Raw genomic sequence first — 71,892 nt, 5'->3', positions numbered from 1 at the left:
TTTTTTTTGTCACAGGTGAATCAAAGACACCCAAAGAACTTCTGGGACAATGAGAAATGTTCTGAATCACTTTCCATAATCACGGGATAATCCCAGGGGAGCCATGTAGCTGGCACTGCTTCCTGTTTGAACTAAAACTATTTACGAGACAGGAAGAGGCTGTGTTTTCCATCATGAAAACACAAAAAACTCTTTCAGTGTTGGGAAGGGGGATGTCAGTGGATAGGTATGGCTTGCTCGTAGTGCAAGTAGTCCAAATAACGTTACATTAGAGGACAGAGATATATCAATTTTATGACGATTTCTGTAGCTCTGCAAATAAATTTACTCACAGCTGAAGAGAGCTTACTGCAGTAGGAATAGGCTGGAATTTTGAAAGGGAAAAAAAACAACTCTGCTCTGGTAGAAAATTACCCATCTCACTCCTCTAAGATCTGCTGTTTATATTAATATCCCCATTTTTATACGATCTTCTAGACAGTTATTATAGAGTTAAGTCTAGATTTAAGGCAGGAATTCTCACCACAACTGTGCATGGTGTAAACTGTTGAAGGTATTTTCTCAATAAACTGATTTTCCAATTTAATAAGCCTCAAACTTGTTGAAAACTTTTATTCAGATGAAAAATAGCAGACAGGGGTATGACAAAACTGAGTAAGTTTCTGAAGTCTTCTGACTTCCTGTAACTAAGGTTGCTATTGAATGTGAGGCAAAAGTAGTTCCTGTTGGACTAAACAGCTGTCTATGACTGCTGTGCAACAGTCATGCCTCCATGCTATTTCCTCTAACTGCTGGGATAAAGGAATGCACTTTGTTTATGAAAGACTGGCTCTGGGGAAAAAGAAGATGCCACACTGTACATCAAAAATGTCGGTCTTTGCTCAACTGCCAGAAGAGGTAAGAGGTGCATAGAGCATCTCAATGAAAAGGTAAAAGGAAAAAAAAAAAAAATAAAGGCAATGTCATAATAGGGACCTGCTAGAAATAACCTCATCAGAAGTACATTCAAGAGTGAGAGTTGGTGCTTTTTTGGATGTTTTTTATTTTGCAAATAATAGAAGAATCCAAAGGGTGCCCTCTCACTTGTAATGGGAGACTTGAATTATACACAGATATGTGCTGGAACATAATGTCAGGATGAAGAAAGTCCATTAGTCTTTAAGGACATGTTGAGGAGAACTTTCTTTTAGGGAGATGGAAGAAGGTACTGAGAAGCTTGCAGCTGTTTTAGAACTGATTCTGACTAATAGGGAGGATCTGGTTGAGAAGCTGGAGGTAGAAGGTAATTTCGGTTAAAGTGATTACAAAACTATAGAGTTCACAAATCTAAAGAAAGGGAGGAATGAGAGCAGCAGAATAAGGACAATGGAGTTCAAAAAAGCAGACTTCATCAAACTGAGGGAACTCGAAGGTAGAGTCTCTTGGGAAGATATTCTAAGGAAAAAAAGACTGCAAGAGAGTTTGCAGTTACTGAAAGGGACTATATGAAAGATACAATGGCAGACTGTCGTGATGCAAAGGAAACACGAGGAGCATAGTAAGAGACCAACATGGCTCCATCAAAAGGTCTTTCAGGGCCAGGAAAAGAAAAATGAAAGCAGAAAAACATAAATATAAATACAAAAGCAGGAACAAGGACCTACAGGTATAGATGTAAAAGATACGATAAAGGAATAAGATCAAAGTGAATATGCATTTCATCTCACAAGAAGCATAAAATGCAACAAGAAAAATATTTTATAAATGGGATGACAGCAAGGAAAAGAATGTCTATTGCTTAACAAGGAAGGAAAGAGAACAGCAGATAGAAAAGGCTGAAAAGTTAGTATCATCTTTGAACATCATCTTTGCTTCAGCACTCACACAGGGTGTGATTTGATCAGATATTTAATGTACACTGCACTTAGTAAGGTCACTGACACTATTTTAAAGATAATTCTTGTTTTAAATATATAGAGTACATATAGATAAACATAATGAAACGGGTGTGTAACTATCCAGGAAAAAGAAAGCACTTACAAGGTATTTATCAAAAATTTTCTGCCTGACTGTCAGATATCAAGCGACAGGCTGCAGACATCCATTGCAGGCTGCATTCAGTATGCTCCTCAATACCTTGGATGACTTACTAGAGAACATATTTATAACATTTGCCAAGAAGTTCAAACTGGAAAAGGTTGCACATGCTCAGCAGAATAGGATTTCAATTTTAAGTAAAATAACAAATGAAAAGCATGGCTTGAAATCAACATGATGAATTTAATAAAAGCTAAGTGAAGTGCTTAGTAAGGAACATTCAAATGCATAAATACAACAAGGGAATAGCTGACTAGTCAGCGATATTGAAAAAAGAGGCTTTGGGTTTTCAGTGAATCAGACATTTAAGTCAAGAATGAAATACTATTTTAAAAGGACATTCCAGGTCATATTTTGAGGTACATCATCTACACGACATGAGAGCTTTTCAGCACGGGAGACACACGACCTAGAGTGGAGTGTTCATTTTGGGGCACTTCAATGTAATACAGAGATTATTTCTACATTTGGGAGACAGTCCAGCAGTAAGTAAGAATGCAAGAGATTTAGAAAATATGATCTGCAAGGTATGCTAAAAGAAATGAAACAAAAAAAGAAAAGAAAAGAAAAAAGACAAGAGAAAAGAGAAAAAAAGAAAAAAGAAAAGAAAAAAGAAAGAAAAAAAAGAAAAGAAAAGAAAAGAAGAAAAAAAGAAAAGAAAAAAGAAAAGAAAAGAAAAGAAAAGAAAAAAGAAAAGAAAAGAAAAGAAAAGAAAAGAAAGGAAAAGAAAAAAGAAAAGAAAAGAAAAGAAAAGAAAAAAGAAAAGAAAAGAAAAGAAAAGAAAAGAAAAGAAAAGAAAAGAAAAGAAAAGAAAAGAAAAGAAAAGAAAAGAAAAGAAAAGAAAAGAAAAGAAAAGAAAAGAAAAGAAAAGAAAAGGAAAAGAAAAGAAAAAAGAGAAAACATTTAGAGGAAACTTGGGAATATCTTTTCAATGCATGAAAAGGTCTTATAACTAGTATGACCCCCCCTGCTCCTTGTGATCTCTGCAAATTTCCTGAAACTTAAAAGGATGAAGTTTTGCCACAGCTATCATGCCATTAAGGATGAAGATAGTTACGTATATGAACAGGTTACTTCGAAAATTTCATTGGAGGTTTTCAGGAGCAGGTTTGATAAACAAAATGACAGGGCTGATAAATTCTCAGCACTCTTCCTGGTCGATCTCCCTAGTATTGTCCTGTACTAATTACCCTACCTTGACTCTATTACAACAAGATATCACTAGACTACTGTTTATTCTTAAAAAAAAAAGAACAACTTTTCAGCATCTTCAAAACCACTTTATGACATGAGAAACATGAAGAAATTTGCAGTAACAATGGCCAGTTTTTTTCAAATTCAGCAGATAAAATACTAGAAGCTTTTCAAACAGAACAGAGGGCAAAAAACTAATATATATATGAAGAACACCCCCAAAATATTGTTTGCATCATTTAGCTACTTAGAGACCCTAATGGACTTGTTCTCACTGGATTAAGAGCTGGACTGTGTAATTTAGTTACATGCTGCATAATCTTATCAAATCTTACATGTCTCTTAAGTTTAAAATTTTACTTAAATAACTGTCAGACTTTCAATACTGATTCTTCCTCCAAAGAGGCTTTTACTCTCCCCTCAGTCCTTATAAAATGCAGAATGCACAAGGGGAGATTTCTGAGGGCAAATCCCGTACACAAGCAGCAGATAAAGTTATATTTTATCACAGTCGCATAGATCTGAATACCTGAAAAATTTAAGCTTATATTGAGTGTCTTCCTTTGCTGAACTTACAGTGGAACTCCATAATCATAGCACTTGATCACACATTTTTCTCCTAAGTCTCTGGAAAACAGCAGTCAGGACAAGTGAGAACCTGGCTAGTGTAACTCGTTTTGTGGGAAAGAGGTATACCATGGCATTTATCTGGAGAGACAAAGGTCACTGTTTTAGGGAATTAAGGCAACAAATTTTATCAGTGCTTATGGATAATTCTTCCTCAACCTGCCTTCCTGATTACTGCTCTTTATAGTAACTCCCAATGGGAAAGTCTCCTGGCTCATGTACATTTATTTGACTTTTGCCTTTTAACAGTAATTGCAGATTTTGCCATTCTGAAGAACTACTTCAAAGCCTCTATGCTAAAATAAAAAGCCATGGCACTATTTTCTTTGTCCAAAGATCTCTTGATATCCTGAGAATAATATAGAAGAGTCTGAGTACAATAGTTTGAACAATATCTCTGAGGAACTGCTGTTTCCTGGTTCTCTCAAGTTTCAGATCCAAAGTAACCAGTTCCTCCTCAAGATGTGTTTCACAAGCTACGCTTCTCTGCTACTTTACAGAGGCACTACTTGATGTCCCTGTCTGAAACCACTGCTGCTGTTGGCCCAAAAATGAAACTGTCTTTCATCAACCAAAATGTAAATTAACACATACTCGTGGTGTCCTACTTCTCTATGGGGCTTTGGCATAGCCCTATTTAGCTACACTCCAGCATTACATCCCTGCCCACAGCAGGGGATTTGGAACAAGACAATCTTTAAATTGGAATTATTCTTTACATGGGATTAGGATTCTGAATCTGGGCTGACGGCATTCAACGTAAGCATTTTGCTCCCTAACATGACAGTTGAACTCCAAAACCAAGTTGAGTTGTAAGGTTATATATAAAATGTCAAATATGAAAGGTAATAAAACTGGCAATACTAGAAGTACAACTCAACTTTATTGACAGCTTTAGTTCTGACAAGAAAGGAACATGTGAACCATCTGTACGCACCTCTTTTAACATCTTCCACCCATACATCTCAAAATTAATAAACTATTTGGCAACTAGTATTTGATAAGTATTATCTTCGTTTTATTGCAGGGAAGGAATCTGAAATAAATCTATACAATTTACTTGCCAAATAAAACTGTAGAAAAAATATGAAATAAACTCCCACACCCTAAATTAAATTAAATTAATTATAATGCATTATTTAAAGGCAACTATAAAGACATAGTTGGCTCTTCTAGAAATAGAAAACAGGTTCATTTTGTTCATAAATGTTTAATTTAGGGTTTAAATAGAGAGAACCTTTGTTCAGTCGTGTGAGTCTCGATTTTGATTTTACCCTAAGAGCTGGGAATGTTCCCGTTTCTTGTTTTTAGTATTTTACCTTTTTCCCCACTAGATGTCCCCAGCATGTCACATTACGTTTTGAGTTCACTGATGGTATTTTAGTAATCTGAAAGACCATATACTTCTTTTGAAGGGTATGTTAGTGAGATATCATGATTAATGACTTTCACACCAGAGTTCATTTTATCTGGAAGATTAGCACGACACAGATCCTGAAGAAGAGCATAATAATTTAATTCTCTGCTTAAGATATAGCAGCTTCCCAATTAAGGAAGCAATTAAGAATCATGTATGCTTTCTTCTCTGAAAATATTTAAGCAATCAAAGCCTTAAAACAAATGAAAAACCTTGCAGTAAAAATCCTTCCATATCAAAAGGGAAACCTTAGCAGATTGGGGTTCTTTTCCTGTTACTCCACTGCTGTCAAAGAACGCATAGCAGTTACACAGACCCATTCATAGTTGACTAAGCTAACAGCAGGAGTCTTGCTTAATTTGAGCTTTAATGGATCTTTAAAGTGAGATGAGAGCAAAATCTAGAATGATCACAAATATAATTTTAAGTCTTTCCCACCTCTCCAAAATGGCCCCTGAAACAAAGCACAGAAGGCTAGAAATAGAACTGTCATATTAGACAATTAAAGCAGGTAAGATGAGCTAGAACTAATCTTGCAACATTTTGGCTTTTCTGAAAATGCACTAAGCTTCATGAAGCTTTCGGGTTTCTCACTCACTCAGCTGTACGTGTCACCACAGCAGAGCAGTGGAGGGCTGTGTGTCTCTTGCTTTCAGGGCTGCAATAAGGATTTCTAAAAGGTGCCAGTGGGTTTCCATCTGGAAACACTCTAGCGGCAAGTTTCTGGCTCTCAGGGCAGCAGGTAAATTGTTAGTACTGTGTAGATGAGCAGCTCCTGTCCCAGAGAGCAAAACTAAACAAAGCACGCGCTTTGAGTGACCTTTCACTCTGCAGCTCACACACGCCCCTGCAGCAATGGTAAACACTGGTTGGGGGTCCACAACCCTCCAGTGGTTTTTGTAGCACATTAGCAGAGCCACCAGGACTTGGTGTGACTATAAAAGGCACAATTCCCAATACTAACAAAGACTAGGTGTAAGAAGCATTGAAACAAAGCCATGTGTTCTTGTTGCTATGCATTTGCTACAGATACTTAGCTATTTCGGCTTCCAGAACTCAAGTGAGATATTATTTGCTACCAGAAACAGACTTTTTTGTGTCTCTTTTTTTTTTTTTTTTTCCTTTCCTTTTGTGGTAAAGGCTCTACAGAATTTTACAGTGGAAAACTAGCAGTGTTAAATGTGAGCTGGCTGGGCAGGCTGATGATAGGCTTTTTCTGTTTGTTAGGTTTGGGGCTTTTTTAATGACAGGAATCTTGGAGGGTTTGTGCAGGGTTTGTTTTTGGAAAGACAATTATGTGTCTAATTTTCAGCTTGTTCCTCTCAAAATAACATCCTCTATAGCCCAGATGATCAATGCCATCTGAAAAAACAGCGAAAAAGCAACATTACAGTATTCAGTGAAGCGAAAACTGAGCAATCAAAAGTAGGGCAAATGGTAACAGAGTGAAGTATTTTTAAAACTTTGTGTTGTTTGCTTTATTTTCATTAACATGTAAGTGATACAGGGTTAACCCCATGCCAGGTCTTCATCGACCTCATTACAGCAGCTTTCCGATCCCCTTAAGTATCAGTGGGAGTTGAGCATCTGGCCCACAGGAAGGTCCCAGTTGCTGCAGCTTGTGCTTCCTGGGGTTTGGTACTAAGCCCTCATGAATAAGCCTGAGTTTTCACAGTTCTAAAACTTTTCTGCACCTTCCCACTTACACAGCCCCATCTCTTGGCACATGGGTTGCACATGGGCTGGTGAGCTGAGGCCTGGAGCTGGGATGGTTTTGGTGTCTTGAGGACAACACAGAGTTGCCCTGGGGATAAGACAGGGCCACCATGAAGGCCTGTGTGTGACCCTGGGAGAGAACACCGGTGCTGCTGTACCCCTTCCAAATACGGGGGCTGTGCTGGACACCTGGGACTATGATGTCCTCTGTTCCCCTGACATGGAGTGGTCCAGGCTCTGGTCCTCTTGATGGGCTGGAGACAGCCACCAGGGAAGGCTGTGCCACCATGGGGCAGCCAGCGTGGGGAAGACAAGAGTGGCAAGATGATGCAAGGACAGTGACAGCAGAGATGTTTCTGCTCTGCTTGCCCAGTCTCACCATACACGGTGGTTTCATTCACCCACAGCACCACGCAGCCCCAGTTGCCTTTTGCTTAGGCAGAGAAATCAAACAGAAGAACATCAATATCACAAATATCTTAAAAATAAATAGCTATTCTGGCTAAACATAGGCCAGATAAAATCCCTAGTTCTATTTGTTTCATCTGTTTTTTAACTTAGCCAGCTGGAGCAGTGTGTATCCTCTTCTACACACAACTAGCTGGAGGCAGCACCTTGTGGAAGGTCTATGTGAAGTAAAACCAGTTTCGTACTTCTTCACTCTGGCCTCAAGCAAATTAAGCCAAACAAATTGCAGTAAGTGGGTACAACATTAGACCAAAAGTCACAAGGGCTTACAGCCCAGTTTTACTGCTGGCTCCCCGTGTCACCTTCAAGTCCCTGAAGAGCTGCCTGTCTTAGCATGTCCATGTGCAAAGCAGAGATAATACTTAACAGTCCCAACTCTGCAGGAGTCTGTGAGAGCGTATCAGCTTTTAGGAGCTAATCTTTTTTATACATTCTGCATGCTCATTGCACCTTATAATGATTAACATTAGTTAGTCACTAACAAGGTGAGTTACTGCAGAGTTAAGGTTTCCCCAAATAATGTGCAGAGGTTTTCTTTTACCTTTTCTGTACCCTGAAATTCGCAAAAGCATTCCAATACCTCCAAAACTGAGAGCTGAGGAGGTCTGTGATTGGCTGGATTTTCTGCAAATCTAGGACAGAGTATCTGAATTGATACAGTGCAAAATTTCTCTGGCTTTTTTTGTGGTAGAAATAGTGGTCAGAGTGCTCAGAATGTAACTTGCTCACAAGGGGTGTTTGACAGTGTAAAAGAACATTTTCTCCCTAAAGTTCACGTGGTGGGCTGATTAAAGACCTCTGGGGGTTCCCCTTCTGCAGACTTCAAGCAGGGGAAATATTGCCAAATCTATCAGATCATCTGTTTTCTTCTACTCTTTCCTGTCTGTAGAGAGAACTCCCCTTTGATACCCCATAGAGTTCATCTGGTGGACAAGGTAAAAACCTCAGCTTTTCTTTTTGTCTTATGCTGCACTCAGAATTTTTTCCCTTCTCCTTCCCGACTTCTCTGCTTTGTCCTGCCCCTGTTAGAAAACCATATGCATTCTCTGTGCCTCAAGTGTCCTGATGCCATAAAGCAGGGAAAGTTCATTGACTACATAAGCCCACTCATTATCCTCTTCTACAGAGTTGAGCTCTGCCTTATTTATCCTTCTCATCTTTTTCCAGACTACATTCATCTTGCTGAAAGTTCATGTGTGGTCTAAGCTCGCCATCTAGGCTTCTTAATGGAGACATAGAAAATGATTCATTTCATGTCTGTTTTAAAACTTCAGAGGATAAAATTACTCACCTTAGGAGGAGTATTTGTACCCCTTCCCTTCTCTCTCTCTCTCTCTAGAGGAAGTCTAGACAACAAGTTTAGTCTGAATACTTACAATTTCTTTGATGAAAAGTAGACAGGATAACTTTCAGCTCCACTTACCAAAAGCTTCCCCCTGAGTAGCCGTTCGGCCCCTCCACTCTCTAGTGGAAATTGCAGAGGCTTCTCAAGGAACCTCAAAAGGAAGGAGGCATGCTGCGATTTAGAAGGCTTGCTAAGCAGTTAATCCACTGAGCCAAAAAAAGACCAGAAACAATGTATGTAGTCTTCTGTCCTGGAAAAGATTAGTGTTGCCTGCCATGTCTATGCCTCTGCAAAATATGGGATGTTAGGAAAAAGGGGATACGTTACTTCCAAGAACCTCTGTCATCTCACCACTTTACTGCTCAAAAATTACAAATTGAAAACCAAGGAAACACTAAGTTCAATTGCACTCTCAGAAAGGACATCCAAATCACTGTAACTCAGGACTCCATGCACAGGTCAAATATCTAACACTGTAATGAGTTAAAGTTTTGCGCACATTGACATTCATATATAGCTCCAGGATCCTGAATGAGGAACTACCAATATGAATACTATTTTGTATGCATATGTGGCACCTAGTTGCACAAGGGCCTAACATGTGCTAAATATTTCCTGTAGAAGGCTCATACAATGTGTTATTGGATCCAGACCTTAGGGAAAAGGAGCTGGTGGTCTCTCCTTACAATTGGCTGTACCAGAAGAATGTTTTCTTCTATAGAGGGTGCTTCAAAAAACCCCAGCTGTACTCATAAATTGTATACTATAATGAAGCTTTCTAACTACACAAGACTAGTTTGTAGTGCTCTAGTGGTTAGAAGCAGTATAACTTTATGATACTAAGAGGCATTAAAATGTATAATGATACAAATTGGGTTATTTGGGTTTATTGGGATCAGGTTATTTTCTCTCTGAACTCCATAGTTCTTGAAAGATAAAACTCAGAAAAACTTGCTGTGGCTTTAGGATTTTAATGAAGTGTTCAGAAAAACTATTATTACCACAACCTAACCAACACCTTTTCTCATGTCAAATGTAATACCTTTTCCTGAACAGACTGTGTTCCTATTATAGGAATAAAAAGCCCAGATTCAGGAAGATTCTTCATCAGTTGTCAAAAATAAACTTTTTTAAGTTATTGTGTTACTTGCACTCTCCCTCTCAAGTATGTGTTTAAGTACTGGGGAAGCTGAAGCATTCTGAATTTTAATTTCTGGATAAAGTACTAATTTTAATTGTTTTAGCTTAAAAACCCTTAGTTTCCCTTAGAAGTTCAAATTTAACAGCTCAGTTAGTTACCTTACTAGGAGTTCCTTCTGGATGTAATTATCTTTTCTAGCACAGAAACTGCCAGACCAGTCAGATGTTCTGCTAGACCCCAGGCAGGCCTCAGAAAATGTATTAAATGATTGCAGTCTAGAAGAACACCTTTAAAGGTTTGCTTGGTTTACACTTTTTTATTATTATTATTATTTGATAGAACTAAAATGTTCCCAAGAATTAATAGCACTGAAAAACAATTGCCAGTAACTCTCTAGAAGTCCCTAAAAATTGTTCTCAAAGAAAATATAACTGACTTTTTGAAAGGCATAGCACTGGGCAGAGAAAATTCTTATGATCCTTTTTGATCACAATTACACATTTTAAGGAATACAACACAAATCCCACGAGAATACAGATAAAATCTGTAAAGTATAATAATAATAATCATCATCATCATCATAAATCAAGACATGTATAAAATTAAACTGGGGAGGGATGGTGTTGACACTTTACCTGAGGAAGCAAGCCCACATATTTTCTATTTGTTGTTGTCTAAACCAACAAAGCAGATAGAGCTCCAGGTTTTCCTAACTATCAAAGAACAGGAACACAGAATAATAGCAATCCCATATCTCAGCACTGAAATACAGATCTACCTGATTATTATCACATAACATCAGCACCTCTCAGCTGCTGGGAGAGTGGAATAGTTAAATACTCATCATTAAGCCTCTTAGCACACACAGAGTTATACTCAGTACTGGAAAATCTCTGCTGGACTCTGAAGAGTATAAAGTAGCCAGCATTATTATCAGAAAATAAAATGTTAAAATCAGCATTCATTTACAACAGACTATATAGATTAAAATGCACTGTTACAGAAGTATGTCAGCTAGTGACTATTCAAAAACTGTCTGTATCAAGGGGACTCCAGCTGAGGTTCAGCACAAGATTAACTAACACCAGCTTGAGTGCCTATATGTAGAAATACTCACTTTGGTAAGTATCTAAGTTTCCATTACAATCAGTGGATGTCAAGAAGGCAATCAAAGAGCAATTCAGTACACCTTGGAGTAGCTGGTCAGTTGAATTACTCTCCAGGCTTTGACCATATTAAGCAGGTCTCCCTTGAGTTTAAGGGAGTTTAGATAGCTAGCTCACAGGTAGACACACAGGTGTCTGAATACCAAAACAAACCCTCGCTTTAAAGGACTTTAAAGCACGATATTATGGCACTTTCTGACTACAACAGAGTTTCATGCTATTCCAACCTGTTTCCACTAAGATTCAGATTGGTTTCTGGCTTGGAAGAATAACTTAAATGGTGTACACCAATTAGGGTATGCAATTGTTGTTCTTCTACCCTTTGTGTATGTGGCAGAATATATTATATAATTGCCAGATCACATACTGTTATTTTTAATCTCAAGACCCTGTTTCATTCAGTACAGAAGCCTGAAGGCACATGCGATAGAAGAATTTCAGACACAGAACAAGGGGACACTGCACACCTGTTTGAGATCTCCCTTCACAGTTCTCATATGATTTACAGAATCTTGTCCTGGAGTATTTATCATAAATTAAATCATGTTATTTGCCATTGTATTCCTCAAGGATTACATCTCTTTCTCTGTATATCTCTCTCCGCTTCTTATCATTTTTTGCAGGCAAGTGATTTCCCCCTCAATCCAGCCAAAACACTGTCAAAAATAGATAGGAAGGAACTGATCTGTGATGCATTCTCAGACTACACCTAATGTGCTTAAGAAATCACAGACTTCAATGGAAAATTACAGTAGTTACATGGTGAGAAGCACAAAGGATGATCTAGCAGTGGTTTCTTATATTAAGAAATCAATACAGTGCTCCAAGAACTGTGAAACCAAACTTTTGGGGATCTCCTGAGTCTGCTGAGGCTGAAACCTACAATCCACAACTTCCCAGGAGATTGCCCTAACCACACCACAGGTTTTCATCCCATGTCTTAAAACTAGGCCACATCTCAGCAGAGAGTTCCTTGTAAATAGGGTGAGAAATGGGTAGTTTGATCTCATACCCAGTGATGAGCACCGTGAAAGGAAGGGGTCAAGGTCTTGGGACCCCACTCAAGGTCCTGCTTTTATGCATTGTGAATTAAAATATCAGTGGAGAAAATGTACAACTGACTTGGGTAGCAGGTATTAGGTGCCGCTGTTGCAGCCAGGAAAACAAACCAGTCCTCTGAAGCCTGGCCCTAGCCACTGCCCTTCCATCATTTACAAATGAATTTGGCTCCTACTCTAAAGAACTCGAGTAGCTCCTGCTGTATTAAAATGATTTCATAGAGTATTTTTAATCCCTTTTCCAAATAAATGAACACAAAGACCTATAAATAGGTTTTAAATTACTGTCTCTATCACACACAGTTGTGGAGGACATGAAATCTCCTGGGAGTTTGATCTGTGTTAATTAAATCCAAAAAAAACTCCGTAAGGTCTGAAGCATGCTTAATGAATTAACATAGAGGCCTCATTGAGCAAAAGCCTTTTAAACTCCAGTGAAACAAATCAACTCACATTTTATTATTATCCACTTAACAAATTTAATCTGTCGCTTTATATCATGTGAAACCACAGTTTTTCATAAATGCTAATTAAAACCATTAAAAATGGAAATCTTCTAAGGGGCTTATGCAAAGTGTGAATACTGATGCAAAGAGATAGGCCTGTTTGTCCTTATGAATGAAAGATGGCACTTCTGCTATAACAACCTGCACTTGAGAAATCTGCTGGAAGTAAGCATAGATGCCTAAACAAATTTCAGACACTCTTCAGGGAGCACCACTTAGAGGAAACCATTTCACTGACAGGGTGCCACCAGTTTTGAGGAATGCCATCACACTTGAACCACAAAAAAATGGAGAAAGGAAAACAAACTAAAATAAAAAATAAAGTACCTCCTCATTTGAATTCCTAGAATCCATACAAATTGAAGCCAATTTAGTGATCATCTATAACCTGACCCTTGAATTGTTAATGTATGGGAATAGTGATGCTTATAGCAAAACAGCAGAACTTGGTCTGGTAGGATGCTCAGAGCACCCGACTGAGTAACCTTTGAACAACGCAGGAAGTGAGGAAATTAACATGCACTACATCCTTTTTTTAGCAATTGGTTTTATCCTGCCAATTTTTTTCCAAGCATGCAAGAGGAGCACGTGCACATGACTGCTGCCAGATTTTCTGCTGTTAGATCCTAAACAGGATGACAGGTCAGTAGGAAGAAACATGAACATTTGTTTAAAAATTGTCTTAAAGTCCGTGTAAGCAGCCTTTATATCTGGATTTCTTTACATATTCATCTGACCTTTTCTGTTTGTCTTGCATATACAGAGTCAATTTTTTATCTTTTCTCCCTAAGCTCTTCAGACTAATACATTTCCCAGCACCAGCATAAATCAGAAAAAAAAAAAAAACCCTTCCTCACAAAATCATAGAAAATAACAACTTAAAAGCTCATCAGGAAATATTTCATCCATTAACATTCCTGATGGATGTTCATATAATATGATTTTTAAAAGATCCAGTGGTGGAGATTCCTTTACATAAAACCAGAAACTTCTCAGTAGCAGCAAATATAGGCCAGAGGATATACTCATTTTTTATTATTACTTGTTCACTACTATTTGCTAAATTAGAAATCACTTACTTTTACTTTATTGTTATATTTATATAATATTTATATCATAAATTAAAATATATGCATATACATAAATATAATTGCATAGTTACATTTATAAAATTTTATTTATATTTATAATATGAAAATTCTCCTGGCTATTTAATTTTATTAGACAATATGTCTCACTATTGGAAAAAGTGCTATTAGATGCTGCACATCATGTTTTTATCACAGTGACTATTTTCTTTTAATCTCAACTATCCTAATTATCAGGACCTGCAGACCTCCAAACAATATTGTTCATCTATAAATTACACTTGTGGTGTAACAACAATTTATATTAACACATGCCACAACTCATTAAAGATAAGCTAAGTTTACCAAAAAGGGATGGCACCTATTGCTGGTAAATGTGATGGCATTTTGTTCAGTTGAGGAAATTCAAGACAGCTCTGAGTCACTATCACTCACATGATGTTCAAGTGCCCACACACAAATAATAATACACACAACTTTTTACCCCAGACTTCATACCTCAAATGTCTTAGACCAGTGCTTTCACTCTAGTTTCACTTTCTGTCAACATAACACTCTGAAAAGTAAATTTTGCCAAGATAGGATAGTATCCTCAGACCTGTTTCAGGCAACATTAAGTTGGCTCAGCCATTCCAACTGGGGATTTTTCCTCCATTAGGGGATTCCTTACATACTTTTGTGCCAGGATATTGTCTTTACCCTTTTCCCTAAAATAGAATCTGCGGTTACAATAATACCTTCCAACAAATTGGACAGAACCAGGACACTGAAGAAGTGAGAAAAAGCCACCTTTGTCACGTCTCTCTGATTCTGTGTCATAAACAGGTGAGGTATTTGAGAAGACAGAAAAAAATAGTAGCAGTAGAACAGATGTATTTAGGAAGGGAGAAAACTGAGTCATTTCTGAAAAATCCAGTAGTTGATCTCCCTCTTATTTTCAGTAGGAACTGCTCAGAAGAAGAAAAAAATGTAAAAAACAAAAGAGAAAAACAACCATAAATCAACATATTGGGTGGCAGCAGAAATAATGTGATAAGAAGGAAAAAAAAAGCAAAATAGTCAAGCTAGAGAAAACAAAAGGGCATTTCCAAACCTAGAAATTTAACTATGGGCATATTATTTTCAGAAAAGCCCATGGGAGTATCTAGGCAAGACCAAGACAGTTATTTCTAAAATGGCAGAATGATGTGAAAGTGGCAAACTCGAAAAAAATCCAGAAGTTGGCACAAACACAAACATTGCACTTAAGCTCTAGTGATAAAACAGAAGAGGATGGATAATTTCACAGTTAGTTACTAACAAAAGAGTGATAGCTGATCAGTAAGTAGCTGTTCTGTTGGTGTTAAAGCATTCACAGCATTGAAAAACCACCACCATTGGGTAAGAGGCACATGCAACCTGCTCAGAACCTGGCAGAGTCTCCAACAATCTTAAGAATGATTCAACAAAACACATAAAACAAAGAAAAACTTATATTCCATCAGGAAGGAGAATGACATGCAAGACCCAGGCTAAATGCTTTACATAAACATATTCACATTTTTATTTATGAAAACTGAGTGTAAAAAGAAAACAAAGCAAAATGGTAACATAAAATCTACAACATATAAACCTGTCTTGTGTGTATGTTCATAGTTTATCGTGATACTATTTTATTGCATCAGGCAGCAACTTTGCATTTCATAAATACTTTTTTTCTTCTAGCTACTGCTGCTTTTTATGTCTGTTTTCTACCTTGTCCTTTTATTACCTTACAACCCAACTGTCTTATTAAGACTTAGTCGTATTAAGAACAGAGCATCTTGGTTTTTTACATATTCCCCCATAGTTGAGGCAAGAGAAGCTTCCTGTGTTAGACAGTGTAAAGGTAGAGGGAAAAGGGTCCCAAAGATCCCAAAATTATAGTGAGTCATTTGGACATGATATAGAGACCACCTTATGGAAAAAAGATATTGATAAAAAAATGGCCAAGATACAAGAAATTAGAACAAAAACAGCAAGGAAAAAAAAACCCACAATTTTGGAATTCAAATACATGAAATTAAGAGTTTTTAACGCTATGGCAAATTTAATTTTTCAATTAGCTGTTTCACATCCAGTCCTACCTCTTCCACTAAGAGGACAGGTATTTTTCAGGTATATGCATAGCCCTCCTTCCTTCTTAGACCATGAGGAGAAAGCTCCTCATCATTGAGGGTAAGCAGAGAAAAAGGATTTATAATACTTTCCACTCAATGCTACTTTCAAAGTCTTAAGGAGCTAGGAATCCTGTGTTGTATACACATATGTAGATATGTAGAGGTATTCTGTGTGTTTACACCTATGTGTTGCCTATATGTGCCTGTGCAGTTCCAATCAACATCACAAGTCGTGTGACGTTGGACTCAGCGCTTACAGAAAGTGCTCACACGCAGAACAAGTGCGCGCAAAACAGCTTCAGTGCAGGCTGCTCCTCTGGAGTCATGGCATGCACAGTTAAGGGCATCTCCTCCGTGGGAAGGCCAAGCCCTCAGATGCAAGACATTTCCTTTCTGAAGGCCAAGTTATCCCTCTAGACTCCAGGAGGAGTCATTGCCACAGAAGGAACTGGTGGTGAAGTATAACTACATTTAAGATCAATTGAAAAAAGAACATGTGTGGTCTCCTGTTTAAGCATCACGTGTTTTGCAGTATGCTGAAAGAATATAGATCCCCCTTTCTTTAGACCTAAAAATACATAATGACATTTGAAATAAGGAAGTACGGTACAAATATAGATGTGGGAGATTTCAGCATTGTCATCCTCTGCTGCTAAAAATCACGATAAAATAACTAACCAACCATTGTTCTATATACACAGAGGCACTATCAGAAACTGAGCAATTACAGGATAATGCGTGTTTTCCATACATTTTGATGTCTTTGCTCATACTTAGCAGTGCTTTACTTCTTGAGTAGCTTATGTCAGTGGTAAAACTCACGCAATCAGCATAAACATATTATAAAATTTTATTATTTTTTAATGTTTCTTCATTGTTCTTCTAAAATGTAAGTAAATATAAATGCATCCTTCTATTTTTGTGGGTTTGATTTAGGAGAATTTTTTTTTTAAAGATAAAAGGACCAGAACAATCACTGCTATATTTTTAACAGAGTTATTTTAAATCTTAGGTATGTCAGGAAAAGATAATGCTTTGTAGAATTGAGAAAACAAGATTTTTTTCTAGCAATTATGGTTATTAATTAGAAAAAAAATTTCTAAGTGCTTTTGAAAATACGAAGAAAGTGATTGCTGTTAGGTAAAAATAAAAAATAAATCTTTTGTGATAAATTACTGCACACACCTATTTTTATATGACATCCAGACATTCTACAGACACTCTGGGGGCAGTAGTACATGAATAGACTTCTTGACTTCATCAAATCTGTAGAATCTGAATGCCAATGAAACATGAGTTGAGATCTTGGGGTTTGGTGTTTTTTTTGGTTGGTGGTTTTTTTTTTCTTTTTTTTTTTTTTTAATTTTTCTTTTTTTCATCTAATCTGCTTTAAATACAGATTGACCAAAGAAGGGACAGAAAAATCAGAACCTGGTTCCCTCTCAGTGTCAAAAGTTTGGGGTTTTTTTCTCTCTCTTTTTCACCTAGCTTCCTTTTTCTTGGCTTGAGAAGTCTCTGAGAGTCCATCAGAGAGGTTACTTTCCCACCATCTTACATCCAGTCCAGCTACTTCAATTAGAAAATAAAGTTCTGGATCTGTCACTGCGTCTTTCTAAAACTTCTGACCAAAATCAGCAATTATAAAGCAACTTTACACCCAATGCCATTTAGACCTACTTCTTGTAATCGAGTGGTGAACAGAAGTATATGTGCAGGAGTCTAATTGAGTGTGAAATCATTATATTACACCAGATCCTACATCTTTCAAAATCCCACACTGGATTTTTTGCTCTGTTTTTCATCAAGAGCACAGCAAAAATCAAAAAGAGGGATCAGGGCCAGTAAATTATTCTTTCCTCTACACATTGGGTTTTACATGGCTGGAAATCTTTCCACCAGAAAAAATTGACTGGACAAGTGTGGCCCCAAGGAGGACACCAGAGCTTGCCATCAGGACCAAGCCATCAACCTTGACCCAGCTGCGGGATGCACTGGACAACAGGACAGGGATAGCTGCCACTTCTTCCCCTGGTGCTCTTCCCTTTGCACTCCCCAGTGCAAATAGGGATGTGCAGCTGGAGCACTGACAAGAAGCTGACTCAGGCCAGTGCATCAGCCATCACCAACAGCTACTGAGCACTGCACCTGCACACAATGCTGTAACAGTGATTTTTAGCAGCATACATCGAAGAATATGTTTCACTCAAGAACACCAGACCATGTCTAAACATCTTAGCACTGATCTTGTGGAACAGTACGATAGCAGTGTAATAACAATAACCTGGTATATCACATGAAAATTTTACACGTAATAATGAACTTCTCAGCATCTTCGTGAAACAGTTAGATAAACACACTGGCATTAGTGTTACTCTTTCCCTTAACACATTAGTTTTCTCATTTCATTAGCCCTTCAAACTACAATACAAAGCATTTTATGGCAATGAGATGTCTTTTCCTATTTCTTCAATACAATGACCCCCATCCTGTCCATAACATCTCTGGTCATCACTATAATACAAACAAATAATTAAAAAAAATTTTAATTCTCACAGCTGGCTGCAGTGAAGTTATGTCTTTGAATTATTTTTTTAATAAGTAATACATTTCAGTCAGTAGTATCTGCTTTCTTCTATTTCCTGAAGAAATATTCTGAAAAAAATTACCTTCAGTAAAGCTGCAGGCACATTATTTGCTGTATGTATTTTCTGCACTGGCTTTTCAGTCACAGAACATGCTCTCCTTCTGTTCTAAATGAGCAACTGTGTCTCCCCTTAGACAAGGTCATGCTATATAAACCAAAGTCGCTTCCTCTTTTTTGCAGAATACTCATTTCCCATTTATTAAGCAGAAATGTTAAGCTGTGACTAACATAAAAGCATAACTATTTTGATTACTGTCTGCCTCTCAGGGAAATTTCAGGATTTTACTTTAAAATTAGAAGCAATAGGTGTTTCTAAAATGTTGCTCCTCTAACACAATTCTACTAAAGAGGTCATGAAAAACAACACAGTATCATTTAGCAAGTGTTGAACACTGCATATAATAAAAAATCAAATGTACGTTTTTAGTCTAATGAATGACATAACTTCAATACCAACAGCTAAAAGAAAAAGAGTACAATTGATGATAATTTCCTTATAAGATACAATGATTTAGAAAAAATAATATATGTGAATATTCTAACATTATTTTAATTACGGGTACGATTTTTCTCTTTATCCACTTTAAGTGTTCCAGCAAATCAATACACAACTTGTGTTACATTTTGCAGACTATAATATTTATAGATTTTTCAGTGAAGTTGTGTGTATACTTAGAAAGCATTGTGACAATTAGTTTCAGAAAATAGCATGTGTCATTTCATCATTAATAGGCGGGATGCAAAACATTTTCCCTGGTCTGAAAACAGCTCTCAATGCATTTTTTCTTCTATTGCATTTGGTGTTGAAATATATTTTTTCTTTATATGAATTTTAGATATTTTCATGACTGATTCAAGAGCTTTCGGGAAATAAACTCTTTATGTCAAATCTCATTTCTTCATTAATGTTGTTTTAACTGTCCACAAAAATGGCATCTCTGAATAGAAAAAGTACTGTTTGCTGCATAGAGGTTTACAAATTATTTGTCTGAGTTTGAGGAAGTCTTTTCCAAAGTTGCCATACATATGGTTTTGCCTTGGGTGTGTTCTTTTTTAACTTCCATAAGAATTTGTTCTCCAGGCAAAATTGTTAAGAATTTTTTTTTGCCTTTGCTTAGAATTTTAGCATGCACTTCAAGGTATTCAAGATGTGGTCAGCTCTGCGTATTCCTGAAGTAAATGGGCTTCTTAGAAATACCAGATGTGGTACGGTCAGGGCTAATTCATAGATTAGAATATTTCTGGATATGTAGATGTAGGAGCCTACCACCTGCAGGTAATTCAGTGCTCTCTAGGACCTCTGACTTTGCAACTTCAGAGCTTCTTAGCTCATGCTCGTAAGAAGTAACAAACTTGTCCAGGAAATCCTCTGCTTAGGTGCTCCTGCTCTTCCCCTAAATAAGGATCAATATTTAGGTTTTGGCATTCCTAATACCTGACCAGCAACTTCCAAATTCAAAAGCCAGCAGTACATAACCACAAAGATTACCAACCATCTCCACACATTTGGTTTATTACGACAAGTTAGCTTGCTGTTTGTGAGTTTTGCCATTGAAATGCAAGCGAACAACGCACACACTGACAGTTTATGAGGTTTTCACACTGCTGTCAGCCAGGTCCAAACCACAGCCCTCCTGCTGGCCACTGAGGAGCCAGGCTGTTACCCCACCAGGGTACGGGAACCACTTGGGTTCCTCCAACCGTGCTGAGAGTGCACTGAAGGCCACATTCCCATCTCAATGTTAGACAAAACAAAATCCGATCAACCCTCAGGATGTCATTTTAGCTGATTCCCACCCACACTACCCTTCTCTATACTCCCACGGTTTCATTATATTACTTCACCTGAAATTCCCTGAGTAGATACCCTCTCCCCACCCACACATAAAACGTTGTGCCTCAAAATGCCATTTGATTCCACACTCTTGTGAAGGAACCTTAAAGGAAAGCTTCCCCCAGAAAAATCTACCTTTTCCATTGTTTAACTTTATTTCAACGTAACCCTCATACCATAACAGCTATCATGGAAAGCTGAAAAGTAGTAACAGCAAATGGCAGAAACTATTAATAGTGTTTAATAAATTTCTTCTTTGTAATTAATATATCCATTCTTTGTACACAAGCCTTCATTCAGCATCAGTAGCAAAATATCCTAACTCTTTAAAGATGAACCAGTCCTTCCAGCCTGTAATATTGCATAGAGTCTGTTGTGATAGGCCACTCTGGAGCATCTTCTAAAGCCAAAGCTTCTGACCACTTTGTCTCTTTCTCCAAAATTTTTATTGTCTCAACAGTCATGCTGAAGTAGGTAAAAGGAAATATTACTGGCATTTTAGTAATTGTCTATTTCTTTAAAGGAAGTTTTTCTATGCTTCCCTACTCTACTTACTGGTGACTTCCTCTTTATTCAGTATGACTAATTTATAAACCAACAGCAACCTAGTTCTTTTTAGAAACTCCCAGGAGGTGCAGTTGCTGCACATACAGGAGTTTAACTGCTGAGTCATTGTGTATCTGATCATATCAAAACCAACTTCTAAACATACAGGTTTATATAAAAATTAAATCAAAATCACTAGATAATAGTAAAAATTTTTGTTCTGGATCTATATTTGTATATAAGTAGTATAAAGCACTGAGGATTAAGAAAATTTACTGCATGGCATGTTCAGTAGGACAGAGTGTCTGAGCTTCCTATCCACCTCTCAGTGGGACTGCAGGTCTCACAATGGAAGAGTTCTTATGCTAAGAGATAGTGTTCTTAAACTTAAGAAATAAAATTCCAAATATAGAACCTCAGCTGACAGTTCTCACTGTAGAGAGCTACCATAAGTGATGTAATATTTTTAACACATTAGCAATTTATGGAGAGAGAGATTTGTTTACTTCTAAAAGCTAAATCAAATGTATAATAATGACAACAAATTGGAATATTAAAATAAATAAAAAAAAATAATAGGGAATAAAGAGAAGCAGGAATTTAACCTGTGGCATCTGGGAACTGCCAGTACTACCTACCAGTCCATGCTGATCCTGTGCTTGCCTTAGGCAAACTAGCTGTCCCACTTTTTCACTCAAAAATGAAAACCTAATTTCAACAATGAAATTCTGAGTTCGATGTTCCATATAGGTTCCCTTGACTAATACATGCTTCATATGTACCTCTTCCTATAAAAGACAGCTACGTACTCTCTCCTGATTGCCTGCTATCTGAATGCATGAATTGTCCAAGTCTAGAAGAAAAAGAAATAAACTATGAGGGAAGAATTAGTCATTTTTTTTTTTACTCAGATGATCTTTAGTCATGTATTAACAATGAAATGTTCAATGACAAATGCTAAACTGTATCACCAATACAAAGTTTTTTCTTTGTGGTAAATAACTGCATGTCATAGTAGAACAGAAACAATAATTATTTCTTTAAGTGAAAAGGAGAAATTGCTGGAGTGAGAGCTATACAGAGACACGCGTTGTCCTATTCTGGCTTGCGATTTTATTCGTGAGGCTTATTATATGAGATACATACTTTAACATTCCCTGAAAAACAAACCAAAAAAACCAGAAACATACAGACAAAACAAACAAAAGAGAAACCACACACACACACACACACACACAAAGAAAACCTAAACCACAAACCCTAAGAAACTGATTCCTGCAATTCATACAACTGAAGTATAGCTGCATACAAAACACTCACTCCGATGCACCTTCCTTTAAACAAGTATCCAGTTAAAGACATGGAAAAGCATTAGATAGGAGAATATATTACTATAACTAGCATGAGGTCCAGGATCCTTTCATCTCTCTGGGTGTATTTATATGGGCCTTACTCAGTGAGAATTTGGCAGCTTTGCCCCAGGACATCGACCTTCACTGCTGCCTAGCATGCTGTCCTCAACAGATGCAACCTGCTGCAACGGAGGGTAAAAATGCTGAGTGAAAAGGTGTAAGGTGGGGACTCCACACAGGGAGTGAGGTTTTAGGTACTGAAAGATATTCAGGAAGAAATCTCTGCCGTGTGCACTGGTCCAAGCACCATGAGCAACCATCCCTAACCCACTGGAAGAAACACATACATGCTGCAATTACTAACACAGGAAAACCAGATGTTTGCATTTTCTTAATTGATTATATTTGCTTTGGAGTTCTTTTACCAAAACTGTCACCTACATAATGTTTCTGAAATGTGCTTCACTGTGCCATTTTAAGTCAGAGAAAGTACTACATTCAAGCTTAAGTGAAAATAATTTTTTTTTACTTGAGAAATTGTTACCCCTAGTTCAAATTTCTGCAACCCAACCTGCCCCATTTTCTTTCAGATTTGCAGAAAATTCCACCAGTATCACTCAGCTGTTTGTGAGTAAATCTGAGGGAGGACTTTTCAAAGAAAATAACCAACAGAAAACGCTGCCTCACTAAAGAATCCCTTTTTGCAGAAATGAAAACCTTACTGAAGTTCTGTAAGTTCTAAGTTGCAACTTCCATGAAATTTCCAGGCAGAAAAAGAAGTGTGAATTGCAGTACAACAGAAGCAGCTCTGCCCTCCTTTCTGGCTTTCTTGCATCCCAGGTGAGAAACACAACCAAGGAGCTCTTGGGTGACATTGAGTTGGTCATTTTTTTCAAAAGCTGTTTGCATAAAGAGATGAGAAAACATACTGAAGCAGGATTTCTTTCCTTTCCTTATGAGGTGAATGCACTAACTAGAAACATATTTATTATTCTGAAACCTCTTTCTCTTAAGAAACGTGTGGATTTTGGTTTATTGTAAGACAACACAGGACTTCTTAAGGTCAGAAACGTCTATATAACACAAAATCTTTGCCTCATTTAGATCAACACTTTCTTATAGCTGTCCCCAAAAATACCATGTTTTGGGTTTGGGGTTTTGTTTTCTTGATGGTAAGCATGCCTTCAGAAATACCAGAATTCAAATTCTGTGTGGTCTTTCTCTCCTTGCACTTAAAAACTCCACAATTTTAACTCTAAGCTTGTCTGACTTCCGAATTCATCTGGACCAGTTCCTTGTATGTTAAAAGGTACAGAAAACCATTACTATTTCATACAAATATTTGCTTTTAATATGAAAAAAGTTTCACACAGTCATGACCCCTAGCCAGAGAGAAGGGTATTCCCTTCAGAGTACATGGAAACACCAGCATATATCTTCAGTAGATAGAAATTCCTTCAGACATCAACAGACAAGCCTACCAATGTAAAGCAGTATAGCATTTAGAGAGTTAAATGTCTGTCATCCAGGCTGTTAGTTAAAATTAAAAAGTAGTCAAGATATAGGCTTGGGTCTCACAAGATCATTTTGCATTAAGGAAGAGAATTTTAAGAGCTATCTGAATCGTGTAGTATTGCATTACTTCTAGGAAAAGAAATACTTCACAAACCCATAAGGTGGCAGCAAACCCCTTTTCAGTCGAGAACAGTAACTTTGTCCTCTGTTTTTTCACGAAGTTAATGATTTTGATTTGCTTTAACACCGACTCCCTTATCATCCAATTAACACCAAAATAAGTTAGTTAGCACACCAGTAGCATATGTATTCCTCTAATTTAAAAAGTATACTATTTCTCACCAGGAACATCAGATGTTTTCATAAAGTAAAAACAAATGTCACATCCTCAGGGAAAAAGAAAAAACACTACCACAGTGAAAGGACAGAACATGCCCCACTGTGAGCTGACTGGTAACTTCTTTTCATGAAAATCAGCTGATATCAGTGCTCTGACTATTGAATGAGCATCACTAGCAGCATGGCTTATGCAACAGCTTGCTGTGACAAACTCCCGTTCTCCAGGTTTTCATGTTACTCAGATCCTTCCTAGTTTAATGCTATCCCCTGAAACAATATATTTGCAAGCAGCATGGAAAATATGCTACTTTTCACAGTCATGTTTACAGCTAAGAAATCTCTCCATCTGTGCACTAGAGAAGTTCACTGTCAGGAATGAACAAGCTGTATTCTGTATTAAATATTCTTATTGCTTCTACAACTCTATGGCTGCAACATAGTATCTGTGTTGCTAACAAGTCTGTAGGTCTCTTCTACAAGCCCTGTCCTTTTTTTTTCTCAAATCTGCTTGATGCAGGAAACAACTTACATATGTTTGGGCTTCCCCAAATATATTTAAACTTTTTTGCATGGAAAATGTGTCCAGGCAGGGTGAGTTGTACTGTATATCTATAAAGAATTGCAAGGCACAGAGTTATGGCTAGGCTCCTGACCATACAGAAATCCCAGACGCAGATACTCTGCATATGCATTCCTAATCTCAGTACACTTGTAGTTAACTTGGTTGGATTCACTGAATCTACGTTGCACAAATAGCCCCATACTTCCATCATACTTTCTGATTCTGTACAAATGCTAGCCTATAGCACCCGCTGTACAGAGACCACACTAACAAATACACACACAAAAAGATCACAGTTGAGTGTACATTTTAATTTTGTTTATAATAAACACCAGCCTAACCACATTACTGGAGTCTATATTTAACAGCAAGAGCTTGTTTCATCAGTTCCCAAATAAAGATGGCTTTTAAGCCTGCTACCCTGGCAATCTCAGCCTGGACTTTTGCAATTCAAGCTATTTTTAAAACTGTTCAGCTTGTATAACACAGCAAGAATGAAGACTTTAACTTCTGAGTCGTCAGATCCTTCCTAGGCTTCATCAGCGAATTAGCGAATGAGTGACTTGTAGTGATCCATAACAGCAGCCTGTGGAAGTAAACCTGAACTGGACCACTCTGTCTCACAGTCTGCAGGATTTGTAGCTGCAGCTTTAACAACTGTCACCTTTTCCTTGCCTGTGAAGGAGTGAGGAGGGTTGAATTTGCTGTTTCCTGACTTTCTCACAGGTGTTTCCTATTCCCAGGCCTCTTCTTAGTTCTTGTACCGTTCAGTAGACACTATTTTCCTTGTTTCTGCTTCCATAAACAGTTACTGAATGTTGCATTTTGTCAGCTGAAACAAAAGAAGTCAGTGCACATTACGCTAATATAGAAATACCCAGTGTCAGGATATCCCCCGGCCTTCAAAAATTACATCCTTTTTTACCTGTGTTTCATGCATTACTGTGAGTCATCTGTTTTTTTGCTTTCCTGATTCCATAAGATCATATATTACTTTGTCATAACTAATGCACCAATATTAATCACTATACATTATACATTAAATCTAAAGACAGAAAAGGAAAAAGGATTAAACAAGTTCCATATCTGCTCATTAAATTAATACAGTATCAGCTGTGAGCTAAACCTGTCAAAAAACTGAGCTGGTTTAGTCAAGAAGATTTATCAATGAAGCTTTTACATGGAAGAACTGTGATCTTTAATTAGCACTAAATTTTCTTCTTTGGACTTTGTTCAAAAGCTAAACTAACTTTCACTCTTGGGGCAAAGCAAAATAAGTTATAAAACATCTTGTCTGTGTAACCAAGAATAATTCTTCCAGCGGCTGGAAGACATTCCTGCTTTAACACACACATAGTTTGGGAATGGTTTAATGAAACCATGAAAAATACAGTGGTCTAAACCTGAAATGTTTTATATATTGAATATACTAATATTTATACATGGAATAAAATCATGGCATGGGAAAGCCATCTTCATTCAGCACTTACTTAAAGATATATGAATTAATGACAGGAATAAATCCTCTGATGTCATACAGTTATTCAGTTCCTTCAGAGCTAGAAACTGCTCTCAGGATTGCCTTCTTGGGCAATGGAAAACATGGGACATTCGTACTGCTCCTTATGATACCAGGGATTCCCTCATACCTCTCCTGTTTTTCCATGTGAGCTGTAACAGCTTCAAGACTACTTACATAAATGGAACCCTTAAGCTGAAAATTGAGCTTTTTAAGCAAGACATATCTTGGAGTTTTTATTTGTGTATAACTTCAACTGAAATGCTTAGTCTGCTTTTAGAACAGAGAACAGCACTGCCAGAGCTGAATTTTTCACCATTGTAAGAAGTTATCAGCCTCACCCTTTCATTCCGCTATGCTTGCTGAGATGCCTGCTCAGTGGTGCCAATTAAACTGTTTTCAGAGCCACATAATAAATGAGGCTGCTGTGATCTACACACACCAATGTGGGTACAGAAATATGCATATGGACACAGTTAAGAGTGAAGGGGACTGCTTTGGAGGAGTCCATGGTAATTTAGACGTATCTTGAACTGCAACCTGAGGATGTTGTTTTGACAGCTTTGGCTTACCTAAAGCAAAGGTGTCACGGTTCCCTCTGATCACTTGTTTCATGCCATCCCTTGATACAAACACTGGCAGAGTGAACTAATTCAGTCAGGTAAACTGGCTAGAATATGTCTAGCTTTCCTGCTGGCTTAGGAAGGAAAGAAAGTTCACTGCAGGATGAGACCAGCAGAAGAGAGGTGGTAAAACCCAGAAACTAGGAGCTGGAAGGTGTGGGGCAGCCTGCTGCTAGAATCAAGTTTGATCAGTTCAAACTGATGTGGAAAGGGAAGTGCAAAGGGGCAGCTTTTCATTGGAAATAAGTCTACAGCTCTCAAAGAGAAGAAAAATGTTGGGTGGGGATGAGGGTAACCGTAAGTTGTTACCTTACAAAAGGTAGACTGATGAGCTGCAGAGCTGTGGAGGCCAGCAATTAATTGTAAATCAGTAACTGACACCTATGATGTTATTTGCTTGTTTTTTCTGATTCACATGAAAGTAATTAAACGTTAAGTTTACTCCATTACCTTGTCAAAGTCAAATGCAACTTCAGTCCCTCAGTATTATAAAAGGGCCAAAGACAGTAGTATTACTAAGTGATTCAAGCATTGATCAAAATTTGGCGCTGGGGAGGGGTTAAGCAGGATGGATTGGAGGAAGAAGAGGCAAAGAAATTAGTCATCCATGTAAGATGAAACCTGCTGGCTAAACTCCTTTGTATTACGCCCACAGCTAGATAAATCAAAATGCTGCTAACTCAGCACCCAGATTATCTTTGGGTCCTATGAGTAATTTGTTTGAACTATTTGGTTTGGTTTCCACAACACAAAGGATCTTTCAAAGTTACTTTCTTCTGAGTTTCTACAAATAGTCTTGCTTTTGATAAAGAACTCTTAACAGAAAGTTGTAAGCCTAATAATATCTGAAATAGCCAAACTAAGAAACATTTCTTGGAATCTTACTTAATGGTTACTCACAGTGATGATGTTAATTCTTACAGTCTTTGGATCTAATGGATGTGAAAGGACCTTCCAAGCTCAGCTGTTCTTTGATTCTGTGGCTGTGTGATTCTGTTAAACTACTCCGGCCTCAAGGCTGCAAATACCCACCACAGCTAGTGGTGATCTGACAAGAAAGAGTGTGATTAACTAAACATTAAAGATAAAAAGAAATTGCTGTCTCTAAAGGATGACTCATATCACCCTAAGACTAGTGTCTAAATAAGCCAGATGAATCACACACTAGTAGTACTTACTTCTTTCCACACACTATAAAGGGAGCTCAGAGTGGCTAGCTGTGATTCATATATTTTGTTCCTACACATCTAATATTGAATGATGAAAAGCCCTTGCTTAATAATGAGAGACAACTGTATCTGTCTTCAGAGGGAATACAAGAAGCTATAGACTCCCCTACTATCTGCATTTATACCAGGGCAGTAGCAATGATTGGACAGATTTCTACTGAGCAACGATCTGTGGTAAACGTAGGTGCTGTTACCAGCAGCACTGCTGTTACACAGCATACACCTCCCATTTGTAGGTCTCCCCAGTAGCTGAGGTTTGTTCTTTTATTTACTTATTCTGGTTTAGTGTTTGGTCTGTTTATCTTTTCTTTTTTTTTTTTTTTTTTCCAGATAGCTGCTTCTTGTAGCTTCTAGGAACATCCACAGATAACAGCGTATGGGTGACTGAGGCTTTTTTAGGCTGGTTCATGATTAAAAGTCTCCTGCCTCTTTAATCATTAGCTTCCTACTGATTAGGGAGCTGTTCATACACGGTGAGGATACCTATCTAGCTGCTAAATAGAAATGTCACAAACAGTCTGGTAGTTAGCAGGGAAGCTTGTTTAGAGAAGACTTAAAAAGAAGCTACTCCAGGTGGTGTTGGACTGTGCAGCAATCGTGATGATGCACTGTGTAGCGCAGTCTCTGTCGCCAGCTGGTGAAAGAACCCTGGCACATAAAAGACCTCAACCGATGGCAGCTTGGAGGGCAGCTGGCCATTGTGGCTGCGGGGACTCTGGGCTGGGGTTAAAGCTGGCCTCATCTGTGGGAAATGTGCTCTGTTGAGGCTTCTTGGTAAAGGGGACTGACTGCACATGGTGATAGAGAAGGAATAAGAGATCAGCAGGTTCTCACAGGCACTTTGCAGAGACAAGAGACTGAGCTACACAGTCAAGCAAGTAAACATGGCACAAGGCTATGCTTGAACCCATGGGGAATGGAGACTTCCACAGCTGGGAAAACTGGAAGTTTATGACTTCAGGCACTAACAGAATGGGTCGTCCTCTGCCTTCAGATCTGAGGTTGGCATCCTGAGAGCCAACAAAGGGGCACAAGTTCCACTGGGGAGACTCTGGAGCCTGAAATGTGTGTTAGTACCAAGATGATGTGGTGACTGATAATGATTGGAGATCCTCTTATGTAGGGGATAGAGCTGCTCTCCCAGGAAAGTTGCTTTTTGCTGTGGACCTGATCAAAGACATTATGGAAAAACTGCTGAGGGTCATGATGCCCTCACTGCTCATCCGCACAGGCACCAAAAGATAGCTGGAGATAGTCTAGGTGATCTACAGAGCTCAAGAGGCAAAGCTGAAAAACAGGAATCCCAGGAGAATTTTCTTCAGTCCTTCAGGAATGGGAAATGACTGGCAGGAATGAACATCATCTGAGTTACCCACTACCAACCAGTTGCGTGGCTGGTATTACAAGCAGTACTTTGGCTTTCACGACTGTTTTGTAAATTCCTTTTTCCTTGATTAAGACAAAGGGAGATGTAAGTCACAGCCAACATTTATTAGAGCACTTATTAATTAAGCTGTTGTTATTAATAGAAGGTAACTATTTGCACAGTATGTTTCCCTCACCCAGTTGACTTGAACACATGTATATACTTGGAATAACAGTTAAAGGGCCAGCCTCAGCTGCTTACTCAGAAGCAAAGTCATATTGATGAGTCAGTGGCTTGTACATAGGTGATGAGTATAGTCCACCCAACGGTCCTTTGTTTCACCAGCTGTATACACAATCCTATAGTATTCATCTGCGCACATCAGCCACCACTGCTTCTTGTGGTCTGAGCTACACAACCCATTGCTGATGTTAGTGTAAACTAGTGATCAAGTACAAATTCAGCAAACTCTTCATGTCCTGATTTCATCAGTTCGTGTGGATTCTAAAAGGCAACTAGTCTGTGGAGATCCTGGAAGCTGGGATGACCTGACTTCATACAAGGAAAACATTTTTCACTATTAGTATAATTAAGCACTGGAGCAGGTTGCCCAGAAAGGCTGCATAAACTCTATCCTTCGAGGTTTTGACGACCCAAGAGGACAAAACCTGGAGCAATGCAGTCTCAGTGTTAATCCTGCTCTGACCAGGAGGCGGGAATAGATGAGCACTCTTACAATCTGAATGATTTTGTGAAATTCCATTCTTACTTTATAAGTGGGAACTATAAAAATGCTTACAAAAATTAGTACTTTGAGAAGAGTATCACTCTTCCTTCACTGACCCCTAAAGCACAGCAAGGTTACAGTTCGTGGTATACTAAAATCTCACTATAGTTTGGTCATCTGCTTCCTACTGGGCTCAACTTTCCTTCAACAAAGAAAATAAAATAATGAATTATTTAAAAAAAAAATAAATAATTTATAGCAGCCATGGCAGAATTTCATCCTTAGTTGTATTAGAATTTTAAAGCAGAAGGTATATTCATGCTCTACTATACTAAAATGGGGTTAACAATTTAAATCACAGTTACATCTGAAAGTTAATTCAAAATCACTGGCATTTTATAATGATCATCCAGAGATGTGAAAGTCTGTAAAGCAACTAGAGCGTTCTCAGACTTCACAACAAGACTTTTTATGTAATTACAGCAATTAATATCCCTCTGTTAATAACTTACTTTTCAGATTAACAAGCCACCCACGTAATACAATATAAAGAGGCTTCTAATTACAGAGACAACATTGTGATTTTTGAAAACTGTTTAATAATGCGTGATAAGTGACTGCCAACTTGCATCAAGATGTTTTAGGAATACGTCATAGACCTGATGTTTGATAATCCTGTTTTGAAGACATGTTTTAAATTGCAAATTGAATTGAAAGGAAAATGCAGCACCCTTCTGACAGAAGGAGTAGAATCTTGCAGCACTGAGTAGATCTTTAAAAGTGTAGCAGCACTTGATAAAACAAGTCTGTAATTTGTTGTTACTTGATGTAGCTGACCATCTGATGCAAAGCACACTGATGACAGAAAAACTGCTTTTAATAATCTGACTGGATCAAAAGCTGACAAGAATTATATGATTTAAACAAGGCATCCTCCCAGCAGGAAAGACAAGCTGGTCCAAAAGAAATAAATAGATATATGTTATTTGACTTAACTGACATCAGAAAATTGTAAAATGCTGGAACTGTGTCTTCATTTGGTTGATCCAGAGCAATGTATCTATTCTAAGTATTTATGAAGATGCTTATTCCCTTTCTGCATATGAAGCTCTTGGATTCTTGACTGATTTTTTTTTCTTTCTCAAATGTCATATGGGTTTACAGAAGAATTATTGTTTATATTTTATACATGAATACTGGCATACAGAATCATCAGGTTCTTCAAAAAAGAAATCAGTAAGATTTAAAGAATGTTAGCTTTCTTTCTGAAGATTTTTCCCTAACACAATAGTCAGTCATGTAACCATTTCAAGTTGCTGATCGCAGGGTGAATAATTGCTGAGCTACCTGGTAATGACAGGTTCCAAACTGAGCTACCAAAATGTGATAAGTTTTTGTGAACGCAGTTTGCCAGAGGTTTGTAAGATGGCAAAGTTAGGATCAAATTCACCTATTCTTTACAAGCCCTGAAAAGAGAAAACACAAGCTTACTTTATGCAAAAAATTCGAGCATTCAGTGCACAACTTAGAAATATTAGACTTATAGTTTTAGAGGCACTTTCAGAGGGGATAACTGACTTAACAAAAAAAAGTGGCAATTTACAAAACCAGGAAGAAGCGGTATATTTTTCCCAAACCTTATCTCCTAGTGCATAATAAAGTTGCCAGGGTTTGTAGAAATTGGCCAGTTTATAGATTCTAAGTGAAATTACACTCTCAACTGTCCCACATTAAATGGAATGGATAATTATCCAGAAACAGGGGTTTCTTCTTCACAGCAGCTACACTGCAAAAAAAAAAAAAGAAAAAAAATGCTTCTTGTCAAAGCTGTTCTACTCAGTACAAAATATTTTATGTACGTACTTGGTGAGACAGAATGTTTCCTTACCTTAGTGATTACAGGATTTGTCAGGGAGATTCAGTATAAAAGAGCAAAATATCAGATGAGGAGCCTCCATATTTCTGTAGCTGAGGACCCTAATCACAAGATGGTCCAAGTGGAGATTGCTACATCCACTTAACTTCGTTGTTGAATGTAGCCATTACCTTCTATTCAAAACACCTGCAAAATGGCCCTCTGGCTGTCAGTAGAATTTTCACTGAGATGGGCACAAAAGTTATTAACTCTGACAAAAGAAGACAGAATTTTCTCCACAATTCATGTTCTCAGAAACACCTTAATTATCTGGTTTTAACAATAAATCAACTTCTTTTTCTCCTCTATTTTTCACCTCTACAAGGAAATAACACAAAAAAGAGACAACAATAGACAAATTTTTAAAACAGAACGATGCACGGTAGGATGTGAGCAGTGAAGTTTTCATCTCAAATGTTTGACGTTTGACAAAGTTATAACAAACTGAAAATAGATGCTGTACTGGGAAGTGTTGGATGGCCTTGGTTATTGGTACTGCAATTTGTCATTCACGGAAAATAAGTGCAGAAAGAAATGAAAGAAAAAGGAGAGGTAGACATGTACGTGGGCACACTGCCTGCTGGCTTTCTTTTCTTGTGTACCTTACTGTGCATATTCACTTAGTAACAGATAAATACAAGATGTTATCAAGCTATATTAAAATACTTTTTTTGAGAAAAGAAGGCAAAACATGGATGAGAAAAGTAAACTAAGACTTCAGTCATTCCATATAAGGTAGAGGGAAGAAGATGGAAACCAACTAACAGAACAGCAAAGGGTAAGAAAATGCATATGTAGGAAAGAGAAAAGGAAAATATATTAAAAGCTCTTATCTGATGAACCAAGTTTCCTTTTATTAATGTTTTGTGAATCCTTTAGTCTTTACCAGTAAAGGAGTTACAGCTGTTGCATATAACAAACAACTGTCAGAAATTCTGCTGTAATTTTTCATGCCAAATACATACAGAAAAGAAAAAATACATTATACAGGTAACGAATACATGAAAACAGAAAATACAAGATATGATTTTAACAGCTTCTATTTTCTTCTCATTCATGCATTGTATGTCATCCAACAGCTTTGAGACAGCAATATATCCACTGTTCATTAGAACTAGATGCTTGACCACTTCACAATTTGGGTTTCAGTCCTTAGCTTAAATACTGTAACTATTTTACTGCTGCCCATTGAACAAGCCAGAATCTAGACAGTAATGTACTTCAAGGTATGCAAACATACTGATAATCTTTGGGATTCACAGATTTGTTTCTTCCTTTGTGATATGTACAACAGTCAGTTTCCAGTGATACACTATAAAAGACATGAAATCTGGAATGCCTCCTAAACAACCAGCCACCCATGCTTGCCTCTGCCAGTGCCATCTTCAAGGCCAACCCCTAATCCTCTCTGGACATCATTTCGTAGTAACATGAATTGCATGCCTCAGGTATAAATAACACCTTTCCCATTAAATGAAGGAACAAATATAAGGCAATTCTCTCCATGGATGACTTTCAAATCTCATCTGGCATTCCCATCTGCTGGATCAGAGTCTAAACTTCATTTAAAGAGGCATCAAGTGCTAGATTTGTAGCAAAGTTATACAATTACTTATGACCACTTAAGTCTGAAGAAGGATTAGAGTGCAGTAGAAAATCTTCCAGGACTAAAAAAAAGAGACGTGACAAGCCCAACCAGGGAGTTTGCTCACTGTAGTTTAGGTATTTGTACTAATTTTATTCTTTCTTACTGTACACCATACATAACACCAGAAACTATAAATCATCCCCACTGAGGCTAGTCCTTTGACAAGCTGTAAGCTACTGGGGAGGATTTCAAATGGGCACCTTTCTGGTTGGGCTAAGAGTGGATTTGATCAGTGAAAGAAAAAGCAAGAATGTCTGACCTATCAAAGTAGCAGCTTGGAGATGTATGACCCTAACATACAAACAATCCACTTGAGAGAAAAAATTCTGCTGGCAGAGCCAAGCCAGAAGATTTTTCAATGGCTATAAAAGGATTCTGGTATGCAGGAAAGCTGATGATCACTTCCTGTTTCCTAAGACTTAACAGACTTTCTTTTCTCAGATGTGGGTGGCAAATATCGTAAGAGTCTGTAATTACAAATGGACACATAAAGAATTCAATTACCTATTAATGTTCCTTGGCATTTGCAGTCATAAAAGCATGATCTCATATACTGTAACTACTTTGAGTAGTGTAGACATCATCTCTGCAAGCCTTTGCTGAAGTTATTAAATATACATTATAGCAAAAGAGTCACTATGATTCTATCCATCTGGTACTTATGTTATGCCTTTTTAGACATTATATACAATCTTTATCTAAATTATTACTAATGGAAAATCTGAGCGCTGCAGAACATTTGCTAGAGCTCTCCTGCATGGGAAAGAAGCCAAACAAGTGCTCATAACATTATATTGTTAACAGAGCTGTACAGGAAATTATTTCCCATCCCATTTTTTTTTTTTTTTTGAGAGATCAAAATTGTCTTGCATTGTATTGGAATGAAACCAAGAATGTCCAAAATGAGAAACCTGACAGAAACACCCTTTGCCCTTTACTGAACAGCATACTCCCATAGTGAAAGTATTTACCATAGTTACATATTTCTGGTCTGATCCAGGCAAAGCAGGATCAGATATTGGTCTTCTGTAACTCATGTTAATGCTTTAATCTTAGGTGAGATAGAAATCATTTTCTTATTTTCTCTCACTGTAATCAGAAATTCCACTTCTGATATATGCACTCAAGTTCCCCTCTGCATTTTTTATTTCACCTACCCCAAAACATTCCATGTAACATTTCCTTGTTGTATCCAAATGGATACAAAAAGGCCAATGTTCTTCTTTTCTGAAACTGAAATGTTTTTTGATAACCAGATTAGTGTATTAAGCCGCTTTGAGGCAAGACAGACTCCTACATTTATATTACACTTAGGATTCTACTTACAAAAAATCTTAAAAGCAGACAGTGTCATCCATTATAATGTATGAAGCACTGAGTAAACAGTGCAACCGCAATAATTTATCTGGAAGCTAGTCTGAAGTATTTGCTTCAAAGTTTAAACAAAAGAACTGTATATCAACAGCTCTACTAGAAATACATTTTCAGCATTGCTAAGTCGTTATGATACTATTCTTTCTCCCGTTCAAGGATGGACACATAAACCATCTATATAATCTACGCATCTAATATTTGGAGATACATAGTTACTGCGGATGCATTCATTGTTATGACATCTGAGTGCAAAGGAAATCATAAAACCAGGAAGACAAACTGACATATCATATACTCCCTGTGGTCTGTGGTCGCAGAAGGGAGTACGGGAGAAGTATTAGCTTTTTCCCATCTTCTGCCTGTTGTCTCCATGAACATTGTTGTGAGAAAGTTATTGCCGGGGTGCATCTTGCCCTTTCTACAAAAATTACCAAGATTTAAAACAGGTATTCAATATTTCCTAGACAACTGTGAGAAAGACCAGCTCTGTGCCCCAGAACATTTCAATTCTATGAGCCTGGCAACTTCAGAATCCATAAGTGAAAGAGCTATACAGGATTACATTCACAGAATAGAAAGTTATGTCTGCCAGACTAATTAAAGTTGTAGAAAACACAAAACCCACAATCTTAAAATGCATTCTTTATTGATGCAGATCTCAGAGGAAGTGTGTTCCAACAGCGATCTGCTGATTTGCAAAACAGAAGTCTGATGTTACTTTCTGCATTTTCTATTACATACATGAATTTGTAGGCTCCATATACAAATTCATAGATAGCAACGCTGTTAAAGTTTACTATATTTTGGCACTAAATTACACAATTGCAAGATACATAAATCACAACCAGAGCATCTCCAACTTAAGAGATTCAAGAAAAACATAAGCAAACCAAATCATCAGTAACCCAGCAGTATCATAGCTTAGTAGGAAAACAAAACAAAGCCAGAGCAATGTCTTGATCAAAACTACTATTATGCTATTATTTTCAAGGAGATAAAAATAAACAAAATACAGTTAAATTATACAAGATTTTGTTTCACAGTATTTAGCTTCCTAAAACAAAAATATGCTTCTATAACCACTCCCATATGAAAAGCACGTAATGAGAACTATGATACTTTAATCTCTCTGCTTAGCACAGTCAAAGGTACCTAGCAAGTCTTTGTAGTTGCTGGCATTTTTCATTATTACATTGTACCATTTGACAGCACATTCACTGAACAGGAATAATGTCCCGCTTAGTCCTTTGATCTTAGTTGGAGACAGCTGTGAGCATGGAAGGAATTCTAACTGCATAGTCCCAGACGTACCAACATTTCAGACACTCTGACTTCCCCTTGTCTTTCACCCCCAAAACTAGCAGGAAGGAGCCACTAAACCAAACAAAACAGAATAAGAAGAAGAAATGAAAAACAAAACTCCAAATTGAAACAAACAAAATTAATGCAACAACCTTTATTATTCACCTCTCTTAAAAACAGACATTGAGCACAGCAGCATTACCTGATGGCCTATGTTCTCTCATTTTTTCTAATGTTACATCCTGAAAACATCCACTCTTAACTTTGTAATTAACTCCTTGGCAAAGGTCTGCTGCACAGATCCATCGGTAGGAGTGACTGGCCCATGCCTTATACCGTGATGCCTGCCCCAGCAGAAAACTCAAACAGGAGTTTTGCTTCTACCTGTTAACAGACAACAAACAGAACTAGTCTCATTTTCGCTTTGGTGCAAACACCTTTCAACAAGTGATGGCAGATAAAAAAATAGAGCACTGAAAGAAAAGTGTATTTGGCCTCTGGGGAAGAAACAAAAAGACCTAACGCTTACTTGAGAAAAGTTGATGTGTGGAGAGAAAAGATAAGATCCTACAGATGAATGACAATATAATCTATTAAATCATACGTCACAACTGCATAGGGTAGCTGTAAAGTCTGCATGAATGATTGTTACTTTTTCCAAAGAAGAAAAGAAATATGAAAGAAGAAAATATTTCTGGAAGTATTCTATCTTTTAAATTCTTAATTATTTTCTCATTTTATACCACATATACCTTATATATAAAATATATTTTATATTATCAGTGACATCCCAGGACTGATCATGTGCATCTGAGTTTGAAGACTGGGACCAAAGTATAATTTTTTTTTTTTCCACAGTATTCATCCAGTGCCAACAGGAGAAAAATTGTTGTTTGGTTCAATAAATAGCAAAAAAAAATCACTACTGTAAAATGTGTGGTAACACATGATGAGATCAGGTTCTGGAGTGTCAAAACTTTTTGAGTGGATTCGGGTGAAAGTAAATCCACTTGGGCAAAACTAGTAATTTCCTCCAGATGTTATGGAGGTGAAAGGGAGAAGAATTAGGCCACGAAACTGGCTTCAAAGAGCAGTTCTACTCAGTCTCAGGGTTTGGGCTGGGCAGCAGGATTCTGCTGCTGTCATACCTCTGCCGGGGTCACCCTGCACAGCAGTCCCATTCCCCACCACCCCCATAGCAAATGGGCAAAACCAGAGCTCCTCCACTGGCTCAACCAGAGCCCAGCCCTACAACGGTGACTTTGTAACTGGTTTTACTAGGATGTGTCCATCCGATGCCTAGCGCAGCTCAACCGCCCGGCGGCCTTCGGGGCTGCCAAAGGAAGGTGGAGGCTGGGACCCAACCCTTGTAGACATGGCACTTCCCGGGGGTCGCTGGGGGTGTGGGTACAATCTCGGCAAGGCAAGGGCTCAGCCGCTCTCTTCCCCCTCCCGCTCATGTCTGTAAACCATTGCAGTCTGACACGATGGACTCTGCTTTCCGCCCGAGAGAGGCACGCCGCCTCCAGGCGCCTGCGCTCGGAGGTGAGCGCTGCTCAGCGAACGCCTTCCCCATGACCCTATCACCCGGCAAAGGTGACTCAAACCCCGGGCCGGCCCGCGCCCCCCGGCCGGCACCGGGACGGGATGGGACGGGATGGGACAGGACGGGCCAGGACGGACAGGGCGCGGCCGCTGATTGGCTGGCGGCCCGTTGGGGGCCGGGCGGGGATTGGCTGCCGCCCTGCTTTTGTTCGGCTGCAGCCACTACCGCAGGGCAGCGGAAGTTTGAGAGCGGCGGCGGGTGCGGTGGTGCCGCCGCTCTACCGCCGTGTGCAGCACCGCGCTCCGCCCGGTGAGCCGCCCGCAGCGCCCCGACGGCAGCCAGCATGGACCTGGAGAGCAAGGTGAAAAAGGTAAGGAGGGAGCTGCCCGCAGAGTTACCTGCCGCGCCGGCCGGCACTCCCTCTGCGGGGAGCGGCGCTCCGCTGGCTCACGTCTGTGTCCCCCTCGTACCACCTCAGCGCGGAGCGGTGCGCCCCTCCCCGCTGTTCCGTCGCCCCATCTCAAGGGTAGGGGGTCGGTGCGGGGCTGGGGAGCTACGACCGAAACGATCTCCGGTGCCTTACCCTCAAACGGAACAAAAGGCGTCTCCCCGCTCCTCGCCTTAATTGAGACGCCGCAGTTGTTCCGCAAGTAGCCAAGCGGGTACCTATCCCTGCCTTGTCATGCACGTAAAAGCACGAATTCCTCCCTCAACCCCCCTGAGGTCTAATAGTTGTATTCAGGTATATGCTCTGTGTATTTCGGCGTGCGTGAAACCGAAGTTGCCTGCTGCCAAAATGTCTGTGGATATGCTGAGGGTTAATCTGTGATTTTTCATGAGATTGGCTCATTACAAATGTGTTGTCAGCATTTGTGGGGATTACTTTCCTGAGACTGAAATTTAGGGCTCGTTTTCCTTTTTCATGTTCATATTGACTAGTTTGGAGTCAAACTGGCAAGAAGTGAAGGATAAGTAATAGGAAGTTATAGGTAATCCGACTGTATTAACTCTCCTTCCAAAATTCACCATTTAAAATTTCATATGTAAAACCGACTTCAAGTGGGAACATCTCTAAATCTTCTAGTTCTTTTGCAAATTAAATGTAGCACTTGAGTGATGACTTCTTTTAGCAAGAGCCTCTTTGTTGTATCTGTTATGGCACTGTTTAATAAAGGCAGAAGGAATTTTGTATGTGAACATGGGTTAAATGTGTACATAACACTTATTGGTGTATAGAAACTAGTAATTTGAAATGCATATTGTATGGACATGCGTGGTTTGTATTCCTGAATTGTTATGTTTAAGGGTATTAAGTTGTTTTAAAGTATGCATTTGCGCTCCTCTATACCTGTGTGCTTTTCTGACTTGCAGGCTAGAAACTGACTCGTACATGGGAACTGACTCATTTGTAAAGTGTGGAAGGCTACCTGTTAAGTCAGGCCTCAATCCTAGTGAAGCAGGTTAGCTCTGAGTTGTAACTTTCCCCAAGTAATGTCACCACATAAGATTATCTCAATGAGGGTCCTGATTTAGAGAAACTAACTTTCTTATTCCCCAGTCAACATTAGGCCATCAGTGTGTGTCTGACGGATGTAGCTAAGTATTATCACTGTTTTTAGAAGGTGGTTGTGTGCACAGGGTTGTTTCCCTTGCATGACTGCTGGCATGTAATAAAAACAAGGTTTTCAATTATTTGTTTGTATTTTCTAAGCATAATTTAGAACTTAAATTTTATGGTGTCATGGAGCTTGTTCACTGAATGTTTGTTAAATTCCAGAAGGAGAGAGTGTGTTCAGTATTAAATCCTTTCCTTTTTTGACTCCTGATATTTACTTCATAAAAACTTCTTCAAATTTTGCACCCTGGAATGAATGAAGAAATTCTTTACTGGAATGGGTTGGACTGGGATGGGCACTGGAGGCACTGGAATGGGTTGCCCAGGGAAGTTGTGAATGCTCCATCCCTGGCGGTGTTCAAGGCCAGGTTGGACAGAGCCTTGGGTAACATGGTTTAGTGTGAGGTGTCCCTGCCCATGGCATAGAGGTTGGAACTAGATGATCTTAAGGTCCTTTCCAACCCTAACTATGCTATGATTCAAATCTGCAATAGCTGCATGTCTTCTGTTTCTGTCCTTTAATTTCTGTTCTTAACCAGCTTGTTTCCTTTAACATCTCTCTTTTTTTTTTTTTTTTTTCCCAACTCCCTCTTTCTTGAAGGGTGGAAGAAAATTCTGAGAAGTTTCCAGTCGGTTCATCAAAACTAGTAATCTACTTGGCCTTTAAGAGAAACTTGTCTTAAGGTGGAGATGTCCATGTCAGACTTTTTAGTCCATCAGCAGTAATGAGTTACTTAACAACATGCTGTGGTTCTCACCCTTATCTTTGTTTTGCAGCTGGGCTGAGATAACAAGTCCTTTTACAAAATCTGCTTGTTACCTTTATATTTGCTTATTATTTTGTAGTAATTTGCACCTATTTACGGTCTGGCACATGGAGGTAGATGTTAGTGACTAGTGAGTGGCTAACGTGCCTTTTGGGTAGGAAGTCCCAGGAACACGGGGCAGGAGAAAGAGGGAATTGACACAGTCCCCAGATACGTTGCATTTACCATGCTCTACTGACCTCAAAGTCTGAGTTTAGAAGTGGTAACCCTCGTGCTCAGCAGAGCAGGGGTAAATGAATGTCCAGTGGAGCAGTGTGTGGTGTGGAGGGTTATATGATCAGCTAATACTGTAGGAATTTTTTTTTTCCCCTGCCCAGAACTGCTAATGTATGACTGTGCAGGGTAATATAATGGATTCTTTTCTGATTCTAGAAAACTTAAGGGATAAAGTTTCCTATGTGGCATTTCTAAGATTCCTCCAGTTGTCAGTAGCCCATGAGTCCATTCTTCAATTGTGAGTTTCTGCATTGTCTCTTTGGAAAGCTGCTGTTGGTTTTCAAGGAGCTGGTACTGTGTTGGCAAAAAAACCATGCATGTATACGTGAATTGTACATTTGTATCTATCTGTCTGGGTTTCTATGAGGAGAAAATGCACTTCTGAAATGGCTCAGGTTTGTAGTTTTTCTCCCAAACTTAACAATTCTCGCACAGTACATCTGACGGGGATTGCTTCCCCTCCAGTACAAGTCAACTAAGACTCAACCAACCTACCTGCCCTTCAGCAGGAAGAACTACTGCCCCACCTGCCACAGTTTCTAGCCCATCCTTTCAGCACCGAACAGCTTATCTATTTTCTGTCTTGTGAGAGAAAAGTAGCAGTCCTATGCAACATACCCTTTAAGTGGAGACACAGTTAATGCAGCTCATACTTTTGACATAACTTCTGTTTGGTTTCTTTTGTGTCATTGTTGTGGTTTAAGCCCATGACAACGTTGTGGTTATTAGCATTGTTCTCAGGCTTAAGTAAAAAACACAGCACTGCACTAGCTACTAAGAAGAAGAAAAATGACTGCTACTGCTGAACCCAGGACAGTCATGAAACTCATCCTGCCATCTTCAGAAGTGGTTGGAAGAAGCAAGTCTACTGTATAGCCAGATGTCTTTTGGTCTGAATCCTGGGTTCTGGACAACCACAGTCTGCAGCATAAACTTCTGAATGAGTTTTCAGCACTGAGATTATATGCAGAATGTATGCATGTATGTGGAATAATGTGTAACCTTTTTGTGTTCAGGTTACCATCCTTCGAAGAGGTATAAAAGGACGGGCAAACACCTAGCTAGGGAATAGTGTGGGAAAACATAGTTGCAAGGCAGTCTTTTTAGCTACTATGTGAATACTAAGTCTCATACTTTAATGTCTGTTAAAATTTCCCTTTAAAGGGGATGGGAAGTTTATTTTAAGACCATGCAGTTTTCTCCTTTTTTTTTTTTTTTCCAAGAGGAATTGAATTTGCATTTCAGGATCATGAAGATATCTTTGTATATAAAAAGACATGACAGAGCTGAAGCCTGAAAACAGCAGCTCCAGCTTGAAAAGTACTTGAGCAACAAACAGACCACTGTTTCTCCCAAATACAATATACACTGTGTTCTCAAACCTTGCTTTGAGGGTATAGGGAAAGTGAAGATTTAATGCTTTTTGTTGAAGAGTCTGTTAGAACAAAGTCCTGCTAGTCTGGATTCCTGCCCTGTCTGTCACCCCTGTGAACTTGGTGAAATGAATCAGTAGGTCACAGTCCTGCTCCACAGTCCTGCTGGCAGCATGGTCTCATGCTTCACTAGGGGGAATAAAAGAATCTGGCACTGAGTGTGTTATATATAAGCTTTCACAGTACAATACTTGCTTTATGAAAGGAACTTTGACTGCAGTGGAGTTGGGCAGAGGATCTGGGGAAGAAGTGGTGCAACTTCTCCAGTATGGCATGTCTACATGGTTCTTTTCCTATGGTTTGACTTGGCTTGATCTGTTAGGGTGGCAACCAAACACCAGTGCTCTAGACATAGCTAAGTCAACTTAATGCTCTGTAATGCTCTTTGGTAAATAAATAATGAATATAGTACATATAGGTGCAAAGTCAACTTTTCATGTGTTGCAAACCATGATTTTTACTATCTGCTGGCCTGTGCTTCCTGTTGAGGTCACTGTTTGTTTTGGTGTTGCTGCTATGGAAACCCACAATAGTAGAGCTTCCCCCCCCCTTTATGTATAGTAAGATCAAAGAAATGCAATTGTATTCATAGGTGAGTTTTGCAGAGAAGAATAAAGACAAGTGTGGTGATAAGAGGAGCTACTTCAGTTTTGTTAACAAAGAAACTGAGTAATTGCTTCCTGCATATGTTGTGGTGGGATATTTTTTTGGTTTTTTTCCTCTTAAATGCCTCTTAAAAAAAAAAAGTTCTTCTGGAGCACCAAGCTGAATGTGCACCCCTGCTGACGTGCCTGGATATCAGCTTGGCAAAGACAGCAACGCTAAATTAATTTTAATTTTCACGGTTTTGGGGATCCTTTGGTTCTGTGGGTTTTTTTTTTTTGTCATGTGGGGTTTTTTTACTGTGGAAAAAGTACTCCCCAGGTGTTTGACCATAAAATATCACGGAATGCCTGAATAGCAGGCCAGGAAACTCTTTGAATAACTTCTAAGTTCAGGTGAAACCTTCTTTGATATGGCGTAATTATAAGCCAAGTATTAAACAATGAGATGGAAAATTAGCTTAACTTGGAGTATTCTGTCACTAAAGCCACAAAGATTTTATTCTGCAAGTATTCCTGGAAAAAAAAAGAAACGTTTTCCCTTTCCTCTAAGTAAAATAATAATATTGAGCATTGTGAGTGAAATTTTATTGCTAAAAGTTGCTTCAAAACTTTTTTTTTTTTTACCTCATGAAAGTATATGCATGTCCTGCAAATTAAAGGCTTCTTCCTAGCAAGCGTACAGGTATAATGGGGTAGATGCTACAATTTTGAAATACAGTACAGTATATATTTTATTTTACAATCTAGTTAGGTATGCATGTTTGGTTTACATAGATCTATAACATGTGTATAAGATCTGTGTGTGTATGTATATGCTTTATGAAGGGTGTGTATGTAAAACCAAAAAACCAAACAAGCCTCACCCGATATATACGTTCTGCTGAAGTGCAGAGTCAGTGAGGCCTGTAGGAAGAGTAAGGCTGTGAAGATGTAAGCTTGTCACACCTCTTATCTAGTTTTAGACTTGGTCAAGTGAACAAGTCAAGGAAGCAAGGAGGCTTCTGTCATGACAGTTCCAGATTACATCAGATAATTCCATGTGTTTCTGGGCTGTTGTTGATTTGTTTGTTTTTTAAGTCTGCCTAACCCTTCCATTGTGCCTTGCTTTCAATCTGAGGTTGTCTAACTGCGGCTTCTGAAAGAATTGGCTAAAATACCCCATGCACTTTCATGCATGTCTTAAGGTACTAATAAAGAGAGTGTGTAGATTTCCAGGTCTGCTTCTGAAAACATATTGAAAGATAAAACTGGGCAAGAGCACAGATGTCAAAACAAAATATGGCAGGTATCGTGAAAATGCCTCTGCAGCATTGGGTGATGGGTAGTGCTTATTAGTTTTATAGACAGTTTTATAGTGGGTGTCAGCTGCATTCAAACTTGGCTAGTGCAAGACTGAACTTTGTGAATAAACACCACTTGTTTTCTATCCAGCTGATATATCTTTAATAGCTGTTGGTGTTTTGACAGTGGACTGTGTAGCAGCGTCTTAAATATTTATATTCTAAGCTGTTTGATATTTAGTTTAAGACATCACAATAAAATAAATTCTAAGTACTTGTGTGCTATCATACACTGCTGAAGCTCCTTGATTTATTCTTCTGCCTATCCTGCCTGGATCATCTCTCAAATATTTTTCTTGGATGCAACTCCTTTTTGGCATCCTTTTCTTCCTTATCCAAACTTCTACATCGTAATTCCAGTCAACCTTTTCCCTAAATTGAAATGCATATTTAAAAAAAGCTAGGACAGACTTGCCATCAGTTTTAATAGACATGCTAAACAAAAACATAGAGTGGTTTGTGGGATATTGATCTTCACTACAGATGAAACTTTTCCTGTCTTCTCATAAAGTGTCTATAGAAGTAAGCGTTGTCCAGATATAAACGTACCTGGTACAGATATAGTGATACAAGATCAGGTCTTGGTAATAAAGCATGTGTAACACATGAGTTTTCTAATGTGCCTTGTTCTAACCTGTTCCTTTTTTTTTTTTCCATAATTGGCGTTACCTTCACTTCTTTGGAAGCTCCTGAAGTACATTAGGATATGCTAGAAATCTGTTCTGTTGTGCTGTATAGGTGCTTTTCTCAAGTTTACATTCGGAATGGGGAAAAAATATCACTTGTTGAGAATCTTCAAACATTGAAACAGATCAATAATTAAGTAATTCTGAAACCAGAAGATTCCTGGGATTTTGTTAAATCCAAGAATAACTTTAGTCTCTTCAAATCTGCTCTTGGAGCACTCAAGGGCACAGGAGAGAAAGATCTACAAAAAAGAACTGTGAAGAGGATTTAAGTCTGTTCTGGGGCTCACTATTAATTATCACTGCCCACTAATGACAGCCTTCTTACCGTATAGCCACAACTTTTCAAATTCTGGAGGTGTCTCAAACAGTGGAAAAACTTCTGATCTTCTGCCGAGGCTAGGTAATGGTATTGTGCCTTGCTGTCTGTGGCATCATGAAAGATTAATACAGCTTGCCTGTGCGGTGCTACAAGATTCCCACCATGGGCAGGAAGAAAAGGCACCCAAGACCTGAGTTAGTCCCCCTATTTGGTGGGACTGAGGTGGTGAAAGAAATCTGGTGGGAGGCAGACCTGGAAATGCCAAATGGAGCTTCTGCATTTTCTAACAGAGCCCTCTTACCTTCTTACTGCTGCATGCCAGGAGCTCCTTTGCAAGGGGGCAGGAAGGTCAGAGCAGCTAGCTTTATTTGTGCTTGGCCTGATGACTTTTAAATGGTAACTATTAAGACTTTTGGTGGAACTCTGTCAGGATACTCTCTATATTGTTAGTGCCTAGCTGCTTAGTGTGAGAGAATAGAAAAGACAGAACTGGACTTCAGTCACCGCACAGTGATAATACCGAGAGACAGTGGACAGAAGTTGCCGTGTGAGGAAATTCTGCTTAAACATACGGATTTTCTTGGCAGCATTGTAATAGGCTGTTGTACCTGCATCTGGACAGGGCCCTGGATAGATAAGGTTTCACTGCACTTGCTCTTTGTGGGCAATTGGATGACCTCCAGAGCACTCTTTCAAATTAAAATAATCTATACTATAAAAGCAAGTACAGACAAGCTTTAAAAACTACTGCTTTGTCTTATGCTTTAATTCATCCAAGATATCTTAGGGCTTATCTTTGTTTTTCTTATAACTGTCAACAATATTCTTGACTTCTGTGCCATTACACTTTCTTAACTATTAAAAGAACTAATCCTCCATTCATCACGTCAGGTTTTTTCCTACCAGCCCTGTGAACCGTGGTACTGTTTGTTCTACACAGGGAGAAATTTGTCTGTTTTATCATGTTTTACCATGTAAGAGAAACTGTAGCTGACAAAATATAGTTGCATTTGTATCAGCCTGCAGACTAAACTGACATCCATGATATTTTTTTATTCTTAGCACTCCATGTGGGGAGATATTTTATTGTCTGATGGTCTCTGAAGTCTGATGTATTTATAGACAATACTAATTTCAGTATTTGTATTCAAAATTGCAATGAAGTAGGACTTCAACTGTAGGTTTAAATTAGTGTCGTTGAACTTTCATTCTTTATCATGTTCAATAAACTTAAAAGTAAGCCTTTATAATAAGCCAGGTTTAAACAATTTCATCGCAACTGCTGTGCCTCTCCTGAGCAAGGCATTAGAAACTTGCATGGGACCATTTGGGTTTTTAAGGTGACAGCAAGCCTCTATGCATGGTTCCGTAATGCAAAGACATTCACCTACTGACACTGGATTCCAGTCTGAACTGAAACAGGTCAGTCTTTCACAAATTCTCACTTACCTGTAACAATTTGAAATACTTTGCCCTTGAGGTCTATTTAATTTTGAAAGGAGCATGGAATGGATGATTTCAGTCATATTTATATCATCTTCTGCACTCAAACTATTTAGATCTGTATTGCTTATGTTAGTAATATCAGATGGCTTTGGAAAGGTTTTGCTGTAAAATGAAAATTAATGGCAGTAGACAGGCAGGGACCTTCTTCTGGCAGTATTTCAGCTGACCTATCTGTGCCATTTCTCCCATAATTCCATTTATGGGGAAAGCTGAATTCCCTCCTGTCCTAAGGCATGCAATCCTGCTCAAGTGTGTCCTCAGCCTGCTCTGCATCTCTGGGTGCTCCAGCATGGAGTTGGCCAGAAGGTATGGGGAATAGATGTAGGCAGCAGCAATGAAGCGCGTTGTAGTTTTAGGCATTCTGAATTTCCCTGATTACAGCAGAATTGGCTGCTGAAGAAGAAATAGTCACTTCTGAGGCTGATACTTCCTTATCACTGAAGGAGGTGCCATTACAGGCACATATAGGAATATTTGATGTGCACTGACCTTCAGATAGAGTAGAACCCGGAAGCGCAGAGTGTGCTGTTGTTACTTTTATCTGTATTTTTGGGAAGCAACCATATAGTTTTCTGTCAGAACAAAGGCAGGGGCTGTGCAGCCATCTGGAATCGCATCTAATTTGTTTCTCGATGTGCCCTTTAGTTTTGAGCTAAACCTTTTCCAGAAAAAGGTCCAAAGGTCAAACCAGACCTTGCATATAGAAAGGTCATCTCATTTCTGTTTCACATCAGGCTGGTTAGTTTGTTTTTGTTTTTTTTTATGGCAGTGCAAACACATTTTTAGTTTAAGAGCTTTTTAGCGAGGATGAACTTAAAAACCAGCCAAACAAAAATAGGTGATTGTTTTGTGTTTGGTTTAGCTTCCTTTTCCTCTTTAGAGAACATCCTGGCCAACCCTTCCTCAAGAGTGCTCTGTTTTCTTCTGATGTACAGTGTGTGTATGGCGAGGCTCTTGATGAGAAGACCCCTGTAAATGCCTGTCTTCAATGGAGATGAATATCTATTAACCCACTAGCTTTATGTATCCAATATAAACAAAAATGTAATTTATGAAAGAGAACTGAATCTTTAAAATTATGTTTATTTTAGATGCCTACTGGTCTGGCTTCAGGTTAGCACCTATAGCATATGAACTTCTTTTAAGCCCTTAGGCTCACAAAGGTATGGCCATGATCACAGCAGGATTGTATCCCTTCTAGATAAGAAGGGAAGAAATAATTTAATGTCCCTCCGTCCATCCCTGCAGATGCAAGCAGAATCTTAGTAACTGCCAAAATACCTCTTCTCCCTGAACTGACTGTAATCTAAAGGAAATTTTTTGTAATTTCCTCGGGGATGTCTAATGACTGTGGAGGCAATGATCCTTCAAACTGTAAAATACCTTTAAGCATAGTCTTCTCTGCATCTTGCGTGTTCTGTGTTGAGCAGGTGGCTTGTGAATAATCTTTTCCTTCAGTTTGGACAAAACCACGGTGAAGGCTGAGCTGTTTATAGCCTTGTATATACAACAATAGTAGTATGACTTCTCAGAGTAAATTGCAAAGTTCTTAATAATAAAACTCTCACCACATCTACTTAACCCTGGCATTGTATTAGTGTTGCCAGAACTAAGATTAGTCAGTTCTAGTTCACTTTCCATTCATGGTAAAAAATAAACTGCAGGTGAGCTGTCTCCTTTGCGATGACCACCCTTCCCACTGTGCCTACCCTTCTGGGCTAACTGGGTGTGCTCCTCACGCTGCTGGAGCACTGGGTGCGGGTTCCCCTCTGCATGTTGGGCATGTGCCTGCATATCCAACCATGGCCACAGTTCCATGGTTATTCATCCATCTGATTTAAGAGCAACATTTCCCAAAGGTTTAAAGAGCATATTCATATAACTGTAAATTTAGTGCATAAGTTACGGTGTTTGGGGTCTATTTTTCACCTTCAATTTCCAGCGGTTATTAGTTAAATTTGCTGATGTGTTGATACATTGTGTGGATACCTGGCCTTTACTCTGTGCTGATTTTAATATTCTCTCATATTTCCTCTGCATTATGAATTTGTCATCTGTCCTTTTAATCTTTTCACAGTGAAACCCTTTGAAAATCCTTTATGGTCATTGCTTTTGCTAACTGTGCTGTTTCTCTTTCTCCTTAGAAAGTAAGCTGGTATTAGTGCAGCTGAAACATAGTTGTAAAGGGTATGTTCTGCTCTCAATCACTATCAAAGTAGTCTCAAATATACCCTGGAATATTAGACTAATCACTTAGATGTTTTCTTTATTCCTATCAGATGGCCAGGTTAGTGCATATAAATGTGGGATCTGTTTACATCTGGATCTTCTGTGTTCTGCCAAGTCATATACTACAAATCACTTTGTCCTGACAGCTGGATTAAATGTGCTTTGACTTGAGGTATTATGGCCTGGCTTGCTGTGTTTTCACAGCCACAGACCTAAAGAAGGACTGCAAAGAATCTGCTGCTTCCCTTGTGTGAAGCTTGCAGATCAAGCCAGGCTGGGACGACAAGTCACTGAAAGAATACTTGGTTTTGGCTAGTGCTAACTTTTGGCTTGCTAGTTCAACCCTATCAACAGGCTTGTGCAAACACTGTCACTTATGTGGGTACAACAGAAAGGTGAGTGGACCCCAAAATATTGTTCTACCATGATAGCCAAATGCTTAATCTTTTACTTGGTTGTGGACTGTAGATTATAAAGACAGCAGTAAGATCATTCCTGAAGCGTATTTCTTGAAGCTGACTGTAGTCATCTTGCTCTGTACACAGATGGGCTTGGGCCATGAGCAAGGATTTGGTGCCCCCTGCTTAAAATGCAAGGACAAGTGTGAAGGATTTGAGCTTCATTTCTGGAGGTAAGTGACACCAGATGTCTCCTAAGCTTTGACTCAGCACTACAGATCTTGGCACATCTATGCAAATGTGTAAGTAACTGCTCTTGTTCTCTCTCTCAATTAATCTGTTCAGATGCTTTAAAGCTGTGTCTAGGTTCAGGGCCAGGGCTTCTCAGCTGCATTATAAGAGTGTTTAAGTATGTAATCACTCGGGAGCATACATTTCATCTGCGCTGAAATTAATGGTAGTGCTTCTGCTGAAGCATTTGCTTTAGCTTAATAAACAGTTGAAGTAGGTTTGTTAAAACATCTCTGTCCTTACAGTAAGAGAGCTGACAGGGAAGAAGTGTGCTTTATTTCAGTAATAAAATGCATTCTGAGCTCCTGATGAAATAAGTAAGTTTTGATCTGAGATTCTGGGCAAAATTCTTATCTGTGTTGAAACTTTGTACACCTCTGCGAATGACTTGGGGAGATGGGGTGAAGAGGCGTCATAATTCAAGTAAGTTGGATAGTACTTGCCCTTGGACGATGCACTGTTCCTAAACCAACACCAGTTGGTAATAGTGGGACTAAATACTCTGCTGTGTTTGTTCTATGTCATTACTTCTGTAGAAACTTTGTATTCTATTAAGACCTTCCTTGTTTTAGTAAAACAAGATGTATATATGTTATACAGTAATACATACAGCTAGCTAGCCCTGTTCACTGATTATACTTTAAGATGTATAAGATGTATACTGTAAGATGTATACTGAAGGTGTGCTTTAAGATGCAGCTTAGTGGATTCCCATTCTTTTTTTTTAAAAAAGAAAGAATTCCTCTCATAGGGAACAGCTTGGAAGAGGACATAAGAATAAATAAATGATTGTTAATACTCTAGCATGTGCTAGCAATGAAAATGATTCTATTTCACCAGTGCTATTTAGGTACAGTCATAACTGTATCTGCAGTAGGGTTTTATTTACGGGGTTTTGTGGGTTTTTTTTATGGTAGTTTTCACATTCTACTGGCAACAGGTGCAGGACCATACCTAGGAGATTTTACATCTTAGCCCAAGTATTTGACTGCATCTGTGACTCAGTTTAGAAAATAAACAGGCAAACAGTCTACAGCAAAGTCTTCTGTAAGTTGATAAGGGTATAGCTTCTTGGTTATGTATCTGTAATATGGAGGTACAGAAACAGCTTACAAATAACAGCATGAGGCAAGAAGTGCTAACACACTTTAGAAGCATGATCATCTAAAGATAAAAGGACTCATTAATTTATGGAAAGATTCTTTTTCAGTATGCATTCAGTCACTGAGGGGACTCATGTAGAGGTACTAGTAAAAAAAAACAACACAGTTAATGTGTGTAGGTATTTCAGTAAAATGGAATTAAAAGAGCACAGGAGTAAATAGTATTTGTATTAGTAAATGTGGCACATACCTCAGAAACCGTTGAAAAGTTAGCCATTGAGGCAGTTCAAGAATGGGTTAGAAAACAGCTGCTTCTCTAGCAGAGCTGCTTCTGGGGAGAGTAAGGGTGTGAATCTGAAGTCTGAAATCTGTTTTGTATAAACCATTTTAAAAGCAAATATGTATTAATGTGCTTTGCTTGATAGAGAGATTTTGGAGAATCTACAACTTGAAGGGGTGGATCCCATCTGTTTACTAAGTCATTAGCCTTAAATTTGAAACTCTATTTTAATTAGAAGCAAACTATAGTACAAGTGGGCAGGGTGTTGTCTTTAAACCCTGAATTATCAAAATCAGTTAAAGTTGAGTCATCAATTTCACTATTGCTAATCTGTGAAAGGTAAGTGTTGAAAGAGAGATTGTAGTTAGAGAAACTATTGTACATTATGGGGAAGATTAACTGGTGAGTTGACCCCAGCCGGCAGCCAGGCACCCACAAAGCTGTTTGTTCCCTGTCCCCTCAAAGCATGGTGGAGGAGAGGAAAGGAAGAACAAAAATGAGAAAACTCACGGATCAAAATGAAGTCGGTTCTATAGGAAGGATAGGGAGCAAGTGATGCAAAGGCAATAATTCACGACCTCCCACCAGCAGATCGATGACTGGCCAGTCTTCATGCACTGTCTAATCTGGAAATGAGAAACCCTGCCCTTCATCCTCTACCCCTGTATTATTGCTAGAGCATGACATCAGATAATGCGGAGTACCCCTCTGGCCGAGTTGAGCCAGCTGTGCCCTGTCCCAGCTTCTTGACCACCCCCAGTTTACTTGCTGAAGCAGTGCCAGCATCAAAAAAAGAGGCAGCCTTGACACTGTGCCAGAAGTGCTCAGTAATAGCAAGTGCCATCAATGCAGTTTCAGCCACAAATTCAGGTGGACGCAGTACAGCGAGGCAGCAGTTGTGTTTGCAGGCTGTGGTCTTGAAGGTGACACTGCCCTCTCCTGGCGGGAGCTAAGGAGCTTCAGCAGGTCACATGATTCTTGGTTTGATACGTAGCAACTCTACTGTACCTCAAAGAGCTAAGATGTTATTTGTTTATTTCCGTAGGAAGGAGCTTCAGTTCTGCCTTTGGAGAGTTAGACTGGAAAATGCACGTGGGGAAAGAAAATCAAGCATACCTATTTAGTAGCAGGGTTTTACATGGAGTTGCTGCACTGTTCTTTATACTGGGAGTGTTTGGAAAATACCTCTTCTGGGCCAACAAGTATGCTTTAAGCACTTCGTGCTATGATTCTTGGCACAGTGTGTGGAATGGTTATATAGGTGCAGAACTGTTAATTTAGGCTAGGATAGAAATGGTGGTAAACAAGGCCCTTAGCAAAATTTATTCCTAAATTTTGAAGCTCTGAAAGCTGCAGTGTTGCGAGCTGAACACAAAATGAATACAGCAACAGCTGCGGTCTACAGTAGCAGCTGCTGAGTGATTACCTGCCTTATCTCCTTTCAGACTGCTTGATAGCCTAGAATTAGCAAGGCAGGCTGGCTGTAACAGTCTGTTCCTCCAATACATGTTTGTTCTTTGGATACGTGTTTCCCACTAGAGGGAGGTGTGGGGCAGGAGTCAAAAGCTGCTAAAAGCAGGAGGAAAGATTCTGATTTATCTTTGTCATGCATATACTGGAAAGCAATAATTCTCTGATGTGGGTGCCAAGATATTAAAAAGCTTCTGGAGGCAAGAATCTTGGGCTTGGGAATGATTTATCAGCATCTGGCTTCTCTGCACAAATACAACCTCCAGGCAGGGAGAGTTTGAAGTTGGCTTTAGTATTTTCTAATAATACAACTGACAGGCAAGTACCGAGGCACAGTTCAAAGTATTTGCAATTACCATAGCTGTATGAATAGAAAGAAAAAGTAATAGAAGGAATCATATAAAGAGGTTAGTCTTTCTGTGTGAGACAAAAGCCTCAGGACTTACCAGGGATTTGTTGAGGGCTTCTCTTTGCTTACAGCTGCCACCTCCTGTCACTAGGAGCCACTGCAAAGCCAGAGTAGGAAGGGTCATGATCCAAATTAATTTTCCTCTCCATAGAACAAAATGTAAAAAAGCAAGAGTAGTAGTTGACGTTTTGGAGAAGGAACTTGAAGTCTTTGATACCTGTTTTCAGTAGATGTCCAAGACAAAGGAATTTACCAACCTGGAAGAGAAAGTAGAACCAGTTTACCTTCTTCCTTTTTCTACCCACCCAAGGCCTGGAAGCAAAGTACAGTCTACTAATTCTGTGATATGCAACTTTTAATTCCACAAATTTTGAAGCTTCCTCCTTATCTTCCATGTTTTCAATGGGAAAAAAATTGCCTAATTGATCAGATTTGACTGGAGGAAAATTTCTCTCCCCTGCTGAAGTCCTGAGAGCTCTAAACACAGAAGCAGGGTCTCTAATACCTCTTTCAGTAGGTGTCTTGCTGAATGTCCTCAAGTGAAGGGAAAATCTTTTTGACAATGCAGATGGAGAGAAGAATAAATTCTCACTGCCTGTCTTCTTGATAGAGCCAAAGGAGATAGTTCCGTCCATACATATACTTGTGTTTATATACACACAGATGTGTGTATATATGTGTGTGTGTGAGTAATAGCAACTGATGCTCCTGGCACATGTAGAGTGTTTCAAGCATAAGTTATCAGACAGACTTGTGAAGTGTAAATGTGAGGTAATGAGACAGGGTCACTTCAGTAAGATAGCTGTATTGCAGTCAAAGAAATGGTGAGCTGATCTATTCTAAGCAGAAGTAATTGGCCATATCCCTTCAGCAGAAAGGACAATGACTAATGAACAAGACTCTGATGTGGAAGCTTAGTGGAAGAACATATGACTAAATTGCAAAAGGTACTATGTAGGAAGAGTTGTGTGTGTTTAAATATCAAGTGGGTATGTTTTAGGGTTGGAAATTAGTCAGGAAAAGGGATTGTAAATCAGGACAGGAAACATTTTTTGGCTGTTAGCAAGGTACAGACATCTTCATGTGGCTGAGATCCAGGGGAGCCTTGGGGGGGAGCAGTGGAAAGGACAACAGCTTAGCGAATTGTTACTGAGATACGCTGACACCAGTGGTGACTCAGCTTTCTGCACATTATTTCTGGATTTTTTTTCTCCTGCATTTGGAGATTTAATGATCCACAACCTCCAATGCCAGGGCCACGACACTTGCAGTTTTGTAACATGGTCCCTGTAACAGCTTCTTGCAAGGTCTATGTAGGCAAATCATGAAAGAGCAAGGAGATAACATCAAACTGAAATGTACACACTCAAATTCTTATTTAAGTAAGTTTGGAGTGGGGGGAGAGTAGCGATATCTCATTCTTTTCAATGCAATTATAAAGAACAGTAGTTCCATGCCAGCTTTCACAGTGGGACCCAGGAAGGACCTGAGGACAAATTGTATGCTTGTACTCTGTTGCAGCTATGTGTTTATCTGTTAATCAGGGCAACAAAAAAAATCTCTCACAGCCACTGAAATTAGTGAAAAATGTTAAGCCTTCAGTGAGACTGAGGATGATAAAAGCAAGTGCATCAGAGTGTTTTCCTAGTTGGAAACAGAAAAGGGATCTCAAAGCTGCTCTGCATTTGGAGAGAATACTAGTAGAAAATAGATAAGCCATTTCATGATGTAGCATAAGCAAAACCAAGGTGCCTTGTGGCTTTTCCAGCACGTGTGAAAGTCTTGGAAAGAATTCCAGCACAGCTTATCGTGGGTAGTCTAGTCTTAGCAGGCTGTCAATGCTGCTTCAATGCAGTTGGATTCTGTACAGGGTGAGGAGAGCTGCACAAGCTGTCATGCTGCTCTTGACCACAACATGAATTGTGCATACTGAGAACTGGTTTGCAAGCAGAGCAGTTCTGGACAGCGACTATACTTTGCTTGCATGAGTCTGAGCAGTTTACCTGAGCTTGTTGACCCATATTATTAGATTACATCCTGTCAAGAGACAATACTATTGCTAAAAAATTAAACTGAAAAAAATGATGAAAATATCTAGTAAGTTATTGCTCAAATGAACTGTTAGAATTCAAGATGCATGTGTGCTATGAGGCATGTAGCTGCATGATAGTCATCATAGAACTGCGTGATGACTGTGATATAATAATGAACTAAACCTGCAAAAATAAAGTCTGTTTCTGTTGCCTCATTTTAAATCTCAAAGAAGACATCATGGAGAGCTGTTAACAAGGTATAATCCTATGTGTACCTTAAAAGGTAAGCAGAGTGAGTATAAATTGATTTATTACCGTATTAAATAGTCTCTTAAGTATTAGCTAGGTAAAGGATTCATCTAGACTAATGTTGAAGATTTAGCAAAATTTGATGTTGTAATAGCTTGAGATGCATAGTGCAGCATTTAGGCTTAAGGGGCAATGTTAGCTCATGATTGAATGTTTTGGTAAACTGTGAGATTGCAGAGTGCTTGGTGTTTACTGAGTATCCAGATCCAGTATGAGCTTTGAAATTCTATGTCTTTCCTGTCGCGGAAATGAGTTGGAAGTCATGCAAGCTGTCAGGCAGCACACGCTTCAGTTACTGAGCTCTTTAGGTTCGTGTGTCGCAAAGCAGAGTCTGTTCTGCCTAACGTTCTTATTTTGTTTGTTATTGTAGAGTGGCTTATATCTATAGCAGAGTTAGCTGTTTTTGTTTGGGGTTGGCTTCATAACTTAGCAACCATAAGTTATAGTAACCTGTATAATCACATGACCAGAGCAGCATCCATCACACACACTGAAATGATAGTATCCCACAGTGTGCACACTACATATGTATACCAGTTTATCTTTGGGGCTGGCTGTGTACTGATTTCATGGTCAGGTATGTGCAGGTTCTCTGTTCTTCCTTTACCATCACTTAATTTGCCTGGTATAGTCACAGCTTCTATTTGTCATGTACTCGTTAGGTGTCTTAAGGTATGTGTTTTGCCTTCAAGGCTTTAGAAAGCAAGAGGTAGAACAATGTTAGAGTTCAATGGGCTTTGGCAAGCGGGGTTGAGAAGCAGTTTATAGGTAGGTTTGTTATTTCTTGTGTGAAGGATAAATAATGGGATAAAATATTATTCATTCCTCTTCAAACTCTAGAGATCCTGAAGGTTGATCTGTTTTGTTAGGCTATAATAACAACCTTCAGTTATATCCAGGTTCACTAATTTGCATGTACTGTGTTTGACTGCTTTGAACTGAAGTTCTGGGGAAGCCATTAAGAAATAGTAAACTAGCTTGTCTAATCCAACTTTCTGTTTATTATATGTGAATTGTTAAATTATGCTTAAGGTAATAAATTGCCATCTAATATCCTTTATTCAAATGAGTTCAAATGTGTTGTATATGAAGAATACCATTTATATCTAAGTAAGTAAAGCCTTCTACCTTTTAAGGATATTATCTGTGAGAATTCCTTCTACAGTGTGTGCCAGAGGAGCTCTGACTTGGTTCAGAGCTGTTTGAAAGGCTTTGTCCAGATAAGCCTTCCATTTTTTTCATCTTCTTTATTAAATGCTGACTTTGAATAGATCTTGGTGCAATTGCACTATATATATGGCTGTATGTATTTTTTTTCCTTTCTAGGAAATATTTGTTTCTACTTGATAGCAACCCTGTGGTAACCAATTATCATGCATACAGTGAATATGAAGAAAATAAGTGTGTGTAACTGAGCATATAAAGAGAATCTGAAAGAAAAAAAAAGTCCAAATAAGTGATTGCTGGGGGAGGTGGTGTCATATTGACCCATTTAAGTTAACTCATGGGTGACTAACCATACTAAATCTGGTAGGCAGGTGATAACAGACATGTACATGTGTGATCAGTACTGAGATATAACTGAAGGAATGGTATAGCATCATGTTCAAAATGCATTAGCATAGCTGACTGATAAATATCTGATTGCAGTCCCTGTGAACAAAGATGTAAATAATAGATCAGGAGAAATAAGGAGTATCTTGAAGATGTGTTTGACACATTGCAGAGTAACTTGTATGTTCTCTAATGAAAGCATTGAAGACAAGGCTTTGGATTCCCAGTGATGTTTACTACACCTGCAGCCGGGGTCAGATGTAATTTTCAGCTGAGACTGTAACCTTGTTGCTGTTTCCATAAATTTCAGGAAAATATGCCGCAACTGCAAATGTGGCCAGGAAGAGCATGATGTCCTCACGAGCAACGAGGAAGATCGGAAAGTGGGGAAACTCTTTGAAGATACAAAGTACACGACCCTTATTGCAAAGCTGAAGAGCGATGGCATTCCCATGTACAAACGCAATGTAATGATACTGACTAACCCAGTGCCAGCCAAGAAGAACATATCCATCAATACTGTGACTTACGAGTGGGCTCCTCCTGTTCAGAATCAGACTCTTGTAAGTCAGAGTCACTACTTCATATTCAAGGCAGGAGTTGATGGGAGATAAAAAGAAGTAGAGCCTACTGGAAGGATAAGTTTGCCATTTGTAATTGTCTTCCTTGCAGATAGGATTAAGTGTTATCTATTAAGCCCCTAGAGCCCAGTTTCTCTAACCTGTTTGTTTGGGGCTTTTGTTTGTTTGTTTTAGTAAAGTTGAAAAATTTGCATGGAGTTTGGGCTTAAAAGAAGAAACAAGGGGAAGGGGGGGAGGAGGAACACACCACCCAACAAACTAACTGCACAACAATTTATGTCATTGTTTAAAGCAAAGGGAAACACTCGGTCTTGCGTATAGCTTTTACTGTATATGGTAAGAGCAAGATCAGTGCTGACATCTAAGAGATCAACTGTCTTCCAGTATGTTTTCAGCTGAAGTAGATGAGATGGTAGATAGCCTTCTGAGGATTTTGCTTCACTTTTCAAACTTTGATTGCTATTTTACTGTACTACAGTTTTGTGTGTTCCATGCTGGAATTACATTATCTCTGACCTACGCCTCAAAATATCATTTTTCAGTGAATTAACCAAACTTTGTTCATCTAAATCAATGGTTACTTTAAAATTCAAAGTGGTAACTGAATGTTGTCTTGTCCTTGCTTTACTAAAACTGAGCTTTTTTCTTTATTTAAGTAAAATTATTTCTTCAATGGGCTGTGTGCCCCAGGCAGACTATTTCAGCTCCACTTTTTTTAAAGCTACCCTCATGATTGGTAGCTTTAGATTGCCTCTTTGAAGAGGCAAGGTGCTGTGTAAATGCTATTTATTCTGAGAAGTAATAGCTCTGTTCTTCATGTTGTAAAATGCTTAAAAGAAAGCCTCTTACTCTGGGAAGAAGCCAGTTAATGCATCTGCTGTATTTTATCTTCATCTACTGTGTTTCAGGAGCTTAATGTTTATGGAAAGAACCTTGTTTTTGACAAATTTGACTGTCGCTAACAACAGTAGAGATTTTAGTCACATGTTTGCCTAAAAGGATGGGTATGTAGTTGAAGTGGCATCTTAATATCTAATTCCTTCTGGTTCAGGCTAGACAGTATATGCAGATGCTACCAAAGGAGAAGCAGCCTGTTGCTGGCTCAGAAGGCGCGCAGTACAGGAAGAAGCAGTTGGCTAAGCAGCTGCCTGCTCATGATCAGGATCCTTCAAAATGCCATGAGCTCTCCCCCAGTGAAGTTAAACAGATGGAACAGTTTGTGAAGAAATACAAAAATGAGGCACTCGGTGTAGGAGATGTTAAGCTTCCTGGTGAGGTGGAAACAAGAGCTGCTGACAAGAGCAATTTGAACAATGGTGACAGAGGTACCTCAGCTGCTGTAGGAGCAATGGAGGAGAAGTCCCCAGATCAGAAGACATCTCAGTATGTAAGTATAAAATAGGAAAGATAAAACAAGAAGGTATACTACTATCACAGTGCTTTTCCTGGTCATTTAAGTCTAATTAACTTGTTTGTGAATTTAGAATATGGAAAATCTGGGGAGGGAAAGAAGGAACTGGAAATCTTGAATGCCTGCAGAGAATCCTGGTCTTTAACTGTATTTAGTATATTGCAGAAAATAACTTCCTAGATGACCTTTTCATCTTTGTCGCAAAAACATGCGTGCTTGGAGATGTAGTATAGCAGGGTGTTTTTTGCAGAATAATAATCAAGAAACTTAGTTAGTCTTACAGACTAATGGCTATGCTTTCCTCCTCTTAAAAAGTTTAGTTTAATTTTAGAAGCTTGTTTTCTCCTCTTACTTGGAAGAGCACCAAAATTACCCACTTGACAAATCGTTTAAACTTAAACAAAACTAAGAAGTAATATAAAGTAACACCTTTCCATGTCCAACAAGCCAAGCCATACATCTGTTTCAACTAGCTGCTTTTTCATATTCACTTTATATTCTTATCTATGTTTGTCTTTGGCATCTGATTTCTGCCTTGTAATAGCTAAACAAAAAATAAGATATGTAAAATTATCCAGTCTTCATTGATATTTCTAAAACTATAGCCTTAAAGCATTTCTGGCATAACTTGCTAACTTCTGTAGTGCATGTCTCAGCTACCAATTACAAATAGAAAATAGATGTAGGATTACTGAAGTGACATTATATTAGTTTAGTGAAGGTAGACCTTCAATTTAGAGTGGCAAAAGCTCCTATAACTTGATTTCCAGGAATGTTGCTATTATACATATGAAAAATTATTTGTCTCCAGGTTACTCAGAAAATGAATGTAGAAGTTTTAGACTGAGATAAAAATTTGCTTGTTAACATGGTTGTAGAATAGGGTATCCATTGTTATTGGAGGCTGTGGAGTGCTGGTTTTTGGTACCTTTCTTTTTTGGTGGTGTGTGAGTTTTGGGGGTTTGTTGTTTTGGTTTTTTTTTATGACACAGTGTATTCTGGTGTAATTCATATGGGAATATAAAATGCACTTTTAAGTTTTAGCTTTGAACATGCTTATTTACCTCAATCAGTGATATGCTGTGCCATTTGGTTATCAGTAGTTACTTTCTAAAATTAGTTACTCTGGCTTTGCTGCTACCTTGTCATGGAGATTCTAAGATACTAAATAGTTACTTTATCCCGGCTTGATTATGTTGCTGTCATTTTATCTTAATGCAGTCTCTCTTGCTGGATCACTTAGTTTCACCACAGCAATTCTTCATTTACCTCCTTTAGAAAGTCCTACAGAAATTCCTTGCACTGTACCCTGCTGACCAGCTGTCTTGGACTACCTCAAGTCAAGAGCAGGAGGCATTCTGTCCTCTTGAGTAATCATTTCAAAATGTGCTTCACTTCTAAGTTACACCTATTTATCACTTCCAGACTTTTCTTATTCAAGCACTTGAGTATACGTCCTACTTTTTAGGCCAGGCATATCTCATCACTGTGATGAATTGGAGGCTTAGAAGTGTTTAATAGTGCAAGTGAACATCTGAGTTTATCTGTTGTTAGCTTTGAGTTTATGTTGGGCAAAATCAGGATTTAGGTATGTTAAAGAATTTTGTTTGATTTCTGCAATGTGACTTAGTCTCAGCTATGTGCTGTAGCATTATCTCAACTTTTTTTTTTAAACAGTTCAAAATAAACCAATATGGAGAAAAGCTCTTAAATATCTTGCAGAATAATTGCCATTCTTGTCTACACTTTTTTCTATCCATTAGTTCTGCATCTTTGTTCTCCAGATTTTCTTGTACATTGCCTTTTAGACTGAGTCTGAAACATGTATTCCTGTAGCTGTGATAAACGATCTCTTGAAAAAAAATATTTTTTGCTATAGGAATAGATTGCTATTCTTTTAAACCTATTTTTAAAAACAAACAACCCCCCACCACAAACAACCAGGTCTCCACTAGCAATAATTGCTGCTGTGTTTAAAACAAACACAAACCTATTTCACCATGACTGAAAGCTGAATAACAAATTTACATTCAGCATAGTTGCTTCTTATAAAGAAGCAAAGCTCTTTATACACCTTTTATCCACCAAGGCTGAGGGTATTGCAAATGGTAAGTAAATGAATCAACTTGCCCTCATCTGGGTCTGTACAACTACTAAGCCTCCCAGCCAACTCCTCGTGGAGTGTGAGGTTGAAGTTACAAAGAGAAACAAAAAGCTTTATGTACATATATATTTTCATTTTCCCTTTCATTAGTTCCCCTTTCATCTTGTTCCAAGATGTTCTTCCTCCCCTTTTGATGTCTTTGTGTGTATATTTCGAAAGTGCTTGTCTGAAACGAGTGTGGGGATCTGATCAATACCCTTCTCAGCTGAGAACCTTTATATGTTTTTGGTTTTGTGGTGTGGTTTTTGGTTTTGGTTTTTGGTGTTTTTTTTTTCTACGTATGCACGCAATTAAAACAGCTGTTTATGCTGGGCTTGAAGTGATGTGAATCATAGAGAGAACCTTCCCAGGATGTTCAACTGAGCCCACAGACCAACTGGAGTTCAGGAGATACCAAATTGGTGATTAAACTGTAAAGAATTTTTTTTTCACCTGTGTTATTTGACTTGATGACAGGACCCTCTCTGTAAGCAGGAGTAGGGCAGAAGATTTACTGTGGACTTTTTGGAACTATTTGTATTGTAGCTGTGTTCATGAACTTTTATAGTCTCTTTTCCCTACTCGCTGTTCCCATCCCAAGATCGTTACTCGCAGACTGTTGGATAACAGCCATGAGTGACTAGCATCCCTAGAACACAGCTTTACACAGAATGAGTTTGCAATACTCACAGTACTTTTTGTCTCGCCAGTGATGCAGTTACGTTTTGATCTTCTTACGCCCAGCTGTTCTCTTGTCATGTGTTCTAGTCATAATCTAGTTGGTTACCTTTGGAGACTCCTTATTATTCTCTCCTTGCTCTTGAGTCTGTAAGGCTTATAGCACATAACATGAATTTTAATTGCCTGGGCTTTTTTTAGAAATGAACTGTACTTGCAGAAACATGAGTTTGGGGAACTACAGTAATCCATTTGAGAAGCACTAGTGCTGTGTCAATAAAATGTGTGTCATCTTGTATTGCTTAGACAAACCTGTAATGTGGCATCATGCCACACTACCATCTGATCGGGGGGCTAAATTCATCAATTTCAGCCTGGGAAGGTGGAATTATTAAACATGCTTGTAATATATAACTGCTGTAATTGTATCTCTTCAAAATTTCTTTCCAGTCCTGCTATCGCTGCAAACTGATCATGAAAGAAGGTGACCCAGCTGTCTACGCAGAACGTGCTGGATATGACAAATTGTGGCACCCAGCTTGTTTTGTCTGTTGCACCTGCAGTGAACTTCTAGTAGACATGATTTATTTCTGGAAGAATGGTAATCTGTACTGCGGAAGACATTATTGTGATAGTGAAAAACCTCGCTGTGCTGGATGTGATGAGGTAGGAAATATCCTAGTCCTTTGTTTTAGCATATGTTTGCTCCCCTGAGAACTATGATTTCTAGTAAAATATTTCAGTGTACGGAGATCATGTGCCTTTACCAGTTTTAGCCGATTGTACCTGCAAGGAACTGAAACTGATATAGACATGCCACATTCAGGAAGACCCAGTTTATTTTGGCTTTCATGCAGATTTTATGTGGCCCAAAGTGACATAGAAGGTAATATGTAAGTGCAAATTCTTCTGTGCTCTGTTATGCAGTTTTTGCCTCATAAAGGGCACTAGGGGGAGCATTTTACCAAATTACACCGTGTACAGCATACACAGAACAGGCTGCCTGGTGTCTTTGGCATCTCTTGGCTCTCAGTAAATGAAACACAGCCTTTTGGGAAACTGTCAAACAAGTGAATGCTTTTGGTTTTGTTATTGAAATAATTTGAGATGGTGGAATTTCCAGGAGTTCCCTGGAAATTATGAAACATCCCGAGAGTAGCTTTATTAAAGGAATACCATTCAAATGCATGCATTAATACTTGTTTATATCTTCCTCATAGCTAATATTCAGCAATGAATATACACAAGCAGAAGGTCAGAACTGGCATCTGAAACACTTCTGCTGTTTTGATTGTGATTGCGTTTTGGCTGGGGAAATCTACGTAATGGTGAATGACAAGCCAGTCTGCAAGCCCTGCTATGTGAAAAACCATGCTGCGGTAAGATCTGTACAGACATGTTGGTGCTGTGAAGGAATAGGAATGTACATCTATGGAGCTTGAAACTTTTACTTGCCCCCAGTGTGGGAGTATCTGAAGAATGTAAATTGAATGCAAATTTAGGCTCAAGCCAATCATCTTTTTCCCCTTTGGAAGAAAAGAAAACAAACAAAAACCTTAAAAGCAGACAAGTGTTGTCAATTCATAAACTTGAACAAAAGCCACTGGCAGGGTGGGTGAGGGGGAGGCTGTTCTGAAAGTACCTTGAACTTCTCTAGCGGTGAAGCAGGATTTTGTAATGGGAGGAGTGAAGTAGGTGAAGGTGAGTAATGCTGCTAAACATTCAGTTTCTTTCGATCGTAGTTCATTGTGACCAGTGGGATTCAACTTCAGCTGGTTTGCTGGAAGCCCATAGTGGCAACTGCAACCTAGGTACTTTGTTTCTTTGTTCTTAGAACTGTCTGAGTTATAAAGGAGTGTGACTCTCAGGGTCAAGCTAGAAGTTTGGGTAAGGATGGCAGCTCTTGATTCCTAGTTATGGGAAGAATTCTGAGATGATGGTCCATTCATATCTACCAATTAACTACCTATTAGTTGGGAGTTCAGTATAATATGCATCTAGACTGTTTATATACTTAATGGAGGGATAATCTATTACCTCTAGCTGTCAGTTAATGATTTTCTAAGGTAGGTATGAGGATTTATCTTTTGGAGAGGCTTTTTTTTTTCTCTTAAAACATTAACTTAAAAATTAACCTCCTTTTAAAACATTGAGATCTAAATGATAATTTTTGACAACCAGATTTTAAAATTAATTATATCTAAGACTTTCTAGGAACCTTTTTTTGTCATTGCTTTACAGCTGCCAGTGCACAGGAAGATTTGTTATCTCTTCAAATGTATGGGTTAATATATGGAAATCTGTGGCATGACAAGTTTTTATCATTATTTGGGCACTGGGAAATCATAACCATGATATAACTGTTCATGTTTAGTCCCAGAAGCAACTAACTTCTTGTGTGCATTTTATTTTTTCTTTATATCCTTAGATGCATTCTGATCAGAAACTCTGCTTTAACAATAAAAGAAAATTGAAATACTTAGTTCAAAGGCTTCTTTTAACACCTGCCTCTCTTCTCCAAAACCACTTAAGAATTCCAGCTTTTATGGGACTCTAAAGAGCATGTGTATGCTTCATTTAGGTATTTTTTTCCTGAACAGATCTGCCAAGGCTGTCATAATGCTATAGATCCAGAAGTTCAGCGTGTGACATACAACAACTTCAACTGGCATGCTACGCAAGAATGCTTCTTGTGTTCCTGTTGCAGCAAGTGCCTAATTGGCCAGAAGTTCATGCCAGTGGAGGGGATGGTCTTTTGCTCTGTGGAATGTAAGAAAAAGATGATGTCATAAGAGAAGACATGCATAGAATCGAGCATTGCTGCGTTCCAAAGGCTTTTGTATTTCTACTGTAAAATATATAGTATCAGGGCATTTAAAGTTATTGAAAGTGTTTAATAGCATTTTCCCAAAGATTTTTCTTTTTGAATGACTAAAACTTGCTATGTAATCTTAATTTCTTAAACATAATAATACTTTCTTTTTTGGAATATTGTTCCTGACTCTTATGTCAAATGACTTTGTATCCCAGAAATGTAAGAAAAAAAATGCTATGAACTATACACACTTTAAGGGAGCTCTTCACCGTGAAGGATCTTTTTGCTTTATCTTGTCTAATGGAAGAAGAAAACGTGAAAATGCTCCAATTTTTCTTGTATTATAAAAGTAACTCTTCCACTTTTGGTTTCACTAATTTATCATTTTCATAGTTTCCCTGCTTTCATCAAGCACTTTAGACAAAATGATCAGCTTTACAACCTCATACAGTTTTGCTTACTAGACTTCAAGTATGCAGGGAGAATGTAGCTTAAAAAAAAAGTTCCCTGCAATTGTTTGCTTGTTGACACATTAGTTCTGAGGGATGGTAACCACTGTCACACCTAGTTTGTAAAGTAACTCTGTACCAGCAGAAAACTGCTGATACATGTTTCTCTTATAACTGTTCATTGAAAAGTTCTTATTTTACAAATATTGGTGTCACTTTACAGATACTGGGCAGAAGGAGAGAAAATATAGGAGGAGGTCTTGCCCAGATTTAAAAAAAAATAGGCAATAAAATCCACCAATGTTAGTGTGTGTCACCCTTATCCTTTCAGAACTGGATTCTGATTTGGTTTTTTTGAATGAATGTTGTTCTTGTAAATTGTGCCTTCTGTCAGAGGGACATGGCTCACAATAACATATGTATTTCCAAGAATGTAATTCTGCAAAAGGATCGTACTTAAGCTTTTGATTTGTAAGTTCTTAGTTCTTAACCAAAGCAAAATGAGTCTTTCAAAGAAGACGTCCAGAACTTGAGTGGAAAAAATCACAGCTGTGTATTAGATTTGTTTACTAGATAAGCCAAATGTGTGGTTCTCTTTAAGAGTTACAGATCTAGGGTGAAACTTGTTAGCTTTGTGCCAAACAGTGAATGGAGAGTCTTTGGCCTAAAGAGGAAAAAAAATGAAATTTTAAAAAATCTATGCAAGTTTTATGTTCAGCTCTTAAGTTTTATGGTGGCTGTATTGTAACACAAATAAAAATTAGTGGTGTTCACTTGAGTTGTCTACTAATTCTGTTCTTGTTGAATCTCCTTTAGGGGTGGTAATGAGGAGGAGAAATGCTTCCAGACTTCTCTAGCTTTGACACTATTTCCAAAAAAACCTTAAGGCATATATTACTATCAAGCGCTTACTGTCTTGTGTAATATTGATGTGCTTAGAGGTGCAGATTAGTGGACCTTGTTCCGAGACATACGACTTCAGAGCTTAATGTGGATTTAATTTTTGTTCACATAAACTATGGCATTAATTATATTTTAACATAGCATGGGAAGTTTTGAATTCACACAGTATAATGTGTATTGTGATCCTTTGAGTACTGCAAAAATAAGACACTTTGTATGTTGTCTGAATTGAGATTTAAACTTCAGGTCCATGTTCTGAAAGCCTCTACAGCTTTTCCCAGGGATACTCAGGATGTACAACAAAGTGTGTATCTTTCATCTCATACCAATGAGGTGGTATTCTTTCCAGAGCTGCAGTATTAAACCAAGGAAAACCAGGATGCCTCAGTAAGAGAAGGTATTTCTGTTTGTTTCCGTTGAAGTGCTCCTTAATCTACAGCAGGACATGCTGCGAGAATGACGTTTGAGGGTTGGTGTAGGGTCTTATTTAATGATTATCTCTAAGGATGGCTTAATAGTGAGTGTTTGGGTTTTACTTGTCTTGAGTGTATCTGTCCTCACCCACTCACTAACATCTATTCTAAAAGATGCAGATGATCTTTATAAAGAACTCTGTGAAAATCGATTGTGCAGCTTTCCCTACCATTCTCCTGCCATCCCATTTAACAGTACTATATCTCTTTAATGTGATTGCTTGCACCAATGGCAGTCTTACTTTAGACTTCAAATCTTGTTCTGTGCAGTTTTGTTTGTTAAACTTCATTGTGTAACTTTTATTTAAAAGGATAAACAGGCACTATCTCAGGACTTACTCATTCTTTCAAGACTTACTTGCTAAGGAAATTTATGTCAAACCAAACATCTTAACAGTTCATCATTTTCTGGGACTGCCTTTTTCTGTGCCTCTTCTGAAGCATGCTGTCTTGCTGTTTTTAGCTAGCTCTCTTTGAGAATCTTCCCTTGCCTTCTTGATCCCTTTTGGCTCTCTTCTGTGGAACCTGATGTATCTAGGTGTTTCTGCTGTGATGTAGCCAAAGCTTAATTTATGTCCATGCAGTAACTGGAAAGGATCATGCCATGGGAAGGTCAAGTGTAATGTGTAGCTGAGGCAAAGGTACTGCTGTGTGACCATAGATCAGAAGATGATTAGGAGTGATAAACAGCTCTTATAATGAGCTAGAAAAGAATTTTTCCTGAAGATAACCCTTTTTGTGTTAGTCAAAAGATAAGTCAACATACTGGAGCTTAAAAACAAGCATTAAGGAGATTTTGTTCTCTCACTGCCATAATGAAAATATTGGCAGTTAAGTGTCGGGGTGTTTTTACTCTTGTACTTTTTGGCTCTTTTATCATGAAGGTCCCTTCAGATCTATTTATCTTACTAAGTTAAGAATAGAAGATGGAAATTTTTTGCGTGTTTCAGTGATAAAAGTACATACTTTGCAGATCAAATCTGAACTTAAAGTATGAAAGTTGAAGTTCTATGCTTAAGAGTAGAGCTTTATTGGTAAAAAGCCTTATAAGCACTCAGTATAACAAGAAACAGCAAGAAGAGGCACTTAGCCAGCTGTAGTTATCATGCCACTGTCAGTGACATTTAACTCTTCAGAAGTTAAACAACAAATGAAGACAAAGATTTACAGCAGAATACAAGATTGGCCTTGTCACTCTCAGCATGTGTGAGGAGGAAAATCCCAAATATTCCTTTGGGATTATAACCTTTTGTTTGTCTTAGCATTGCGTTCTATGTTGTGTTTTATGTGGCTACTTGACAATGTAAGTTGTTATGATTCAGTCTGATGTTTTTAGAGTTGTGCTTTTAGCAACTGGTTGTAAAGAACAAGTAGGGTTATACAGTAGAAAAACTTAACAATAGGGATTAAACAAAAGTGGGGGTTAGTTTAAGCACTAAAGGTGCAGCTGAGAGCACCAAAGAGACCATCTCATCACTGGCCTAATTGAGACATCTGATTTTTATTTTCCATGTGGCAATTAGCAGTCAGCTTTTTCAAAGAACCCCTGCAACTACCAGGTTTCTGTCCACTTCTACTGAAACTTTGAAATTTTCCCAGTGCCCAAAATTTACAGAGAAAGTGCAATACTGTTCAGATTATTAGTTAATTCTGTTTCAGTTAACCTGTTGATAACCTTGGCTGGATCATCTAGGTATGACCTATTGCAGAGCTCAGGTGCCCAGAACACCCATTGGACAAGCATTGCAACACAGCCTCTGTCATGCTCCAAGAGCAAAGAAGGTCTGTAGCACTCTGACCAGGCATGACTCCTGGTGCTTTTCAGGAGATACATGTTTATACATGTGACAAGCTTTTAGCATACTTGGGCTTTTATGGTTTTGGTTTTTGTTTTCTTAACCACTTCATATACTAAAACTTGTGTATGCCATTCCAAATATCAGTGTATTGGAATCATTGAATCAACTAGGTTGGAAAAGAACTTTAAGATAATTAAGTCTAATTCACATCAATATATATTGAGTGCTTTTGTGTGTGGTAGAAAAGGACATGATGGGCCAGTAAAAAATGTTTTGCTAGGCCCCCACAGCTCTTCATGTGTTAGGACTGTAGAGTGCCCTGTTTTATTCTGAACTAACAGGAGCCCAGCCCAGCTGCTGGTATAAGGCCTGCTGCCCACATACACACCATACTCAATTGGGCACAAACAGTTTTTTTCATTATAGCTTTCTGTGTGAAACACAGGGAAGTTACGTTCACCTTCTGTTGTGTCTCTGGATGAGTGAAGCATTTACTTCCAGAAGTGTGAACTCTGGGCTTGGTGTTCTCAAGCATTTCCCTTCCGAATTCTGCCTCACACCTTCTGGAAGAACATCCCAACCACCAAGCTGTAGTGTCACCTATCCAGCAGTGAGCAGGATCACACAGGATTAGATTTGGTGACTTTGATCTTGAGAATAGGTGCTTGCTAATGATATAAAGCTGAAGACTCTCTATATTTACAAAGGCTGTAACTAACTATCCTGTTCATGTATTGAATCTGCTACCCTATTGCTTCAAAGTGCCAAGGCTAAAAAAAGTCTTTAGGCCAGCACCTTCTAAGTCTACTCAATTTATAATATGGTAAATAATAAGTAAATTTAGGTTTTAAGTATAAAGTTTAAAAATATTACTTAATGAAATTAAATGTACTGCCAAAGAGGTCCCAGAATTAGGTGTTAAATAGAAAATAAATCAACAGTCCAGGAGAAGTGGAGAGGAAAACGTTCGGTCAAAGTACCAAAAATAACATGTTGATTATTGCAGTGTCTTTGTTAACAAAATGATGGATGAAATAGCATTAGGGAACAAAAGTCCAAAACAGTGTGAGGCAGAACTAGGTTCAGATTGTAGAGTGCCACGCTGTGTTCACTGCATAAATCACAAATAATGAGCCAGGTATTTTTTACCCTGCTCCCTGGTGACCACCTAGGCAGTACCTACGTCACCGTGCCGCTATCGGGACAGCAATGCTGAGTTTTACAGTTGCTATGAGCAGTCACAACAAAATGTAACAGGTCAGAGTTTCTCCATTGCCTCCCCCCTAACCAAGTGAAAAATGACCCAAATAAGAGGATGTTTCTGCTACAGATTAAGCCCAGCATTGTTCAGGTTTGGCTTCAAGCCTGGCATTGTTGTTGAAAACTTGCACCCAGTTCGTGAGACACTAGTCAAGCTTCAGCTATTTGTAAACTTTTAATTTGTTAAAAAAAAAGTAACATCACAATAAAATATCAAGAGTATTTATTGGTTGCCCCAGATGCGTTGTTTGTGTGAATCAAGACTTGATTCTTATGCTTGCTTATTGAAATAAGTCAGAGAAGCCACATGATGTTCTTGAGTTACCCAGCAGATGCCGTCTGTGCTACACTGAGCAGACATGCTGCACATGCACGGCAAAGCCCTGGGAAGCGTTCAGCACAAATGAAAAAAGGAGGTTTAATCTGATAGAAAAGAGGTGTTCTGAAAGTTACGAGAAAGAAATAAGCTGCAGAGGGGTCTGTAAGCCCCGGTGTGTGTGCAAGAGTGGAAAGCAGTGTGTTCATGGATTTAGAGAGAAGGAGGAGGCACAGGGGCGGTATTTTAGGATGAATATGGGTTGAGTCAAAAAAAAGGGGGAAAAGTGAAACAAGCCATGGGAGATGATGCTGAATCATGGAGGCACTCTGGAGTAATTTTGACTTACTCTGAAAAAGTAGAAAACTTAAGGTGGCAAAGGATGATTGCTCTGAACAAGGAAAGCTGATGATACTGTTTAGTTACTATGGGTAGAAAATAGATCAGAAGCTTAGGGAACAGCCTGCAGTAATCAAGGTTGTGGGATAAGGAGGACATCAAGAGGATGGGTAGTGAGGAAAGGTTTTTCATTAGTAATCTATCCTAATGCTGAATACTTATATCTAAAATCTGATCAGTTACACCTGTATGTTGATTAATAGACATGCCCCATTTAAATACTGAAAGCAAAATGGGGGAGTGTGTGATAATGGTCTATGCTGAAATCTGCTGTCTGAGTTTAGCTTTATGACACTTCCTAGGAAGCAGGAGGAGTCAGATCAGGAGTGGATCACAGGAATAGCAAGAGAAGGCATTAGGAAAACTCAGAATGAATCCATATGTTCCCAAACAAGCAGGACACTAATGCCCATTAAAATTTTCCAAAAGCTATGGGCATCCAGGCCAAATGTTCATACACCGTTAAAAAGCAAAATAACAGCAAAACAATTACTTTTATTTTAACTGTGAATTCAGGGTTTGAGGGCTCTAACATCGCAGAAAGGTTTAAGCTGAGGAGACCTCTTTGAGTCATCAAGTCCAATTCTCTGCTGAAAGCAGGGCAAACTTCATGGCTATATCAAGTTACCCAGGGCCTTGCCCCACCAAGTTATAGTGACCAACATGCTTATTCCACCAACAGGTGCAATTTATTTTTTGATATTTCATGGCATGATCTGCTTTTCACTATCCTGTATCACCAAAAGGTACCCCCAGATGCTCTTTGTCCTTCTAGCTGAGACCATTGCTCCATTGAGTCTTTCCTAATTAAACCCAGAGCTCCCAGTAAAGACATGCAGCTGGATCCTGGGACTGGGAACAAGCATTCCTGAGCACTTGAACCAAAGCAGCTTAGCTCCCAGTGGTTTTGTGATTAATTGACAACCTAATTGTATTATACTAAGCTGCAGCAGGAGTTTATCCCTTACAGACTTCAGAGAATCTAATTGGGAAACCATACTTATAAGTGTATTTATGACTTCTATCCCCATTTGCATTTTACTGGGTAGCAGAGACTCCATACAGGTGAGAACTCCAGTCTGAGGTTTTTCTGCTGTTTAATATATAAACTCTGACTAAAGCATTTCCCATGGTTAGGAAATTTGTTAGATCTCATTCGCCTATGTGAAGTTTGTCTTTTAGGTGCTGAGGCTGAGCAATAACAGACAAAACTTGTCTTGCAAGTTTCCCAAAAACTTGTAGAAACTTCCTATGTGTTAGATCTCCATCCTTCTGCCGAGTTTGTCTGGGGTTACAGGACAAGAGACTCTGTCTCTCTCTCTCTCTCTCACACACACACCTCCTACATGGAAAATGCATCCACACATGACTCAGTCTGAAGAGTCCTTCCAAAAATTCTTTAGTGTAGTCTGCACCCATTTCTACCTGACACAGAACAGGCTGAAAACCCCATGTTCAGCATTTCCAACCAGTGCGTTTTAGTGGGGTGACTGCTCAGCATGCTGAACCTTTTACGCATTTCAGGCTCTGGACCTAAAAATGACATTTGCTGTCAGCTAGGTTTAAGGTACTGACACACTTACGTGGTCTCCAGGTGCAAACAAAAGACTGTGTAGGAACCTGACTTAATGGAAGCTATTGGGGCTTAATTTGGACAGATTTCATCGAAGAAAATGTGGAAAATAAACAACAACATAGCTTAAAGTTCCAGCTGAAACAAGCTGGGAGGCATTTTGAATGAATAACTTTGAAAGTGTATTCAGGACAGAAATCAGAAATAATCAGTAAGAATAAAATCAGTAAACAGTTCATCAGTTCTTAGAAAACATTTTAATGACCTTCCAGAATAAGAAGCCAGAACATTGTGGGCAGAATGCAAACAGCATCTTTCTCATTCCAGAAATTCAGTGCACATTTTTCAGATCAAAACCTCTCTGTTATATGCATTCAGAAGCTTTTCAAGGCTGCCTTTATGGACTTGCATCTATTCCATTGCTTCTTTCTGTTTTCATATTTTCCTTCATTATTTTTTATATTTTCTGGGAATTATCTCTAAAA

The 71,892-nt window shown here is 38.6% G+C and overlaps 1 protein-coding gene and 1 long non-coding RNA gene across 2 annotated transcripts; one reads left to right on the top strand and one right to left on the bottom strand.

The window, feature by feature from the left end:
* Nucleotides 1-35,759: 35,759 nt before the first annotated feature.
* Nucleotides 35,760-36,849, bottom strand: LOC133276374 (uncharacterized). Its single transcript, XR_009745853.1, has 2 exons — nucleotides 36,638-36,849; nucleotides 35,760-36,507 (listed from the first exon to the last, which is right to left on the bottom strand). It is a non-coding gene; the product is annotated as an uncharacterized LOC133276374 (long non-coding RNA).
* A 1,477-nt stretch (nucleotides 36,850-38,326) lies between these two features.
* TES (testin LIM domain protein) lies at nucleotides 38,327-65,462 on the top strand. The gene is made up of 7 exons (XM_061467675.1): nucleotides 38,327-38,351; nucleotides 49,306-49,391; nucleotides 56,918-57,170; nucleotides 58,240-58,575; nucleotides 61,871-62,086; nucleotides 62,641-62,799; nucleotides 64,021-65,462. The coding sequence occupies exons 2-7, from the start codon at nucleotides 49,306-49,308 to the stop codon at nucleotides 64,210-64,212; spliced, it is 1,242 nt and encodes a 413-aa protein (XP_061323659.1). The 5' UTR covers nucleotides 38,327-38,351; the 3' UTR covers nucleotides 64,213-65,462.
* Nucleotides 65,463-71,892: the final 6,430 nt, after the last annotated feature.

This window comes from Pezoporus flaviventris, unplaced genomic scaffold (assembly GCF_033815535.1).
Source record: "Pezoporus flaviventris isolate CSIRO_AGI_PZ_B2104156 unplaced genomic scaffold, CSIRO_AGI_Pfla_v1 ptg000045l, whole genome shotgun sequence".
NCBI classification, from domain to species: domain Eukaryota; kingdom Metazoa; phylum Chordata; class Aves; order Psittaciformes; family Psittacidae; genus Pezoporus; species Pezoporus flaviventris.
This window is presented reverse-complemented; position numbering and strand designations above follow the sequence as displayed.

Coding starts and splice junctions, on each gene's coding strand:
- TES (XM_061467675.1), top strand. CDS start 49,306: ATGGGCTTGGGCCATGAGCAAGGATTTGGTGCCCCCTGCTTAAAATGC. Junction 57,171..58,239: donor CTGTTCAGAATCAGACTCTT/GTAAGTCAGAGT, acceptor CTTCTGGTTCAG/GCTAGACAGTATATGCAGAT. Junction 62,800..64,020: donor ATGTGAAAAACCATGCTGCG/GTAAGATCTGTA, acceptor TTTCCTGAACAG/ATCTGCCAAGGCTGTCATAA.